The sequence below is a fragment of the Thunnus albacares genome, chromosome 10, assembly GCF_914725855.1.
Source record: "Thunnus albacares chromosome 10, fThuAlb1.1, whole genome shotgun sequence".
NCBI lineage: Eukaryota > Metazoa > Chordata > Actinopteri > Scombriformes > Scombridae > Thunnus > Thunnus albacares.
The window spans coordinates 24,584,961-24,654,975 of NC_058115.1; the positions used below are offsets into that span (position 1 = coordinate 24,584,961).

Consider the following 70,015-nt stretch of genomic DNA (forward strand, 5'->3'; position numbering starts at 1 on the left):
TCTAGCCATTTGCCACACTGATACAAAGACAGAAGGGACGTCTTACATATTGTGGGAGCCAGCCAATCCAGATGTTCCACATCATCAGTGATGACCCGCCCACTGTGCCTGTCAGTCACATCAGCAGGAAGAGCTGATGACTCTAGTCAGGGGGCTGGTGAAAGGAGAGCAGAGCACAACTCTGTCACAGCGCTATCACAGAAACTAATTCAGCTGCAGATAGTTTAGAATTTCTGACTCAACTAACCTGCATGTTTTAATCTGAGGAAGGGGACTTGTGTGAAAAGGGGAGAAAATCACAAATAAAATAACCCAGCTGAGATTTGAACCCAAGACCTTGTTGTTGTGAGGCAGCATGTTAATCACTGAGAGACAAAAGGGTGTTTTTTATAGTAAAATGAAGCTTTTCACATGTATTAAAACAGTAAAAATGCCACCTTGCTACCCCATGAACAGTGGTGGACACATTCACAATAACAAGACAGAACCAGCTGACACTATAATGCAGTCAAGTGCAACACCACAGGCTCTGGTTCAAAAAAAGACAAAAGTGGAGGTTTCTGACACTCTACTTCCTTCACCTACTTGTACGTAAGTGTAGATGTATAGAGAATTAAACTAGATAGACTGATAATGTAAAGGGTCAAATCTGCCACAAAACTCTGAAGATGTATTTTTGTTTGTGGTTGAGTCTGAAAGCCGGACAAAAAAAATTGTTCTTACTACTACAAGTGCTAAACGACACATCAAAATGACCATACTGTACATATAAACCAGCGGTTCCCTGACACAATGCTGTGACCAAGAAGGTGGATACAAGAACAGTAGATACTGTAAAATGTAATTTAAAAAAGCCCCGCAGTAAATACTTTCATGTACTTTGTGTCCTGCTTTGTACTTTCTGCTTTTTCTTTTTGTGCACAGTACTGCTTGCAACCACAACACAAACAGACAGATAAACACGTATTCACAGTCAACACTGGCCAACAAATGATGCATGCAAAGTTAGGTGTTATAGTGGTTGGGTTTTCAATGTAAGGTGTTGTTTTCATTGGTAGTTGCTGTGAGAGAGGGAGTGCTCATTCACTGGTCCCACCCCAGTCGATTTCAACCATGATCTGAAAGTTAAGTTTGCCTGATTATTATTTGACCACCTTGCTAAAGTCTGTTCATGTGTGTATGGTTGTACCTTTAAAAACAATTTGTATTTATAGACATTATTTGTAATTAAAATGAGCATTTCAAACAATAATTTCAATTTGTTCAATAAAAATGAGACTGCTGAAACCTCTTGCAGCTTGTCTCTCCTGCTTTAACCTCACTACCTACAGTATATCCTGTTGAAGCTCACAGTCAGGTCTGTTCTGAGTAAACAGCCTCAGTTGTTGGTCAAAGGGCGGAGAAATGGCCCACCACAGCTTTTGTCTTTCAGTGTAGCTGTTGCATGTGGCTTTGCTTGCCTGTTCTCAAGACGGAATGTATTTACAAAGTGCTGTGAGACAAGAAATATGGAGGTGTTTATTCCTTTGAGTAGCTGTCTCCTTACATTTTTAAACTGCATATATTTCATAAACATTTTCTTTAACAAAGAAACATTAACTTAAGGTTACCTGTGAGTTCTCCACATCTCTTGACTTTCTGTGTAGGTTTTGGCAACATTTCCTCAGGCTTTCCCCTGCAACTGCCCCTCAGACCCGCAGGCTACCACTTACGCTGTAGTTAATGTTATTTGAAATATCTCATTTCAATTAAATTAGTGACATTCTCATCAGGCTATTCATCTACTTTTACGTAGATTAAAAAACAAAACAACATAAACTGCAAGTTCAGGATGACATTAGTTTAACTTAATGCAAACACTGAAAGCAAAACAGCTGTATTACACCAAAAGACAAAAAATACCTCTTACAGCTCCAACTCCAACATTGGGTACGTTTACATGCACACTAATATTCCACTATTATTCCAATATGACATTATTCTGAATTTGATACGGGTCATGTAAACAGCATATTCCAAATTAGGCCTTATTCTGAGTTTAGCATTTTCAAATGAAGACACGTGTGATATACCAGTATTATTCTGGTTTTAGGAGCATTCTTCGGACATGTATACCGTGCATTTGGAATATACACCTCAATTGGGGTTTTTACCGCAGTTTGCAACACACGGCCCCCTTGCCTCTTTACCTCTGCGCAGGCAAAATGACATATATTAGCTAGCTATGCTAGCGTATCCAAAAACATCATTGGGGTTTTGTCTTCACTGTTAGGACAGTTTTTTGCATTTTGTTGCATGCTGATCATCAGGCCAAGTTGTTGTGGGTCAGTAAATAGCTCTAATGTGTAAGCTAATTTCCCAAAAGCCCTGCACACCCATTGTACACCCACACAGGTGATTTCACTTATTCTGACTGATTCTCAGATCTGTGTGGGTGTCTACAGGCTGTTTGATTGACATCTACGTGACTTTATTTTTAGCTTTGTTGCATCTGTTACACTTTTATTATTGTGATTATTTCAAGTAATCCAGTGACCTCATGTACACTCCAGTATTGTTTTAACTTTGCAGCTTGAGCAGATACCTAATCAGCCAAAATAATTGAACACATCTGTGTGCTTGTGAATAGTTTTCAAGCTACAATATCATGTTTGCTGTTTCTAGCTTCATTGCAGGCACCCCTACATGTTTGCGCTGACAGTCTCACGCTATTCTATACTCTGTGGTGGTAATGTGGCTAGAGCATTGCTACAGTAAGGAGATCACTGCTAGCTAGCAAACATGGCTGTAAACAATGTAGGTTTCAAAGTATTAAATAAATGTTTTTTCAAATATTTTATGAGGAAAGAGTTACAGTATGTCTAAAGGAAGCACACAGTGTGCTCTGGTAAGAAACAATGAAAATATAACTCTTTGTTTAAAAGAAATGTACACGGGTCATCATCCTGTGCACTGTATGCTCTGCCACACAGACGGGCAAAGTGAGTTCAAAGGTCAAAGGTCAGGAAAATACCAAACAGTCAGAGTGCCACTTACGCCAGAGTCCTGCATGGGTCCAATTTCGCAAACCCACACCCGCAAAGCTCAGAACCATAACCGACCCGTTACCTGCAATTATCTCCATGTCAAGTCTGGACCCACTTGGACCCGTAAATATAAGACCCATGACGCAGGCCAACCCGTGATTAAACACATGGGCTACACAGTCACTCGCTTTAAAGTGCTTTATTTTTATTTGCTGCATAATAATAATCTGTGCCTCTGCAAGAAGGGCAGTACTGCACATTCACTGACATTCACACATGCCAGTGAGCACACAGATACGCAGTCACACATACTGCGGTGCTTTCTCTCTCTCTCTCTCACTCTCTCACACACACGCACACACACTTAACAATGATTGCATATAATAATGTTGTAATGACTGCTCACTTGTATGCCTTATAACAGCCTGCAGCATACTCTGAAGTTTCACTGTAATCCACTGAAATGCTCCACCTCACTTCACAATAAAAAAACCTGGCAGCTGATTAGACTTGATAATGTCAGCTGATTTTGATGTTCAAAATACAGCAAATCATTTTCATTTCTGACTCATCTCATCTTATTTTTATTTTCACCTGCTACCTGCCCGCATTTAGTTCATTTTTACCCGTACACATGAATTTATATAATTATATTTTATACTCGTTACACAACTTTTTTGCAGGTTACCTATCAGGTACCCATATTTACTAGACCTGGTGCAGGACTCTGGTTTATGCTGGTCTTTGCATCTCCTCAAAAATAGGGCCCAGTGTCTTAGTGTTAATAAAAACGTGATGCAAATATTAAATGAAATTTAATAATTATCCGATTGTGTAAGTTTGTTATTCAGAAATACTGAAAAAGGATTAATTCATCCATAATATATACTTCACGCATACATTGTTTTTTGTAGAAAGCTATGTGCTTTAATTAATTTAAAATTGCATTTTTTATTGTAAATCAAACTGTGTATATTATCATTTGTCAAGTCTTTTACCCAAAACTCAAGTAAAAGTAAAAAGAGTAAAATACTTAACAGTCATTCCAACAGTAATTCAACAGTTATTTAGATTGTTGACAAAAATTATTATCACTCACTTTCTAATAGCAAATGATTACTCCTGACAGTCCATTAATAAATAATGTTTAATGTCTCTTTGGAATTTTATCTGATTCCAGGATCAAAGTTTGATCCAGTTGTCCTTGTACTTGGAGCACTGTTGGCCTGCTGTGTGACTGTGATTGCTGTCCTTATTTTCTACGTTAATGGGAGGAGAGTTTGTGACCATTGCTTCACCATATTTTACTTTTTTGTTTCAGTTAAAGTCCCCTCCACTCAAAAACATGTTTTACTTTTTCTTACTTCATTTGGATGTTGGACCTTCACTGTGCAGAATGATGTATGTTTAGAGTTTGACACTCAAACACTGGTTTCACATTAATCTGCTGAAGTGGGAGAGTTTCTCTGTGATCACCTTGAATCTGAGTTGAAAGGACATGGCTGGCCATTTTACATATTTGTCTTATTGTCAACAAATGACATGTGCAGAGACCTAACCAACAATGAATTAATCCCATTTACAAGTATTGTCTGTGTATCTGAATCCTATTCCTCTGTGCCATAGACCTCCATAGTTATCCAAAAAATATTAAAAACATGTGAATGAGCCATACTGTTGCACTGGACGACATGTTTGGACATGGTAGTTTGTTCAGAAATGGCCCCAAAGACTAATAACAGTGTCTTCAGTGAGTGGTTAGATGTTGATTTTTCATTGTTAGTCACTATTACAATTAAAAAGTCTAAGATTAAATAAATCGTTGTGAACATTTTTTTATAGTGTTACAATATTGCAAACATTTAAGTAGTGAACCATTTTATGAGGTCACTATAGCGTATTTATATTTCTGTCAAATTATATAAATTTCCCAAACTAGCTCGTAACTTCCATTGTCTGATGAATGACCATCATGTAAATGATGATTGAATCCTTTTATATATGTGTAATGAATTTTTAAGTTCACATGTTACATGATGTTATGATCTAGTTTCCAATGATCAAAGCTCTTCACCAATGACTGTTCAGTGCTCAGGGGCCACAAGGGACTGAAGCTGGGCACATCACAAGTGTGTAACTTTAAAACCACGACGTTATCAATGTGCTCAAAGTCTTGTTTTGCTCATTTCTGTCTTTTAATGAGACACAAACACACTGATATGACATCAGTAAACATATTCCCACTGTGAACACACTCAAGGTTTTGCTTTTATTAACAGGAGCAACAGGAGCTTCTCATAATCTTGAAACATCAACTGCAGATCAATCAAACAACCTGGTAATTATGCTTTTGGTAAATATGTGGTGGTGTGTTGCCCTGCTTTCACTGGCTAGGTGTAGAGATCTTGATGTCAGAGTGGATATGTATATTTTGCCTACTCTTTCCCTTTTCCTTAAGTAAAGCAAAGTGAGTTTACTGTTAAGTAACATAACGTTTGTTCCTATATGATAAACATGGATAAAGTCAAGAGTTATAAATACAAAATAGATCACTGAGAAATATCATAAAAATATTTTGAAATAAGTGTGTTAAGCTCTCTAAGACAATGTAAATAATCAGATATGTCACTTTAGAAATATTATAGGAACATTATAAAGTGAAACAAATGATAAAGTAAATGAACAAGTGAACCAAATGATTTTAATAAGTCAGAACTTGTTGATATTGTTTCTACCTGTAGTCATGTTCAATAATATAACACATCTGCTGCTTTCATGAAAGAGGAATGAATAATCAATAACACATTTCACATTTAGGCTAATGACACTGATTAAATCGGTCACCTAAGAAAGTAACTTTATCGTTCAGTTAATGATGTTACAGTCCTAATCTCTAAATTATTTATTAACACACAAATATTATATTTTTGCAGGATGGGGATACAAAGGCAGTGAACTATGCAGTGCTGGATTTCTCCACAATGAAAGTGAAAAGTGGAAATAAAATGAGGAGAGAGAACACACAGTGTGTTTACTCTGATGTTAGATCAGATTACCACATCCAGCAACACCCCTCTCTATAGGCAGAGGCCTTTACACTGCTCCCCAACTCTCTGCAGAGGTCTGTAGCTTAGCTTGTTTTAGAGTTACAGTATATTATGTGCACAGACAGCGATAGGAGGAAGTTGAGCATCAGTCAGAATGTGTGTTTTCTGAGAAGTGTTGCACCCAGCAGATTTCCAGACAGTCTGCTCTCAAAAGTTGAGAAAGATTTAGTTCTTGAGAAAAACAAATAATCTCAACAGTTTTCAAATTTCATGATGCATATTTGTTTATTTAAAACTAAAGTAAAACATGTACACAAACATTAGTTTCATGGAATTCATAGATAAGCGTCATATGAGATGTTCAAGCCTTAAAAATGCAGATCAGATCAAAAAGGCAAATAGGCAACTCTCCTCATGGCTAATTCATTTCAAACCAACTCTTTCAAGATGAATCTTTTAAAATGCCAGTTTGGGTGTCATCACAAGCTTGAGACAGTAAACAAGATATAAAAGATATGGTATGCTAAAGACTATTCTAAATGTTTAACTATTAGATGTTATTTTTGCAGCATGATGATTAATTTTCTTTTTTGAAGTAATGAAACAAACAGAATGATACACAAAACATCTTTTATCCAAAATCAAAAAATCATTATTTTACAGTATGAATAAATCATTATGAGTTCAGAGGTGAAAGGCATGTGCTAAAAAAAACCCATTTTATATTAGAAACAATCTGGTGTGTGAATTAATCTGACCCCTAAGCCCTGACAGTATTGTAGACACAATTTTCTTCTGCTGCTTTTGCATTTCTTCTCCCTGCTTTGCCAGCTTTCTTCTTGGTAAAGGTTACTCCAGAATAAACCAATGAGTTCTCATATCTCTGAGGAAATAAATCCCAAAATATTGTGAGATGGTAAATCAATGTAAGGATGTGCAAACAGATAAAACATGCTTTTCAAGTTACATATTATCTTTAAATTCCTTACCTGCTGACTTTGTTGACCACCACTGGCTGTTTCAGCATTTGTTTGCAGAGCAACAGCAGCTGTATTATAAAATAATAATAACATGACTTATACACAGCACTGATGTCAATCTAAAGATGTTATAGCTGTTTTTAAATAATGTTTGATAGATTAATGTTTGAGTAATTTCTCTTACCGTTACAACAATCACAAGATTTTCTCTTGATGTGATATATGAGGAAGGCTATTACAACCAGATTTATAGCCAAAGCAGCACATAGCAGGTAGATAATTGTGTTGGCCTTCTGTAAATTCCACCTGCTGACAACTGAAGCTTTATGAACATAAATAAATAAAAGAAACAATTTAAGGTTAAGAAATAGCAATCAATAATTTATGGTATTTGATAAGATGATATGAAGAAGAACAAATGTTTTTTGATAGTTGGTCTAAACGGATTGTACTTGACTCCTAATAAAACACATAGATAGGGTAATTTCACCATTATATAAAAATTAATTTACCTTCAATGTCCAGTTTTGTTCCATTTCCAAATAATATCTCCCTATATGTGGCTACAGCACAGTAGTAAGTCCCAGCATCAGACGAGCTGACGTTCTTAGAGAAGCTGTAGACACATTTCTGTGGAGAGCGAGTCTCAGAACTCTTTTCACATTCATCACCACTGTTTCCATGAGCGTAAATAAAACTGGGATGAGATTCATCTGATCCAGCTCTGAACCAGTACACTCTGTGTTCTTCTGGACACTTTTTATTCTCAGAGTCAGAGAGCACTGAACACTGGAGAGTCACAGAGTCTCCTGGATGGACTGGATCAGATGGAAAGTCTTGAGTGATGGCAGTGATATCAGGTTCTGGTCCTGGGGAAGTGAAAATACAAATTATGAACATGTTTTACTCACTTTAATGAAAACAGTTACACACATTCATTCATATATGAAGAACACTTTCATATAATCTATGGAAACATAAAGATGTAAATATGTAAACTGCTGTTATAAATGGTGTTGAATGTAAGCAGATAAACTGATGATTACGTTAAGGAACGTGAAATCTTTGCTTGTTGAGTTTTATTTACCTTTAATCCTCAGAAATGTTCCGTTCAAAAATGTCATCTTAAGTTGGTCTACTTTTATACAGTAATAAAGTCCAGCATCGCTTAGTTCAGATTTATTAATACGCAGGACAAATGTCCCAGACTTTTGTTTTGCTGTAATACGAGTAGTCTTATCAACACCATCATAATCAATATTAAATGTTCCTCCCAAGAATTCAGGCAAGCTTCCAGCAACAAGCCTGATCCAGAACAAGGTGGTTGCTTCGTACTCAGATGTCTGGCGGGTACATGTCAGATTCACATTATCTCCAACACCAACAGTCTTTGTCACAAAAATCTGATTGTCTGTGCATCCTGAAAAAAGATGAAAATAAACACAGAGCAATAATAAACAACAGATATGGCTTCATATATGCTTTCTGCTAAATTGCTGCAAGAAGATGACAATATAACTGAAATATATCTGGAGTAAAGCTGACTTTATATACTTACGCCCAACTCTGAGCATGAGCAGGATATAAAATCCAAACAGCATTTTCTTGTTAATTCACTTAAGACAGCAGCTAATTTAAACAGTATCAGAAGATGATCCGCCTTAATGTAATCATATGAAATGGGAGGGAACAATTTCAGAACAATCTGATTGGCTGCTCGCTATGTTGGTGTTTCAGTGAACTACCACAGTGGAAATAATATCAAACATCTTTCCAACCTAAACACATGAAACAACACCAACAGTGAGCTTTTGTTTCATGTTTCATGGTGTGTTTCTATTACTGACACTGAGAGTAAACATGAGAGATGATTTCATTCAATCTTGACGTGAACTGCAATAATCTCAAACACTCTTCTTCATAACATTTTATCTAGATTTCTACAATATTTGGATGGACTTTTCAGTTTATACTTATGGTCAAGGTGCTTCAGAAACACACATAAATCATCATAAATTAGATTTAATTTTATCTTGCTGGGGTCATCTACCAAGAAAGAAGGATTTGTCAGAAGAAGTGACATTTTTAGAGCATTGTTGTCATTACTACCATATTTATTGGCCAGAGACCTGGTTTTGAGAATCCCTAAAATACATAGCAGGTGCTTCTTTGTGATTTATGTGGTAATATATTGTCCATTTCCAGAATGATTTAGCTCATTGTTTGGTCTATACTAACCCTATCAAACTCAAAATCAAACCAAAAGATGTTCAGATATCTTTTTAAACAAAACCTTGATGTTGAGTAATTCTGCAAACCCAAGATTATGTTTAATGTTGGAGATTTCAATTGTTCTTTTTTTTTTCTTATTTACAACAACTTAAAGTCCCCTTCACTCAAAAATGTGTTTTGCCTCTTTATCCTTGAGTTGGATGTTCGGCCTTAAATGTGCAGAGTTTGACACTAGAAGGCTGTTTTCACATTCATCTATTCTTCATATATCTCCATGTCTGGAGAGGATCTTTAAGTAAAACTACTTGTTTAAGGTTAGGGAAAGATGATCATAACGGCAAATAAACCACAGTATGGTGACAGACTACTATGACAGATGTCTGGCAGATGACAGACACCATTCTTCATGAACGGCACACTACTTCCTGCACTGGAACTGAACATTAGCACTGGATGTTAATTTCAGTACCTACTGCAGAAAAATCTACATCATACTTAGTATTTATTTCACCGTGCAAGCTATGCATTTTAGATTGGTAGGATTCAAATAAAAAATGCTAATGTTGCCTTTTAATTGGCAGTAAACATAAAATAGTGATGTCTTTTGGTGAGCCAATAGTTTTGTGCTGCAGCATGGCACCAACATTTCCGGGGTTGGGGTTAGATTGGATTGGATTCCCTGGGTCTCACCTGATTACTTAACCCAGCTATTATGAAAATAAAACACTGATCACTCCAACCCCATCTCTGGCCTGTCTGTGTTTGCACATGGATTCACCTGCTTAGCTGCCATGTGACAAAATGTTCATTTCAAAGGAGGTACTGATGCCCGTAACCTTGAAATATAAATAAATATAAAATCACACAAAATATATCTGTAGGAGGCCTATGGTTCCCGGTCTAATGTAAAATTCCTCAAAAATGTCTGTAGCACACAGTTAAATAGGATTTATGGATCTGTTTGATTTGTGTTCAATTTAAAATATGCAACCAGCCATTTGCCACACTGATACACAAAGATAGAGGGGACATCTTGAATATTGTGGGAGGCAGCCAATCCAGATGTTCCACATCATCAATGATGACCCGCCCACTGTGCCTGTCAGTCACATCAGCAGGAAGAGCTGACGATTCTAGTCAGGGGGCTGGTGAAAGGAGAGCAGAGCACAACTCTGTCACAGTGCTATCACAGAAACTAATTCAGCTGCAGGCAGAATTTCTGGCTCAAAAAGGGGAGAAAATCACTAATTGAGATTTGAACCCAAGACCTTGTTATGAGGCAGCATGTTAGTCAGTGAGAGACTATCCCAGAAGGGTGTTTTTTGTAATAAAAGGAAGCTTTTCACATGCAGTAAAACAGTAAAAATGCTACCTTCCTACCCCATGAACAGTAGTGGATATATTCACAATAACAAGAAAAAACCACCTGACACTATAATTTAGTCTACTGCAACACCACAGGCTCTAGCATAAAAAAGGACAAAAGTGGAGGTTTCTGACACACTTCTTCCTTCACCTACTTGTATGTATGTTTAGAGAATAAAAGATAGATAGATTCATAATGTAAAGGGTCAAAACTGCAGCAATACTTGTCTGAAGATGCATTTCTGTTTGTGGTTGAGTCTGACAAAAAAATTGTTCTTACTACTGGCAAATGTTGAACGACACATCAAAATTATCATACTGTACATATAAACCAGCGGTTCCCTGACATAATGCTGTGTCCAGGAAGGTGGATACAGGAACAGTGGCAACTGTAAAAAATGTAATTTGAAAAAAGCCCTGCAGTAAATAGTTTGTGTAGCATGTACTTTGTGTCTTGCTTTGTCCTTTCTGTTATTTCTTTCTTTTTCTGCTGGCAACCGACACACAAACATGTACACACAAACACACATTCACAGTCAACACTGGCCAACAAATGACGTGTGGAAAGTTAGGCATTGCTGTGGTTGGGCTTTCAATGTAAGGTGTTATTTTCATTGGTAGTTGCTGTGAGAGAGGGAGCGCTACTCATTCACTGGTCCCACCCTGGTCGGTTTGAACCATGATCTGAAAGTTTAGTTTGCCCGATTATTATTTGAGCACCTTGCTAAAGTCTGTTCATGTGTCTATGGTTTCACCTTTAAAAACACAATTTATAGACATTATTTGTACTTAAAATGAGCATTTCAAACAATAATTTCAAAATTTGCCTGCTGAAACCTCTTGCAGCTTGTCTGTCCTGTTTTAACCTCACCACCTACAGTATATCCTGTTGAAGCTCACAGTCAGGTCTGTTCTGAGTAAACAGCCTCAGTGCTTGGTCAAAGGGCGGAGAAATGGCCCACCACAGCTTTTGTCTGTCAGTGTAACTGTTGCATGTGGCTTTGCTCAATTGTTCTCAAGATAGACATGCAGAGTGCCTTTACAAAGTGCTGTGAGACAAGAAAGATTGAGGTGTTTATTAATTTGAGTAACTGTCTCCTTACGTTTTTATACTGCATATTTTTAGTAAAGGTCTCTGGTAATAAAAGATCTTCATGGAGAAATGCCAAGCTGGTCAGAATAGAAAAAAGGGAGTGTTGAAAAGCTGAACGCAGGTGGTGGAAAGCAAAGCTTCAGGTCCATTATGACATCTAGAAAGAGAGACTTCACATTTATAATTTGGAACTAAGAAATGCAAGGCGGTCCTTCTTCTCTGACATCATTGCAAAAAACGACAATAATGCACGTGCCGTGTTTGCTGCGGTAGACAGGCTAACAAACCCTCCTATGCTGTCCTCACTATATGTGCTGTGATACAACTTGGCAGTTAGACAAACTCCTTCCTGACATCACGAGTCTGGAGACAGTTGTCCATTGTCCACAGGTTTAATGACGTAAGAAAGAGTAAAACTAAAACACACAAAAGGCATAATGAATACAAATGAAACACTTTTTTTTATGCTTACACATACACACAATGTAAATATACTGACTCTTAAATGAAATAAATTGCTTTGTTTTTTAACCGCTACCTTTTATGTATTTATGGCTTATTTATCAATTATGTTTCTGTAAACCACTATATTTTAATGTATTTTAACATATCATCAACTATTTATTCATATTTATTGTATTTATTCTCTCATATGAACTTTAACAACAGTTCTAGCTGAGTAGACACAGTAACTATAATGACTCGATGGACTTTCTTCATAAAACTTCCCAAACTAAACATTGTCACAAAAACAATCATCTGCGATCATCAATAACAATAAAACAAATCAATACATACCAACGATGCCATCAAAAGGCATAAGATGCAGGCAGATTCGAGAGGATTGGTAAACTAACAAAAACAACGGCTCTGAGCCATGCTCTTCTTTCACTTCCTGTTTATAAGTCACCTGACATGTTACAGGTAATTTCCTGTGTCAAAATAAAGCATACAAAATGCTGATTTAACAATTGTAACACCTCCTTCTATCCACCAAGGATTGCAATGAATTTGCCTCCTTCTTCACTGACAAATTTCAGAAAATTAGACAGTCAGTGCCTCCATATCAGGTGCAGGATATGTGTTGTCCCTGTGTCCACTTAAAATCAATTTGAGTAGTATGACACAATTCCATTCGATCAACCACAAAAACCTGGAGGACATTATACAACATCTGAAATCCTCATCCTGCTGCCTTGATATTCTGCCTACAGGCTTTTTTGGCCTCGGATCTTCTACAGATTGTCAACACATCTCTTCTCTCAGGTGTCTTTCACAGGCCCTGAAAACTGCCATCATCTAGCCACTGTTAAAAAAGAACAATCACACTTAGACACTTCACTAATGAGCAACTACAGGCCCATATCAAACCTCCCGTTTTTAAGTAAAATCATTGAAAAAGCTGTTTTTCAACAGCTAAACAACTTCTTGGCTCTCAACAACCATTTTGGTGTCTTCCAGTCAGGATTTCAACAATACTACAGCACTGAGACGGCTCTTGTTAAGGTCTTCAATTACATACACTTCAGAGTGTGAGAATATGGCAGAATTTCAGTATTAGTATTACTGGATCTCAGTGCTGCTTTTGACACGGTTGACCACAACATAGTACTAGACAGCCTGGAAAACTGTGGTGGGACTTTTACACATCTGAGTGGACAAAAATGACATGCGGAGTTCCCCAAGGCTCCATTCTGGGGCCTCTTCTGTTCAACATCTACAGGCTCCCGCTGGCTCAGATTATGCAAAACAACAAAAGATGTTACCACAGTTATGGAGATGACACACAGATTTACATAACCATATCACCAGGGGACTATGGTCAAATATAAGCATTACTGTGTTTAGTTCTCCCAGAAAACTGCAGGTCTGCTGCAACTCTCAGTGGTTTTGGTCACATTTCCTCTGGCTTTTCCCTGCAACTGCCCCTCAAACCCGCAGGCTAACACTTACACTGTAGTAAATGTTATTTAAAAATGTCTCATTTCTTCCTCTGAAATTAAATTAGTGACGTGCTCATTAGTCCATTCATCAACTTTTGCATAGATTACACAAACAAAACAACACAACTGCATGTTCAGGATGAGATTAGCCTAACTTAATGTAAACACTGAAAGCAAAACAGCTGCTATACACTGAAAGAAAATACCTCTTACAGCTCCAACTCCAACATTGGGTACGTTTCCATGCACACTAATATTCCACTATTATTCCGATATGACATCATTCTGAATTTGATACGGGTCATGTAAACAGCATATTCCGTTTGGATATTCCAAATTAGGCCTTATCCTGAATGTAGCATTTTCTAATTAAGATGTATGATATACCAGTATTATTCTGGATTTAGGAGCATTCTTTGGACAATTATACAGTGCATTTGGAATATGCATCTCAATTGAGGTTTTTACCGCAGTTTGCAACACATGGCCCTCTTCCCTGTTTACCTTTGCATAGGCAAAATGACATGTTCTGGAGCAGGAAGGCAAACAGAGGAGAGGAATGAGAGGGAGATGTTCAGGACGGAACATTCAGTGTTCAGTGCACCTTCTTCACAACAGGCATGGAGGGGTTTGGTTATTATCCTGACTGACAGTGACTTAGCAATGAAGTAATCATCATGGGACAACTGAGGTACTGGATGTGCCTGTAACTATAAATGTATAATATCAGTCACTTATAAATATCAGACAGCAGCTCACTAATGTTTTTCACCTCGCTGGTTTACTTCACTGCATGCAAGATCTTGTGATTCTTGTTCCTACTGAAGCAGAGGGAAACCTTGAAAACCCTGCATACGTAAACGGGAACATTAGTGGAATATTCATTTTCATTACCCATGTAAACAGCTTAGTAGGAAGGCAAAAACCGGAATATTTTGTGCATGTAAACATAGTCAGTGTCTATGTTGTTTCTCATTAGCTATCAAGCTATATGCTAGCGTACCCACAAACGTCATTGGGGTTTTGGCTCTACTCTGAGGACAGGATGATATTATTGTGTGCAGCCATCAGGCCCAGTTGTTGTGGGTCAGTAAATAGCTCCAATGCATGAGCTAATTTCCCATTAAAAGCCCTGCACACCAATAGTACACCCACACAGGTTAATTCACTTATTCTGGCTGATTCTCAGATCTGTGTGGGTGTCTAAAGGCTGTTTGATTGACATCTACGTGACTCTGTTATTAGCTTTGTTGCATCTGTTACACTTTTATCAGTGTAAATATTTCAAATAATCCAGTGACTTCATGTACATTGTATTGTTTTAACTTCCCCAGGTTCAACCTGAGCAGATGCCTAATTAGCCAAAATAACTGAAAACACCTGTGTTTGTGTGTGTGTGAATAATTTTCAAGTTACAGTATCATGTTTGCTATTTCTAGCTCCATTACAGGCACCCCTACACATTCGTGCCGACCGTTTCACATTATTCTACACTCTGTGGTGGTAATGTGGCTAGAAACACAGTATTGCTACAGGAAGAAGATCACTGCTAGCTGGCAAACATGACTGTAAACAATACAGGTTTCAAAGTATGAATTAAATATTTTTTCAAATGTTTTATGAGGAAAGAGTTACAGTATGTCTTAAGGAAGCACAAAATGTGTTCTGGTAAGAAATAATGAAATTTAACTCTTTCTTTAAAAGAAATATACACAGGTCATCTTTGTGCCTGTGCTATGTATGTGTGTTGGTAGGTGGCACTATACAAAATAAAGGTAAAAACATAACTTCATAACTAACTCAATCTTTAAATACACTCACACCAAGCCAATCACTGTGATTTCCACTTTGTAAACCTTGATCACCTTGTGACCAAACCTTCCATCTGGGTGAGAGGACACCAGTTGTGAAAGACAAGTGCTGTACCACAATGATCCGACATCTAGCTGCTTTGATTCTTCTTACTGCAGTGTGTAAGTACAATTCTCATCAGATGTGGAAAACCATTTAGTCTGAGCAATGATAATAATAAATATGAAACAAGGTCTTGTAAAAATGTATTCTTTTCACTGTTTTCATGCTGTTGTCTAGTAAGTCTTTCTTGTTTTTCTTCAGCTCTGATTCAAACTGCAGAGGTTCATCACCTGATCTCTTTGACTTTGGTTGAACCTGGTGACAATTTTACTATTCATTGTCTATTCTCTGAGAAGGACAACTTCTTTCACTGTTATAAGTTGGACATATGGTCCAAACAGTCACTACTAGAATTGTCAGCACAATAACAATGAACAATTTAAAGAGTTGCATTTCACAGTCACAAAAGAGCACTATAATAATGATTGAAAAGGTGATGACAGTGTTTATATGAATGCATCAGACCGACACTTTTTCAGCCATAATTCTAATCAAATTCCAACCATAACAGAACAACTCGCTTTGTGCTCCTTCATTTAAATGAACCTCACACCTGTTTGCGACTCTCCTCCAACCTGTGCACTATTGTGCTATGCCACACAGACGGGCAAAGTGAGTTCAAAGGTCAAAGGTCAAAGGTCAGGAAAATATCAAACATTCGAAGTGCTGCTTACACCAGAGTCCTGCACAGGTCCAATTTTGCAAACCCACACCTGCAAAGCTCAGAACCATAACCAATCCGTTACCTGCAATTATCTCCACGTCAAGTCTGGACCCGCCCAGACCCGTAAATATAAGCCCGACCTGTGATTAAGCACATGGGCTACACAGTCACTCGCTTTAAAGTACTTTATTTTTATTTGCTGCATAATAATAATCTGTGCCTCTGCAAGAAGGGCAGTACTGCACATTCACTGATATCCACACATGCCAGTGAGCACACAGATACGCAGTCACAGATACTGCGGTGCTTTCTCTCTCTCTCTCTCTCTCTCACACACACACACGCACACACACTTAACAATGATTGCATATAATAATTATAATGACTGCTCACTTGTATGCCTTATAACAGCCTGCAGCATACTCTGAAGTTTCACTGTAATCCACTGAAATGCTCCACCTCATTTCACAATAAAAAAAAACCTGGCAGCTGATTAGACTTGATAATATCAACTGATTTTGATGTTTAAAATATAGCAAATCATTTTCATTTCAGACTTATCTTCCCGCCTGCATTTAGTTAATTTTTACCTGTTCACATGAATTTATATAATTATATTTTGTACTCAATACACAACTTTTTTGCAGGTTACCTATTACCAGATCGGTTACCCACAGGTACCCGACCTGGTGCAGGACTCTGGCTTATGCTGGTCTTTGCATCACCACAAAAATAGGGCCCAGTGTCTTAGTATTAATAATAACATGATGCAAATATTAAATGAAATTTAATAATTATCCAATTGTGTAAGTTTGTTATTCAGAAATACTGAAAAAGGATTAATTCATCCATAATATATACTTCATACATACATTGTTTTTTGTAGAAAGCTATATGCTTTATTAATTTCAAATTGCATTTTTTTTATTGTAAATCAAACTGTGTGTATTATCATTTGTCAAGTCTTTTACCCAAAACTCAAGTAAAAGAAGAGGAGACTTTTGACTAAATACTATAAATACTCTTGTAAACATGCACATAGAAAGTAAAAGTAAAATAAACAGAATGACACACAAAACTTTCATCCAAAATAAAAAAAATCATTATGTGACAGAGTTCAGAGGTGAAAGGCATGTGCTAGAGCAACTTAAACACTATTTTCACAGATAATGTGACAGAGAAAAACTTTATATTAGAATCAATCAACAAATCTTTTGTGTGAATTAATCTAACTTCTAAACCCTGGCAGTAGTGTAGACACAATTTTCTTCTGCTGCTTTTGCATTCCTTCTCCCTGCTTTGCCAGCTTTCTTCTTGGTAAAGGTTACTCCAGAATAAACCAATGAGTCCTGATATCTCTGAGGAAATAAATCATAAAATATTGTGAGATGGCAAGTCAATGTAAGGACGTGCAAACAGATAAAACATGCTTTCAAAGTTACATATTATCTTTAAATTCCTTACCTGCTGACTTCGCTGACCACCACTGGCTGTTTCAGCATTTGTTTGCAGAGCAACAGCAGCTGTATTATAAAATAATAATAATATGACTTATACACAGCACTGATGTGGATCTAAGGGTGTTATAGCTGTTACTAAAAACTGTTAGATTGATGGATAGATAGATAGATAGATTCATGTCTGAGTAATTTCTCTTACCATTACAACAATCACAAGATTTTCTCTTCATGCCATATATGAGGAAGGCTGTTACAACCAGACTTGTAGCCAAAGCAGCACAAAGCACGTAGATAATTGTGTTGGCCTTCTCTAAATCACAGCTGCCGACGACTGAAGTTTTATGAAAAAAAAAGAAATAAAATAAATAATTTAAGGTTACGAAATGGCAATAACTAATTTATGGTATTTCATAAGATGATAAGAAGAACAGATGTTTTTTGATCTAAATGGATTGTGATTGATTCCTAATAAAACACATAGATAGAATAATCTCACCATTATATAGAAATTAATTTACCTTCAATGTCCAGTTTAGTTCCATTTCCAAATAATATCTCCCCACATGTGGCCACAGCACAGTAGTAAGTCCCAGCATCAGAGGAGCTGACGTTCTTAGAGAAGCTGTAGACACATTTATGTGGAGAGCGAGTCTCAGGACTCTTTTCACATTCATCACTGCTGTTGCCATGAGCGTAAATAAAACTGAGATGAGATTCATCTGATCCAGCTCTGAACCAGTACACTCTGTGTTCTTCTGGACACTTTTTATTCTCAGAGTCAGAGAACACTGAACACTGGAGAGTCACAGAGTCTCCTGGATGGACTGGATCAGATGGAAAGTCTTGAGTGATGGCAGTGATATCAGGTTCTGGTCCTGGGAAATGAAAACACAAATAATAAATATGTTTTACTCATTTTGATTAGGATGCATTATAGAGTGGGGGTGTTGAAGTTACAATTATTTATGTTTAAACAAAAGACAAAAATCTGCATCATGCTTAAAACAAAGATTTAAATCTGACTTACATGTTGATTATGTAAACGTGCCGATTTAAATGTAAAATTGCTGTTATAAATGACATTTTATATCCACATAACTCTGCAAGTCTCAAGACATGTCACATTTTTGTTGCTGTTTTTGCTGTATTTACCTTTGATTCTTAGAAATGTTCCACTCAAAAATGTCATGTTGCTTTTTTTCACTTTTATACAGTAGTAGACTGCAGTATCGCTTAACTGTGTTTTGTTAATATGCAGAACAAATGTTCCAGGCTCTTGTTTTGTTGTAATGTGATGAGTCACCTCATTAACAACATCATAATCAAAGGCAAATGTTCCACCTAAAATTTCAGGAAAGGTTCCTGAAACAAGCCTGATCCAAAATAAGTTTGTTGATCGCCAAGATTTCTGGCGGGTACATGTCAGAGTCACATTTTGTCCAACACCAACAGTCTTTGTCGCAAAGATGTGATCGTCGGTGCATCCTGAAAAAACATTCAAACAGAGCAGAGATTAACAGCAGAGATACATTCATATATGTCATATGTACTAATGCAAGAAAATGACAATTTATTTGAAATACATCTGGAGTAAATCTGACGTCTACATATACTTACGCCCAATTTTGAGCATGAGAAGTATAGAAAATACAATCAGCATTTTCTTGTTTTATCAGTTGAGACAGTAGTCAGTTTGGACAGTATCATAAGATAATTCACTTTAATATGATCACATTAAGTGGGAGGGAACAATTTCAGAGCAATCTGATTGGCTGTTCGTTATGTTGGCGTTTCACTGCACTACCCCCGTGGAAATATGTTACCCAAAACTTTCCAACTTAAACACATGAAACAACACCAGCAGCTTTCTCATGTTTGGTTTTCATGGTGGGTTCCTTACAGTGGAACACTTACTGTACACAACAAATATATTGTTGTCTTTACTGTATATTGTGCCTAAACAATATTTCTCTTGTGAAGAAAATGTCATTGTTTTCCTCAGCAGATTGTTCCATATTACTAAACCAACAGCCTTTAAACTCAATTTTTATGTTCATTGTCAACAGTTTAAAATTATTTCTACAATATTTGTGCATGGCAACAGTATGGGTAAGGTAAAACACAATATTGGTACCATAACGAGATAGAAGCTCCATCATATCACATGAACTGTACACTACTGATGGAAATTAGTTACTGCAGAATGGTCTGATATAAACATACTTCTTAAGGAGACTGGTCTTTATTTTTGCTTCTTTAATTTATGGATGATATGTTTCTGAGGATCTGACCAATATTTAAATTTAGCTTTTAACATTTCAGCTGTGCTGCTTTTCATTGTTGGCCTGTTAAATATAGTGATGGAGTAATAAGTTAAATTTTCAGCCATCAAATCAAGCATCTAAGTCAGCCTGATTAAAATGCTGAAGTCATAAGATTCATTTATGGTTCTGCAGCAGCTATGCATGTAGGCTCTGTGGCTACACTGTAGCTAAAGTCCACCTCCTCAAAAATGTGACTGTACAATACATGTATCAACCACAGAAGTTACTGAGATACCACTTTGGGACCACAAGAACTGTGATTGGTCAGCATTGGCTTGTGTTTTCTTCTACAAATTTCTGATTGTTGATAGTGAAAACAACATTAAGCAAGCTGAAGAAATGGTCTTCAGTTCTTTTACACACATAGCAAACAGTCTTTCTCATTGCAAACCATCTGCTCATCACCTTCGCTGCACTTTATCATAGTGAATAAACACTGTGACTGCACAGTAGTCTGTCCTTGGCAAAATAAAGTTAAACTGGCAAAGTATAAGTTACCTGGATGCAACTCCAGTTATCTAGGCAGCCAACTGTCACTCTGTATCACAAAGTAAATAAAAGTCAGCTTTGCTGGATGGAAAATGTTTAAGTATCATACCAGAGGCTTAAATCATTGTATTTTGAAGAAAATTACCATTATTGTCATAACCAAGAGAACTAATAGGTGTAAATGTGTAATTTTCAGAAAACACATATTTATTGAGACCAACTACTTCTTGACACCGACGACAAATCTAGCCACATTGTTTAAAAAAAAAAAAAAAATTGCTGACATAGTTATATGATGCATGGAAGGGGGTAGTCTGATTGGCTGGAAAGACATCACATGCAAAGAGATTATAAACACAGACGTAGGATCCATATTTTACTGTCCTTATCATGCCAAGAAATAAAATTAAAATGAGATAGCCTAGACTGATTACAACTACTAATACTAAGTGTCACAAAATGACCACATTATTGGAATTATTGGACTTTTGGTATTATTGATCGTACATCGTTCAGAGGTCAAAATTAGTGTACAAATACGATCATTAATGTACATCTGGCAACGCTGATTTAGTATATAAACACAGTTACTGTGGGGAATATAATCAAAGCAGGACGTCACATAGAATAAGTCTGTCTAGTGTTACGGTGGTGCTACTAATAGGTGAAGTTATATTTAATATCCTTAAAAGAGTACTCCATCAAGTTAGCATTGCATCAATGCGGCAGAACCAGATATAATTGTTTTGATTCCATGCATTCTTCTTCCTTGTCAAATCCTGCAGCATACATTATTCATAATGCAACTCGAGCACTGACTGTTTGGTTGGAGATTCAGGTGTGTGTTGTGCTCGAAGAGGGTAAAAGTAACCTTGAGCCACTAGCCTCAAGCAGAGATGAGGAGCAGGCTACAGAGGACTCATGAACTCACTTCTTTCTAACTCCACACCTCCAGATTATTTTCATTTTCACTTGTAGTCTTCAGCCCCAACCTTAAAATGGCCTCATGTGACATCAAGCAGGCGACTAATCATACTTTGCTTTATACAACTTTTTTCACATATGCAGTAGTACGCCCCAAAGACCTGTAAACAGACGATGTGGAATCAAGGAGTTCCCCTTTAATCTGCCTCCGTCTGGTTTTTGTGGCCTTCTATGTTTAGTATCTGTGAATTGAGATTTTGTAACACTGGACGGTGCTTCAAACCATCTGCACTCTATTAACATCACTGCCACCTTTTGGTGAAAACCAGAACAGGAGATAAAGTTTACTAGAAACCTTTTTTGTTCACAAGTTCAGTGTGTATGTTTTATTATCCTACAACCATGTCTGTACTACTTACAGTCAATAACAGGGGTTTTAATTAACCTAATAAATATGTGGACACTGAATCAAAAAGGAAACCAGAGGAGCCATTTTAAATAACCCAGGAGTGGATAAATTCAGGTAGTGATGAGGCCACTCACTTTACCTGTCAGGCATTATCAAAACACGTCAGCTGAAAGAGTACAGCAGCGTGGGGGAGAGCTGTCATCTGCTATATTAATACTATGTGCAATTTAGAGTTTCAGATTCACTTGTCATACAGTAAATGCTTTTTTCACTGAGGAGAATGTCCAAACTCCACAAATAAAGAACCTAAGACCTTTTTTTGATGCAACATGTTAATCACTGAGAGACCATGGCAACAGCTTTCAACCACAAAGCTTTTTACTGGCAGTAACCGAAAGACGCAAAGTGATTAGAGTAATAAAATCACATGTGTGTAGATTGTGAGTTCCTGTTGTGGAAAAAATAACAGGAACACTTGACAGCAACACAAAAATCAAATAATTACAATGAAGTTGAATCATTTCACCAACACAATCTTGTGTCATTCTTTATGCATAATAACATACACAGTTAAAGAAATAGGTGATGAACACATGAAATGTAACAATGTAATACAAATAAAAAGTCTTTTCCCGTAGTATCACCTGAGACACACAACAGAGTCTCACTTGCTCTCTCCCTCTTACACACACACACACACACACATGCATGCAAAAACACACACACGCACACACACAAACTTGTTTTTATGGCTTTAGGGGGACTTTTACTGACAAACACAAACTATTTTTTCTATCTTTATGGAGACTTTTACTGAAATATATATATATACAAACACACACACACACACACACACATACATACATGAATGGGTTTTTATGTTTTTATGGGGTCTTTTACCGACAAACACACACACACACACACTCACACATTTCAAACAAATGATGCATGGAAAGTTGAGCATGGTTGTGGTTGGGCTTTCAACATAAGGTGTGAGTTCAAACGGTCTTTTCTTCCTTTCTTTCTCACCAGGGCTCATATACAGGCATGCATTTTCAGTCAGTGAGTGGTTTCTTTTTTCTTGGTGGACATTCGTGTCAAGAGCAGGGGCTTAAACTGTCGTCCTCCTACCCTTTCTTAGACTTTTTTCTCATCACTCAAAAGGAACTTTTGCAAGCTGAATTCCTTTTTATCTGTTTGTGTAGCTCCACCATACAAAACATGCAGTGTATTTCATATTACATTTGTAAATGTTCTGCTACAAAATCATGATCTCACTGTCTTTGTTATTTCAATCATTATTATTAATACATGTCACAGAGAGCCTCGAGTGTTAAGTATGTCCTCTTAAAATGACTTACAGTAGATCTCCTCAGGCTCTGCATATTTACAGACCAACAGTGCAAAGTACAGTTAAAGGACACGAAGCATGTGATGTACTGCAGATAGAAACAGTAAACATTATCACAGTGTGTTGTGGACCTGGCTGACACATCAGTTTTTCTGTCCTTTATAAGCAGTGCAATGCATAGTGTATGTACAGTGGCATATGTATTTGAGAGTGTATATTTTTTTGCTGAAGGAATTTGCTCAAGTAAAAAAGGCCCCAGTAACCATTTAAATATCTGTTCTTGTGCGCACGCAGTTGTACTTTGGACCAGGTGCTGCTTGATTAAAATATTCAATTGTCATCTCAAAGCAAAAAATCATGGGTTTGAATCTTTGCTGGTTGCCATATCTCATAACAGACTCTAAATGGTCTGTGATAGTTATTAGTGTGAATGTGTTCTTATGTCTTGGTTCAGTTACAGACTGGTGTACTGTAGCCTATCTAAAAAATGTGCCTGTTTTTTTCCCTCTGTAAATCCTTATAATAGAACTTTCAGACCCAGTTTGTAATATAAATAATTCTGTAGACAGGCTGGTAAAACTAAAACAACCACATAAGCTTGTTCAACTAAAATGCACCTGCTGAGGCTCTTGTACCTCTCCCCTGCAACTCTAACCTTGCTACATATCCTGTTGATACCCATAGTCGGGTCTATTCTGAGTAAACAACCTTTGTGGTTGGTCAAAGGCAGAGAGACGGCCTACCACACATTTCATCTGTCAGTGTAGCTGCTGCATGCGGCTTTGGTTGTCTTTTTTCCAGACACTCATGCAACAAGCTTTCACACAGTGCCGTGACACTAGACCAGAGGTGCTCAAATACAAGTCTTAGAGTTTCCACCGCATCAGAGTTCCAGTAAAGGTGCATTACATGATGATGTTTCATTACATAAACTCTAGAACTCTGTACATGAACAGCATCTCTGTATTATTGGGGGACGTGACATCTTGATGGTGTCACCAAGTCACTAAATATAAGGATAGAAAGGTGCTATGGCCCGGTGGAGACACTGCTGCAAGTGTTCATTAATGTGTTCGCTGTGGTATGAGTTCCACACATCATGCTTGATGTCATAGTGGTGTTTTGTGTTCCCACTCCTCATTATGGCCATTGCAAATCAAGCACAATGGTCTCTTTGGTCAACCTTTCTTTTTTTTTGTATCAGCTAGCTTTGAACAAACAATTCAGCTTCATTGACCGGAGCTCCTACACTCCACAACTACTTTGCTAACTTATCTTTGACAGCTGAGGTGATGTGATAGGAATGTGTCCCACAAAAGCTGTCCAAGTGAGGTTGCAGTTAAATTTTGTTCATGTTATTTAGTCCAAATCCAGACCGAGCCCACCTTCTGAGTATGTATGCACTAGACTAAATGAGTTTTGTGTAATGGTAGTGAGTTTGTCCATTTGGAAAGTGGACCCAAAAGCAGACTCAGGAAACAACAGAAGATAAGAGTTCTCCACTCACTTCTAATGGTGCAGTTACAGTCATCAACCTGAAGTCAGAATTAGACAAACAATTTGAGAGAATAAAGAAATATTAATTAATCTATGGAGCAGAATTAAATGCAGCTATGACAAGTGGTACCATGTTTTTATGCAGCATTTTTAAAGCATCCCTCAATTAAAGATTGAAGATACCTACGTAACATAACATGTTTCTAAGTACTTCCATTAGTTATGAGTCAGCCTACAACAGTCCACTGTCCTAATAGCTGTCTGTTTATTTCTCCGTCTCTCCAACAACAAAACTGACACATGTGGTTCAGAGTGAAATGTCTCCACAACTATTGGTTGTCCTGCAATTTGATATGTATGGCCATTGCGAATTAATTAATTAATTATAATCACTATGGCTGCTAGATGGCATTTGTCACTCAAACATAACTATATGTTGTTTTTGGATGACTGACATTATGATCCATTGTGACGGATTACGGATTATTTTTTTGGGAGGACAGTCTCCAATTTTCAGTCTTGAAGATGGAGTTCTTTCAATGTGCAGATTGCCACCATGATTGTAACCTTTGGTCATGCGCCCACTATATGTAGTTTCAGACAGTCAAAAATAATAAAAAAATAAAAGTCAAAAATATTATCTAGTCTAACAATTAAAACAAACATAACACACAACAACAACAACAATTATTCACATACATGTGAATTTCATTAAAAATCATGGTTTTGCTAAATTTAGGGTGGAGTGTATTTTTTGTGCGTCAGCCAATCAGGATGATTTCTACGTTGCAGACTTTGATCATGTTGTAACTAAAGCTTTGGTTTGAGTGGGAAGACATCAGTTATGCAAGAGGAGTGATGTACCACAATGGCCAAAAGACTGGTGGCTTTGATTCTTCTTTGCACAGCTTGTAAGTGCAGTTGTTTGATAAGTGGTAGTACTAACAAGTATTTGTACAAAATGAAAATGCCAAAACTGTCAAGCTATAATATTTCTGTAATCGCTTTCCTTTCTAAAATTATTGTTGTCCTATCTGGGTTGGTGTTTTAACTCTGGTATTGTTCGTTTTTTCTTCTTTAGTTCTGATTCAAACTGCAGAGATTCCTCAACAGATCTCTTTGACTGTGGCTGAAGTTGGTGATAATTTGACTCTGACATGCCCAGTCTCTGGGGATGAAGTTGGTTTGTTTTACTGGTATAAACTGAATTTTGGATATATGGTCCAAACTGTTGCTGAGGGATCTTTTGACAAAATCACACTTAAAAGACAATTTAACAAGTCAAAATTAACAGTTGCAAAAAGCAATACTCAGTATTTTCTTCACATCAGAAATGTAAGCAAAGAAGATGAAGCAACATACTTCTGCCAAGCTGGATCGGCATATGAAATGAGCTTTGTTAATGGCACACTTCTGGCTGTGAATGGTACAGTATGTTAATTTCAGCATTATTGTCTGTCATGCATGTGTCAATAATTCTACATTTAGAAGCAATTTCATGTTCCGATGTCACACTAAAATAAATTAACATACAACCCCTCTGACATGTTTTTGTAGATCATAGAAAACGGCAGAAATATTTCTATGTGAAACAAAGTCCAGAGATGGAGTCAGTCCAGTCGGGAGAATCAGTGACTCTTCAGTGTTCGCTTCTTCCCAAGAAGAAAGAAAACACAGATCAGTGTCCCGCTGTGCACAGTGTGTACTGGCTCTACAGAGGTGCTGCGGTCCAATGTGGGGAGATTCTGTTTTGTGAAAGGACTGAAAGGGAGACAGGTATGTTGATCTTTCCACTATTATTTAGATTATGAATGTGTGATAAACTTTTGATCATTTAAATGTTGAATGCTATTTTTCTAATGGTAATTTTAGTAATGATTATGACTTTGTGATGCTAAAACAATGCAAGAAATATTTATGAAATTCAAACTTTAATTCATTAGACACTACATTTTCTGTCCTTTGACCCTCTATTTCTGTTACTTATTCAATTTATTCATGACTTATGGTATACAATGGTACCATGGCAACTTATAGCAATGTTTTTTGTCATTATTCTATTCCTCAATTATGTAGTAGTTGACTGATTAAATGATATCCTATCTTATCATGTAAGATGAGGAATATGTAAAGAGTTCAATGTCTGCTTGGACTTTTTTCTGATTTCAGAACAAGAATGGGACCCAGTTATTCTTGTGCTGGGAATACTGTTGGCTCTCTGCGTCATTGTGATTGCCATCCTTATTTGCTCAAGAGACCAAAAGTGACTGGAGGCCCTTCAGAACATTTGTACATGGTATGACCAGGACTAAACAATCAAAAACCCCTTTGGTGCTGCCCAATAACGAGTCAATGAGTATATCCCACTTCCCAAAATCACGCCATCTGCTCAAAATACTCTGAAACTCACCATCATAATAAGAAGACTGTGAGACTGAATTATTGATCTTTGATGTTTACATATGAGTAACATGTGCCATGACAAATTTGGCTTTATCGCAAAACACATTATTCATCTATTTAGATTTTTTTTTTTTTACTACACAAGTAAGTGAGGAAAATTAAACTATTAAACTATTAAAATCTTGTATGAAAAACAGAAGCTTTGTTTTATGATGTAACAAGGTCAGGTCTGTTCAATCAAGATCGTTCTTCGGTTCAGTGAGCCTTTATGTGGTGTCTCACTCTTTCATCTTAAAGTCACTGCAGTGTGTGGTCTTTATTAAGTTATTCAAAGGCAAGGACTACATCATCAACTGAGATGCAAACAAATAGTTTGTTGACTATGAAACATATGAGTAGTGACAGGCAGATGGGAATGGTGGAGCAGCGTGTAGGGAAGGCTTCGGAAGGATCAACAAAGGCTTCCGGGTTGCCAGACCCCCACGGTACCCAATGAGAAATGATAGAGGGGGAGGAGAGAAAAGAGGGACCTCCAACACAAAGACAACTCTTCATCTGGTGTAAGGTTATCATCTACGCATACGCATGAAGAGAATGCTATCATGCAGTAATTATTCCTGGGTGAAAATTCTATTATCTTGAAAAAGACTCCATCATCCTTTAAGCCCCTATAGGAGTGGGGGACAATCATGGGCTGAATAAAGCACTGCACCAACTGTTCTACAAAGAGCTCTTTGTTTCAGCATGTGTAATAAAGTCATTTCAACATGTATTATGTGTGTATCAATGCTGTTCCTCGAGATTAGTTGTTTATTGTGTATTTACACTTTAGACTGTAATCATGGTTCTAGTAAGATACATGGAAACATCTCTGGGTCTACACAGAGAAGGGTGTTACAGGTTGATGTGCACGCCTCACAAAACTCAAAATGTGTCTGCAAGATGATTAATTAATCCAACTACTGTCCTGTTTCGAATGGAAAGAAATAACATGGAAACATTATACTCAAAATCCATACAAGTACAAAAGAGACAGTCATGTGAATTCTGTTTGTGTCTGAATGACACCTGCACATATTCGCCTACATACAAGAGAGGTGTTCAGAGAAAAGCATGTTCCAGTATTTCTGTGTTCAAATGAAAGTACAGGCTGTGTGGTTACATCGCATCACTGTGTGGTTGCATCGCCACACAGCCCAAGTGTGACATATCCTTCTGTCAACATGAGGTTTAATGTTGCATTAAAGGGGATGTATCATGCACATTTCCAGGTCTATGTTTTTATTCTGGGGCTCTACTTGAATATCTTTGCATGACTTACAGTTCAAAAAGCAGGTTTAGCTCCTGTCTCTTTAAGGCTCCCCTCCGATGAGCCCAATCTGTTCTGATCGGCCAGCGTCCGTGTTTTTGAGCTTTGACTATTTTTAATATAGACTTTGAACATTATTACAGTATAATAAATGACAGGAAATCACAAAAGGCATGTTATGTCCCCTTTAAACTTGTGTTAAATATTATTACTGTGCCTTTCCACCAACCTCTGTCTTTATTATCATTATTTTTTATCTCTGCACTCCAATTTGACAAAATTACAATAGATGTGGCTACAAAGCATGTCACTTACTTTACATTGCTGTCATGTTCAAACTATTTTTCTACCTTTTCAATCAGGCAAATGAATTAACACCTCATTATTGTTATTCTTATAATTATTAATGCCCCTTAGAGGAGTAGTTACGGGTACAGAAGGATTAGACACACTGAGCCACTAAAGTTACTGACTGTCAGTCACCCTGTGCTCTTCTTGTTGTCTGGGGTTTGCTTATCTTTGGCGGTTTTTGTTGAGGGAAGGGGAAGTGCAACTTATTCACTGGTCCCACCTAGATATTTGTGACAAGAGCATTAGTCTGATCTGTGATCTCCCCATCTGAGAGTGTTGACCTACTTATTTTATCCGGTAGATCAGAAGGAAACATTATTGCAAACCTTTCTTATTCATTACATCATTTGTTTGTTTGAAGAGAACACGCAGACATTTTTACATTTACTGGTGACAAATCCTTAACTGTCACAATATGTGTAATATTGTAGAACAGTGTATTACAATGTATGGGTAAAAACACATGTGGAGTGCTGACTTATTCTTGGTATATTTGTACCTTAGGCTGATGGTGCACCTGCAGTATAGTGTATAAATACATCATGACCTGTACTTCCCTTAATATGAAGTGTGGAGTGCAATGCATGTGGCACATGTGTACTCTTGAATGATGCATGTTTTGATGCTTAGGAGAATTAAAGTTGTGCCTGATTATCTGCATAAAGGTTTTAAGATGTTCCCTGTTCCCAGTTCCCTGTTCCTGTGTGCATCACATGGTAAAGCTAAAGAAAAAGAAAGTACAAATTAAAACAAATCAACAATAAAATCAAAAACAAAAAAATATCAGTCAAAAATATCAACTTGCCTAACAATTAAAACAAACAAAATAACAAATATTCACATACATGTGAATTTCATTAAAAATCATGGTTTTGCTAAATTTAGGGTGGAGTGTATTTTTTGTGCTTAAGCCAATCAGGATGATTTCTACGTTGCAGACTTTGATCATCTTGTTACTAAAGGTCCGGTTTGGGTGGGGAGACATCATTTATGCAAGAAGAGTGATGTGCCACAATGAACGGAAGTGTGGCAGTTTTGATTCTTCTTAGCACAGCTTGTAAGTGCAGTTGTTTGGTTAGTGTGAGTGCTAACAATTATTTGTACAAATGTATGTGTGAAAATGCCAAAACCGTCAAGCTATAATGTTTCTGTAAGAGTTTTCCTTTCTAAAGTTATTGTTGTCCTATCTGGGTTGATGTGTTAACTCTGGTATTGTTTGTTTTTTCTTCTTTAGGTCTGACTCAAACTAAAGAGATTTTTCAACAGATCTCTTTGACTGTGGCTGAAGTTGGTGATAATTTCACTCTGATATGCCCATTCTCTTGGGATGAACCCGGTTTGTTTTACTGGTATAAACTGAGTTTTGGATATATGTTCCAAACTGTTGCTGAGGGATCTTTTAACAAAATCACACGTAAAGGACAATTTAACAACTCAAGATTCATAGTTGGACGAAGCAATACTCAATATTTTCTTAACATCAGAAATGTAAGCAAAGAAGATGAAGCAACATACTTCTGCCAAGCTGGATCAGCATACGAAATGAGCTTTATTAATGGCACACTTCTGGCTGTGAATGGTACAGTATGTTAATTTCAGCATTATTGTCTGTCATGCATGTGTCAATAATTCTACATTTAGAAGTAATTTCATGTTCCGATGTCACACTAAAATAAATTAACATACAACCCCTCTGACATGTTTTTGTAGATCATAGAAAATGGCAGAAATATTTCTATGTGAAACAAAGTCCAGAGATGGAGTCAGTCCAGTCGGGAGAATCAGTGACTCTTCAGTGTTCGCTTCTTCCCAAGAAGAAAGAAAACACAGATCAGTGTCCCGCTGTGCACAGTGTGTACTGGCTCTACAGAGGTGCTGCGGTCCAATGTGGGGATATTCTGTTTTGTGAAAGGACTGAAAGAGAGACAGGTATGTTGATCTTTCCACTATTATTTAGATTATGAATGTGTGATAAACTTTTGATCATTTAAATGTTGAATGCTATTTTTCTAATGGTAATTTTAGTATTGATTATGACTTTGTGATGCTAAGACAATGCAAGAAATATTTATGAAATTCAAACTTAATTTAATTCATTAGACACTACATTTTCCGTCCTTTGACCCTCTATGTCTTAAACTAAAATTTGTCAAACCAATTTCTGTTACTTATTCAATTTATTCATGACTTATGGTATACAATGGTACCATGACAACTTATAGCAATGTTTTTCTTTTGTTCTAAATCATTATTCTATTTAAGAAACATTACACTTGAGGGTGTGCTTTACCATCATTGTTGGCATGTCAGTGATGCAGTTAGGAACGAGGTGCTTGCACCGAGGTCTGTAAGCAATTAAGCAAAAGTTACGGTGAAGCACACCCTCGAGTGTAATATTGTGATTATACAACATTTACCAACAAAATAAAAGATATAAACAAAATGTATTCATATTGTGAGGCAGTTCAGTCTAAAAATAAAAAACTTTTTGCATGTCTTATCCCCGTTTCCATGGAGATACTTAAATTATGACTAATACCTGGAAAACAATCACTCACGTCAGTAGACGTAATGAAACCTAGTTTACTACTCCATCAAGTAGGCCGACCCTAAGTAACGACCTAACAACAAAGACGATTTCTAGTCCCTGCTGAGTCAGCCAACTAACTTGAGCTAATGCTTTCTAGAGATTGTGTGATTTCCCAAACTGAATAAATACCACACATATAAACACAAAACTGCTTTGCTAGTTCAGTCTTGTTGTAACTAAGATATCTGCTGAAAAAATATTTTTTTCAATGGACAGATTTAGCTACTATGTCCACAATCTTCACAGACATTTTTAAGCTAGTAGTGCCATCTCCCCGACTCACCGGAACAGCTGATAGAGGATGCCAGGGTTGGAGCTGAGATATACTCTCAACTGAAGAGAAATGGCCAAGTTTTACTGTGTATGGGGGTGCCAGGTAAAGATAAAGAGTGGCGAGGGGTTTGGATTTTTTGTGTGTGTGTAATTCGTCCCACAGTCTCAGAGTTCAATCCACTCGGTAAAGTGTCCATTTTGTTTTCCCCACAACCCCTAATCCGTTCAGTTCAATCCAGTTTCACAAGCATAAAAGAAAGACAACTCAAAACTCCGCTCCGGGTTTTCACCACAGATGCCCCCACAAAACAAAACAAACCAAAGACACTAGCAAAGCAACACAGTACATAAAATAAACCCAGCAGGAATGTCAAATAGGTCAGACCACCATGTTTATACTATATATCTTCAAACATTACAGTTACGGCTGAAAATGACAACAGAAAAAAACAAGTTTGCCAAGTTCACATATCTCCGCAATTCAAATCAACCACCAGTTGTCTACCCAGAAATGACTATTGTTGTTAGCGTAATGTCACGATCTGTAGTTCTAAGCGGAGTAATATTTTTATTGATGAGGATTTTTTCATTTGAGTACAGCTAGGATTGCTGTCATGCTGATTTGAGCACGTTCTAAATGTCTAGTTGACCAATCACATTGCTTGGTCAGAACTACCTGTTGTATAATCCTCCATTATATAGTTGTTGACTGATTAAATGATATCCTATCTTATCATGAAAGATGAGGTATATGTAAAGAGTTAAATGTCTGCTTGGACTTTTTTCTGATTTCAGAACAAGAATGGGACCCAGTTATTCTTGTGCTGGGAATACTGTTGGCTCTCTGCATGATTGTGATTGCCATCCTTATTTTCTCAAGACACCAAAAGTGACTGGAAGCTATAGGAGTGGACACTGCACCAACTGTTCTACAAATAGCTCTTTGTTTCAGCATGTGTAATAAAGTCATTTCAACATGTATTAAGTGTGTATCAATGCTGTTCCTCGAGATTAGTTGTGTATTGTGTATTTATACGTTAGACCGTAATCATGGTTCTAGGAAGATACATGGAAACATCTCTGTGGGTTTACACAGAGAAGGGTGTTATGGGTTGACATGCACGCCTCACAAAACTCAAAATGTGTCTGCAAGATGATTAATCCAACTACTGTCCTGTTCCGAATGGAAAGAAATAACATAGAAACATTATACTCAAAATCCATACAAGTACAAAAGAGACAGTCATGTGAATTGTGTTTATGTCTGAATGACACCTGCGCATGTTCACATACATACAAGAGGGGTGTTCAGAGAAAAGCATGTTCTAGCATTTCTGTGTTCACATAAAAGTAAAGGCTGTGGGGTTGCGATGCAACCTCAGAAAAATTGTGACGCTCAGAAAAATTTATCAGTGTGCATCACGTGACGTTGTAATTACACAGTTTTGTATAAATACATCATGCCCTGTCATCAAATTTGCTTCAAAGCCTGGCAGTCTTCCTGCATCCAGTTCTCTTTATACATCCATGCTCTGTTCTGATTGGCCAGCGTCCATGTGTTTGAACTTTAACTATTTTTGACATAGACATCTAACATCATTACAGTATAATAAATGACAGGAAATCACAAAAAGCATATTATATCCCCTTTAAACTCGTGTTTAATATTATTATTGTGTCTTTCCACCAACCTCTGTCTTTATTATCATTACTGTCAGTCACCCTGTGTTCTTCTTGTTGTCTGGGGTTTGCTTATCTTTGGTGGTTTTTGTTAAGGGAAGGGGAAGTGCTACTTATTCACTGGTCCCACCTAGAGCATTAGTCTGATCTGTGATCTCCCCATCTTACCCCAGGATTCCACCGGCCGTGTGTGTGCCACGTTCCGGCTCTGACGCGGTTTTGCCCCGTCCTCTGCACAGCGCCCTATTCCACTGGGAGCGTGTCAGAAGCGAAGTGTCTTCACTGTGGGGAAGCCTTCCGCCGTTTAAAGTCAATTGCACTCCTACTACAGTAATTACAGCAGCCTAGTCAAAGCTGATAAAATCCCTTAAGGCTGCTGTAATTATTGCAGTAGTAGGGCAACTAAACTGCCCAATTTTGTTAACTTGCTCAGCTTTTGTTGATTTGGTAATTTTCCTTGATTTTTGTGCTTCTTCTATGGTTAAGTAGGCTACGTAGTTAAATGGTTTCTGTATTCATCTGTTTTAATTGCGTTTATTGTTGATATATGACCAGGAGTCTGCACGGGGTGTTTTATTTTAAAAATTGACGCGGCTTCCGTAAAAAATAGACGAGGCACCTATCTTTAGCGCAGTGCAGCGGAGAGCCGCTTCTGGGACGCCCGTTGGAATCGGATACATTGACTAGAGTGGCCGCGATAGTGGCACATGCGCCCGGTGGAATTTAGGGGTTAAAGTGTTGACCTACTTATTTTATTTGGTAAATCAGAGGGAAACATTATTGCAAGCCTTTCTTCCTCATAACATCATTTGTTTGTTTGAAGAGAACACACCGACATTTTTACATTTACTGGTGACAAATCCTTAACTGTCACAATATATGTAATATTGTAGACTAAGAACAGTGTATTATAATGTATGAGTAAAAGCACATGTTGAGTGCTGACTTATTCTTGGTATATTTGTATCTCAGCCTGATGGTGCACCTGCAGTATAATGTATAAATATATCATGCCTTGCACTTCCCTTAATAAGCAGTGTGAAGTTCAATGCATGTGGCACATTTGTACTCTTGAATGATGCATGTTTTGACGCTTAGGAAAATCAAAGTAGTGCCTGATTATCTGCATAAAAGTTTTAAGATGTTCCCTGTTCCCAGCTCCCCGATCCTTTGTGCATCACATGGTAAAGCTAAAGAAATAGAAAGAACAAATTCCTATTATCCATACCGTCAAGAGTGGAGGGTGTTGCTTGATTGCTTACATTTTTTTCCAATGGATGCTTAGATAAGCTCCCCATGTGACGGTGGGACTGAATGGGAAACAAAGATAAATGAATTCATACATTTGCTGTTAAAACAAAAACCAAAAAAGGAACAAATGTAAAGATGCATATGCTCCTTAAAATAGAACTTTTTGACAAATATATAATTTATAAATTAGCACATGCAAAGGCAAACAAAACTAAAACAGCCAGGTCCACTGGTTAAAATAAAATGTGCTTCTTGTAGCTCCTTCCTTCTCTGACCTCATTACATATCCTGTTGGGGCCTCGGGTCTATTCTGAGTAAACAGCCTTGGTGGTTGGTCAAAAGCCCACCACAGCTTTTGTCTGTCAGTGTAGCTGCTGAATGTGGCTTTTCTTGCTGCTTTCAAGACACTAATGAAAATTGCCTTTATGAAGTTCTTGTGAGAACAAAGAAAAGTTTTCCCCAGACACTTTTTTTCTGAAACTATTTTTCAAATGTAAAAGTCATATTCTCTATTCCATCTTGATCAGTTTCTCTTGGGGATATAATTTAAGGAATAACCAGTACAATTTTGCCATGTCCATAGCTATTACATGTTGGAAAAGTATAAACTCTAAATTTAGACATCCTTTAATCACAGCAATTCGTTTCGAATCCACACCACTGCATTGGAATAACTTGATACGATATCCCAATATGTCTTTTGGTGCTGAGTCATGGAGTCTACCCACCGACACTAGCAATTCAAATGAGGAAATGCAACATTAAAGCACAAGTAAGAGCAGACAGGTTCTGTCTTAACAACATATTAAGCATTTTCATGTTTGCTTAAACAAGCTGAATTAGTATAATATGTAGACTTTGTCCATGCAAAAGTAATTTGCTTTGTTGCCTATGTATATTGATCCAGATTTAATTAAGGTGAATTAAAATTGAGCACTCTTAGTATTTTACACAAGCATAACCCCAGAATTAGATATTAAACTAATGTCTCTGCCCCTTACTGATCATTCTAGATGGATTCTTTAGTAGTGAGTGTAAATGGGGTATAAGTGGTCGGAATTCTTCCATTTACACCTGGTATTAAGATGTGATCTGTATCCGGATATCTTATCTGGACAAGAGAAAACACATGTTAATGTAGGTCAGCTCAGGTCAGCCAGACCGCATTTGGAGGTGGCTAAGCATGCCAGGTGTATATGCAATTTATATAGCGTGACTACATTACCAAGAAAAAAATTGGCCCAGCAAGTTGTAAGGTCATCTAACTGTGCCTCTTCCTGCTAGCTTAAGCAAGCTTGGCAAAAACAACAAGTAGTAGCTGTACCTAAAAGTCTTCTCCATGGATGTATTATAGGAACTGGATACGGGACTCAAAGATGGTGCCTATTCACTCAAATGAAAATTGTTCGCCTGTTTTCCCCTTTGGCCACACCCATGCGTTCCTGCTCGGCCCACAGACTTTACCCTGGGATGATGTCACACACATTAAATTCTCTTTTTTAGGCTTTTGGAAGGTTTTATAAATATAAAACATTCATGGCCTTCATGGTAATAATTGACCTTGTTGGATGTTCGAGTTGTTCTGTCAACAGTTTTACAGATGTCTCTTTTGTAATAGTGGTCTATGGGGGAAAATGCTTTTTGGGTCACATGGGATTTTTTTCACTGCAGTAGCACAAATGACCACTGAGAAAAATTGTCAGCAATGCTGAGTGGCGGTGCAGTATCCAGCTCTCTTAACACATCAATGATCTTCCATTGCAAAAAATGAGTGATGGCAATCTACGGTACTGATTTCCATGACTTGATGCGCCATGTTTGTTGACAAGTTCGCCTGCTCTGCCTAGCTAATTTGCATATCGAGATCCAATAGCAATGTGGACACAACTAAGATAACCAGGATGCATTTTAATACCAGGTGTGAATACAGAGACCCATGGATTGGATATCATTATCCAGATAATGTGTCTAGATACAGATCACATGTTAATACCAGGTGTAAACAGGGTCAGTGACAAAACTGCTTTGGAACTTCAAACTATCATCTAATAGTATAAAGCAACAATACATATACATTTAAGAGTCATTGAAATTGCATCATGAATTTGCTAAATTTTGGAGGGAGTGCACATTCTGCTTTTCAACCAATCAGGATCATTTCCGCTTTGTAGACTTTGATGATCTTGTGACTGAATCTTTCATTTGGTTAGAGAGGCATGAGTTGTGCAATAGAAAGGTTTTTACCACAATGATTGAAGGACTGACTGCTTTGATTCTTCTTAGTACGGCGTGTAAGTGCACCTTTTAACTAATATGAGATAGATATTCATGCAAACCATTGTTTACATTTCACAGTGTTATTTCTAATGGCAGATACTCTACATTTGTTTTTGTCTTGTTGTGTAGTACATTAGTTTTTGTTTGTCTCTTTTTCTCAGCTCTGATTCAAACTGCAGAGGTTCCTCACCCAATCTCTTTCACTGTGGTTAAAGTTGGTGGGAATGTTACTCTGCAATGCCCAGTTTCTGAGAAGGAGGGGAAGTTCTTTCACTGGTACAAGCAGTCTCTTGGATATATGGTCCAAACAGTTGCTACAAGAACTTATACTCAAATAAAACTTGTTGGACAATTTGAGAATTCACGTTTCCAAGTCACAGAGGGATATGCTGAGTACTTCCTCACCATTAGAAATGTAAGCAAAGAGGATGAAGCAACATATTTCTGCCAGAATGGAACGGCGTATTCACCGACATTTGGTGAAGGCACATTCTTGGCTGTGAACGGTAAAATATTTTACTCTCCGTGTCTATGCAGCTGTCAGTCATCACAACGTTTTCAAGTCATACACAAAATTTCAATCATTAATTCCTTTTAATGTCTTTTTTACTGAATCACGCAGATCTTAATCAACAGGCATCTTTCTATGTGAAACAAAGTCCGGAGACAGCATCAGTCCAGCTGGGAGATGCACTAACTCTTCAGTGTTCACTTCTCTCCAAAAACAAAGAAAACACAGATCTGTGTCCAGATGAACACAGTGTGTACTGGTTCAGAGCTGGATCAGGAGACTCACGCCCAGGCATCATTTACACTAAGAAGGACAGGAGTGATGAACATGTGGAAAGGAGCTGTGTCTACAGTCTGTCCAAAACTATACAGGACTCCTCTGATACTGGGACTTACTACTGTGCTGTGGTCACATGTGGAGAAATCCTGTTTGGTTTGGGAGTTCAAGTGGAGATAAGTATGTTTTTAAGGTCCTTATTGTCTTCAAATCTTTAATGATTCTTAACTATTAAGGGTGGATAGATTTGAAAAGATTTAGTCTGATTAAAAAAATTTGCTGTTTGATAGATACATTTATTCAGTTATTTATTTATTTATTATTTATTAATGATTGGTCAATTATCAGTTCATGCCTGATACCTCATCCCTTAGTACTGAATGCTGTAAATTGAAATGCTTCATTTAAAATATATATTTTAAATCATTAAAAAATGTTATTGTTATTGCTTACATAGAATTTGATAAATTAGATATCTTCTGCAGTAGTTAGCTACTGCAGAAGAAAATGATTGATATCGTAAAAGTAAATGAGGAGTAAAGAGTTACATACCTGCTTGGACTTTTTTTCAGATTCAGGACAAGAATGGGACCCAATTATCATTGTGCTTGGGATACTTTTGGCTGTCTGCGTGGCTGTGATAGCCATTCTTGTTTACTCTAGAGACTGATGGTAAGTTTAATAACATGAGTTATATTTATAGATTTTTTTAATCATTAAAAAATCCCAGATTACCACAATCCACGATATCACTGAAAACCAACCAAGGATACAACATCGAGGGGCCTGTTTCACCAATTTTGCAGCATACTAGTTATGATTTGTAACATTATATCTTTATTTTGATCGACTGATGTTCCACTAATCAGAAAAAAACCCCACCATACTTGTACCCTTTGCATCAGCATGTGAGAGTCATGTAGGACTCACAAATTGCAGATCATTTGTAATGTGAAATGTGTGTAATGTGTGTAATGTGAAACATGCTGCCACCGTTTGTGTATAAATAATGCCTACAAACTACTTTTGGGAAACTGGTCCCAAGATTGGAAATGCTTTGGCTACATTTCAGTAAAATATGGCATGAGAAATTTTATTTGGTCACAAACCACATTTGTTTTGTTATGATTGCATTATTAGTATGAATAAGTCAGAAAATTGGGACTATCAACCACAACTGTGAATAAGAGGCTGTTGTTTTATGACCATTGACTCTCTAGGGTCAGCCTTGTTTGTCCAAAGACTCATGAACATTCTTTGTTCCAGTGAGCCGATCTTAATCTTAGTCACTGACATGTGTTTAGTTTTCAGTATTTAGTTACTTAAGGATAACTCTGAATCTGGTGTATTAGGTTTTCCCCTAATACAGGAGAAATTCTCCTTCTTGTGAGGAGAATGTAATTGTGTGGTAATTAGCATTTCTAAGTGATTCTCATTTTGATTTTGATGTGCATGTCATTTTCTTCAAAAAACTTTATAATCCTTTAAGCTCCTGTATGAGTTGGGGACAATCATGTGCCATTGAGGTTAGATGGTATACTGATTTTCATTCAAACATTATGCAAACTGTTCCATTAGCTATGATCAACACCTCTAATCTCAAGTATATATTATTATTATTTTTAGGGTGGTGATGCCAAGGCACTGAACTACTGTATCACTGGCTTTCTCTACAAAGCAAGAAGTGTGTTTGAAGACTGGCACTGTTTTCACATATACAAAGAATAATAAAAAAATAGTCACACAAAGTGGCACCATCGGTTTTATTTAGGTGAATTCCATCGACTTACAAAAATCTTATAATTGTGTGTAACTGTTTTTTTTATTTTTTAAGAGATCAGTTGTGGATTATGTATTTTCACTTAACTTGAGTTTGTTAAAAGATGTTTCTAAATAAAAAAATATTCTAAAAAGAAAAAAAAAAAAGAATTTAACCAGATACTCCTTCCTTCCTTCATTAGTTTTTCTTGTCGTTCTCATCTTGCTCTTCAAAATTACATAAAATGATCCATTCTTACTTTTATCATCACTATTGTCATTAATTCCTTTTAGCATTTCTTTCTTCTATATTTGTATCTTATCATATTTTGATAAACATTATTAGTATGGTGATATGATCATATTTGATGGTGTTGGTAACGATAATAGTTTAAAAATTATAAAGAATATACTGATATAATACATGTATACAAATCATAGGTGGCGTTAATAAGAGTCCAGGTGAGGCTAAGCCTCCCCAAAATGATCATGGAAGTATTATACTTAAGCTTTTTGTGGATTACTTGGCTTGCTGGTTGTTATTTGGATTCAATAACTAACAGGTTATCTTGGTGAGAGACAGTGAGCAAGAAAGACAGAAACAGCTGAGAGACCAAGTGGGAGAGACAGAAGCCTTTAGTTACTGATTATAGTGACCAACGCAAGCAACACTCCGACCGTTTCCTGAAAATTGGGGGGGGGGGGGGGGTATTCAGATGAAGCAGTACAAAGCGAGTTGTTGGTGTTGCTGTGCTGAGAATAGATGTCTCAGAACCACGTCTGTTTCTGAAGCAGTGTCACTCTGGCACTTCAGTGATTTTATCAACAAGAGCAAACTAAATTCTTACGGCAAATGCACAGAAATAACAGAATAATGCTTAAAATATAAATAAAGCATGAAATCAAAATTAACCACCGCACACTGAGATGACTTTACTGTGTCATCTCAGGAGCAAATAATGTGTTTCGCCTGTAGCTTCGTCAGGTTTGCTCAGCACTGAGCAAAACACATTGTTCGCTCCTAATAAAGTCACAGTAAAGTCATCTCAGTGTCTGGTGGTTAATTTTGATTTACAGCTTATATGTTCCTGCAACCGACCAGCACAAAATACTGGCTGTGCATGGGGAGTTCTGTCAAAAATACAGTATGTTTAATCAAACACTCCCCAGCCAATAGATGCATTTAAATTGGCATAAAAAATAGAAAGTGTAATGTAGTTAAAGCAGTAAAGCATTGCATTGATTTATGAATCAATATGATTGATTGTAACAGTATCTGTTGTCCACAGCTGCTTTATACTGTATGAAAAGTTTATATATGATATGATATCCAGGGGTTGCCTATGATACAAATGATTAACAAAGATGCCACTCTCTTGATGTGACATCTGTATGTTAATATAGTCCCCTGACACACATACACTGCATTACTTTGCAACCCCTCGTTCCTCCTGTTTTCAATGAAAGTATTTCCCAAAATATCAAACTATTCCTTTAAGATCTGTTCCTCTGTATATCACTTGTTAAAATCACATAAATATAATGGGACACAGCTGAACCTTGCAACATATGTGTGCAGATTTCTGTTATCACCAAAACTGGTGTGTTGCATCACTGTTTTTGATTTCCTCATTTTTTGTTCAATGGATGCTAATCTGGATGCTCCACACACCATCCAGAACTGATTAGGACTGAATGTAAAAGAAAACAAAAAAAAGAACACATACCATATAAATGAGCATATATACAGGCAAGTCACTACATATCCTGCAGCCCATAGTCAAGTCTATTCTGAGTAAACAGACTTGGTCAAAGGTAGAGAAATGGCCTGCCACAGCTTTTTTCAGTGCAGCTGCTGCATATGTTTTGTTTGTTGTTTTCAAGACATTAATGTAAATTGCCTTTATGAAATTCTGTGAGACAAGGAAGACAGACTGCATCCCCAGACAGTCTTTTATCAAACATTTTTTTGAAAACATTCTTGAAAGAAAGATTGAGCGTACTTATAGAATGAAATGATATGGAAAAAAACATCCTTATCTTTCATCTACAAGTTTAGGAACTTTTAACAGACAAATATATAGAAAACTGCTCAAAACCACCGTCAGACTGCTTTCTCTCCATCTCTCTCTGTCTTTCACTTTGATCATAAATTAAGTTTTTAACCATTATAATAACTATTTATTATCTACAGTAAACTCAAAATATTTTGGATGCCATAAATCCTATCCCAGCTTGAACAGCTGTCTACTAATTAACCCTAACCCCTGCAGTTATTATATTTAACCAGTCTAACCAAAAACACCAGCGGTTAGAGATAATACAGAGACAGTGCCTACAGTGATCACAAATGGTGCAGTACAGTGCACTGCTGTTTGGCAATATTTAGTAGGTGTCTATAACTTTAATGAATTATAATAAAATGTATTATATTTGGATGAAAGTAGTAAGGAATACCACATATGTCCTGTCTTACTGTAATAACATATTCATGTGTGCTTAAACCAGCAGAACTATCACTAGTAGACTTTGTCCATGCAAAAAATCATTAGCTTTTTACCTACAATACCAGTCAAAAGTTTGGACACACCATCCCATTCACTTGAATGAGAAAGTGTGTCCAAACTTTTGACTGGTATTGTATGTATACTAATCAAAACTTGATAAAGGTAAATTCAGATTCTTTTCATAAGAAAATACTGTACTGATTAAAAACCCAGTTTGAACAGGGTTTTAGAGCCTCAGACTTCTAGTCAGGATCCTTTAGATAAATACTGACTCCTCCTCCTATAGGAAGATTACATGACTATGTAGCAGCCAAATAGCTTAGGTTGTACAGAAACCTGTTTATAAAGTTGACGTCACTAATGCATGAAAAGTAAAAGATGACACAACCGAGACAGTCAGAGTGACAAAACAATGTTGGAAATATCAACTAATGTAAAACAACAATTAACAATACACGTACATCTAAGAATTGAATTGGATCATGAATTTGAAAATTTTGGAGGAAGTTAACTTACTTCATTTCAACCAATCATGATCATTTCCGCCTTGTAGACTTTGATGATCTTGTGACTGAACCTTTCGTTTGGGTAGAAAGGCATGAGTTGTGTAACAGAAAGGTGTTTTACCACAATGATTGAAGGACTGACTGCTTTGATTCTTCTTAGTACAGCGTGTAAGTGCAACTTTGAACTAATATGAGATAGATATTCATGCAAACCATTGTTTACATTTCACAGTGTTATTTCTAATGGCAGATACTCTACATTTGTTTTTGTCTTGTTGTGTAGTACATTAGTTGTTGTTTGTCTCTTTTTCTCAGCTCTGATTCAAACTGCAGAGGTTCCTCACCCAATCTCTTTGACTGTGGTTGAAGTTGGTGGGAATGTTACTTTGCAATGCCCAGTTTCTGAGAAGGAGGACGTATTCTTTAACTGGTACAAGCAGTCTCTTGGATATATGGTCCAAACAGTTGCTGCACGAACTTATAACCAACAAAAACTTGTTGGACAATTTGACAATTCACGTTTCCAAGTCACACAGGGGTACAATGAGTATTTGCTCACCATTAGAAATGTAAGCAAAGAGGATGAAGCAACATATTTCTGTCAGAATGGAACGGCGTATTCACTGACATTAGCTGAAGGCACATTCTTGGCTGTGAACGGTAAAATATTTTACTTTCTGGTTTATGCTCATTCCATTTATCATCATGTTTTTTAGTCATACAAATAATTTAGATCATTAATTCCCTTTAACGTATTTTTTACTGACTCACACAGACCGTAATCAGCAGAAATCTTTCTACGTGAAACAAAGTCCAGAGACTGAGTCAGTCCAGTGGGGCAAATCAGTGACTCTTCAGTGTTCACTTCTCTCCAAAAACAAAGAAAACACAGATCAGTGTCCCGGTGAACACAGTGTGTACTGGTTCAGAGCTGGATCAGGAGAATCTCATCCAAGCATCATTTACTCTCAGAACAGGAGTGATGACCAAGATGAAAAGAGCTGCATCTACAGTCTGTCCAAAACTATTCAGGACACTTCTGATACTGGGACTTACTACTGTGCTGTGGTCACATGTGGAGAGATCCTGTTTGGTGAAGGAGCTAAAGTGGAGATAAGTATGTTTTTATATCCTTTGCCGTCTTCAAATATTAAATGCATCTTAACCTTGAAGGCTTGTCAGATTAGATTGATAAGATTTTGCTTTGATTCGATTAAATCTGATTAAAATATCAAGCTGATTGATAAAAACATGCAGCCAATTTGTCTTTTTCATGGCAGATATTTTTATATGTTTTAGAAGAAAAAGCACAGTTGTGATTAATTAGATTATTCCATTTAGTTCTTCCAATTCAAGTAACTGTGCATGCTGGCTCATTGGCATGGATCCATCATTCATATGATTATGATTTCCACCTGTGCATTTCCTGCCCGAACAACTCAATATTTCTGCTGTGAAAAAGCTCTACAGTTATCATATTTAAAAGTAATTGATTATTATTTCATGATGTGATTTTATATTTGAGACTTTTTATGTTAAAGAATAACTAAAATTAATGGTTTTAAAAATAATTCAGAGAAATCAATGACCATAAAATTGCAATTTAAGCTCTGTGACTTATGTTAAATGTTTGAGAGAATACAAGAATGAGTACAAAGCTTCTTACTACCACAAAAAGATAGCAACTTTTGATTAAGATCAAAAGTTATGCTTGGTCAAAAAACATAATTAATTTTCTTAGTGCAACTGTGTGACGCCAACAGCAAATAATGACAATAATAAAACAATTTGGTTTTGAGTTACTGAACAACTTTGTAGATGCTCTTATGATTGTTAATTATTCAAATAAACAAACAGGAATGAGGTGTTAAGTGTCTCTTTTTGACATTTTTATGATTCCAGGACAACTAGACCCAGTTGTCTTTGTACTTGGAGCACTGTTGGTCTGCTGTGTGACTGTGATTGCCGTTCTTATTTTCTACATGACTCGAAGCAGAGTTTGTGAACGTTGCAAAGGTAAGTTCATCAAATGTACATGGATTTTTATTACGTTTATTTATAATCAGAATCCATTGCTGAAAATTTTGATTTTATCTGTCATTTCAGTAATTTTCAAATTTATTAAAATTCGAATTTGATTGTAATGTAATTCATGACATGACATTTGATTTACCCTTGCCCTGAAATGTGCCTTATGTGTTTATCATAATTTTGTTTGTTTGTTTATATAAGCTATAGCTATTTTTATAATACTCTATCAGTTTTGGCCTCAACGATAGAAATTGGGGTTCTCTATTATACACTTTGAGTTCTGAAAAACAGTGAATGTTAACTCAGAAAAAGTTATGTTCTTTAAAACATTCACATCATATTTCAGTATGCAAAGATAGGGCTGGGTGTCGCTTAAAAAATTGCATTACCAGACCCAATTCCAGTACCCTTAAAATGATACTGATACCAATAGAGAACTTCATTCGATACCTACAATGTGAAAGGATTCAGTTATATAAAATGCCATCACTCCACCCCATCCAAATGATTTTTACACAAATACATTTTGAAAGTGTTCAAATTATTGAAATATTTATTAAATAACTGTACAAAACTGTATAGAAGTATTGTCTTTATGGGTTGTAGGCGCTGCGACAGAGGGTCAATCACACAACGCATTAAATCGAAGAATGCTTGTGGTGGCTGGCTGTGAGCAAAACCATACATACCATACATACATACCAGTAATTTTTTTTCTAGATCTGGGTACAAAAAGGATCAAATGCAGATATTATTTGATGCGATATTACTTGGTACTGGGTTATTTTGGTCGATACAAAAGGTATCGACCAGGTATCGAGTAGCCAAGTCCTAATGGAAGATAACTCAGTAACACTATGTGTGTGTGTTGTCCTAATTAAATCTGACTGAGGTGTGTCATTGATTACATTGCATCAAATAATTATATCTTTACATTCTGGTAGCGTTAAGAGGTTATATCTTGTTGAGCCTGGAGCCATAAATAAAAACTTAAAGAGACAAAACTCAAATCATAAATGTCTGAACAATTCAACCCCATATACCATCATTTAAAACTCTCTCTTTAAGAGGGTCACAATTTGCAATTTCCAAAATGAACAACTGAATGCTTTAGTGAGTTTTTCAGTGTTTCAAATCAGAAGAACATAGTTAGATGAGGTACATTATAGGTATAAAGCTATAAATCCAAGAACTGTAATAAACAAAAACAGATAAAAGTCACACTGATATGCTTTTATGAAGTCTTTTTTTTATTAACAGGAACAATGAGTGCTTCTCATAACCCTGGGCATGACAAGTCGACAGTGGATCAGTCAAATGACCTGGTAAATATGCTTTTGAGTTTGACACTTAGCATCAAATTGATTGGCAAAAAACATCTGAGTTGTCAACTGGATTACAATAATTTCCTGACTCTAGACTCTGTCTGGCAGAGCTGCCTTATCTAAAGTCTAGCAACCATTCAGCTCAGTGTTCAATAATTTTAAAGCTTTATACTGTGTATACTTGTCTTCTCCATTCAGTGACTTATGTTGTTAAATAAACCGTCATTGTAAAACTGACACATAAGTATATATCTTAAAAAAAGATTTTAAAAAATAAAATCATTTGGCCCAAGTAATGTGAATAAGAAGGTAATGGATGTCATGATTTTAATGCAAACCAAACATTTTAGTCAGAATACCACACCACTGGATAACAAAGCTTTATAATATATGTTCTAAACTTGGTCTCTTTAACTGGTCTTGATTTCACAGCTTTAATCTCTAAACTTTAACACATCATTTTTATTTTGCAGGATGGGGAAGCAGAAGCAGTGAACTATGTAGCACTGAATTTTTCCACAAGGAAAGTGAAAAGAGAGAGGAAGAAGAGAGAGTCACCACCAGACTGTGTGTACTCTACTGTGAGAGCAGATTATCACACCCAACACCACCCCTCTCTGTAGGCAGAGCATGGCCTGTGCATTGGGTCCCAAGTCTCCTCAGAGGACTTTTTTCTGATATCAGAACAAGAATGGGACCCAGTTATTCTTGTGCTGGGAATACTGTTGGCTCTCTGCGTGATTGTGATTGCCATCCTTATTTGCTCAAGACACCAAAAGTGACTGGAAGCCCTTCAGAACATTTGTACATGATATGACCTGGACTAAAAAATCAAAATCTCCTTTGGTGCCGCCCAATAACGAGTCAATGAGAATATCCTTTCCAAAAATCACGCCACCTGCTCCAAATACTCTGAAACTCACCATCATACTATTATCTTGAAAAAGACTCAATCATCCTTTAAGCCCCTATAGGAGTGGGGGACAATCATGGGCTGAAAAAAACACTGCACCAACTGTTCTACAAATAGCTCTTTGTTTCAGCATGTGTAATTAAGTCATTTCAACATGTATTAAGTGTGTATCAATGCTGTTCATAGAGATTAGTTGTGTATTGTGTATTTATACGTTAAACTGTAATCATGGTTCTAGGAAGATACATGGAAACATCTCTGTGGGTCTACACAGAGAAGGGTGTTATGGGTTGACGTGCACGCCTTACAAAACTCAAAATGTGTCTGCAAGATGATTAATCCAACTACTGTCCTGTTCCGAATGGAAAGAAAAAATATAGAAACATTATACTCAAAATCCATACAAGTACAAAAGAGACAGTCATGTGAATTGTGTTTATGTCTGCATGACACATGTGCATGTTTGCATACATACAAGAGGGGTGTTCAGAGAAAAGCATGTTCTAGCATTTCTGTGTTCACATAAAAGTACAGGCTGTGTGGTTACATGGCATCAGTGTGTGGTTGTGATGCAACCACACAGCAATGCAGCATGTTATGTCCCCTTTAAACTCAATAAAGTTAATGACTATCAGTCACACTGTGCTCTTCTTGATGTCTGGGGCTTGCTTATCTTTGGTGGTTTTTGTTGAGTGAAGGGGAAGTGCTACTCATTCACTGGTCCCACCTAGATATTTGTGGCAAGAGCATTAGTCTGATCTGTGATCTCCCCATCTGAGAGTGTTGACCTACTTATTTTATCTGGTAAATCATAAGGAAACATTATTGCAAGCCTTTCTTATTCATTACATCATTCGTTTGTTTGAAGAGAACACACAGACATTTTTACATTTACTGGTGACAAATCCTTAACTGTCACAATATATGTAATATTGTAGACTAAGAACAGTGTATTATAATGTATGAGTAAAAGCACATGTGGAGTGCTGACTCATTCTTGGTATATTTGAACCTCAGGCTGATGGTGCACCTGCAGTATAGTGTATAAATATATCATGCCTTGCACTTCCCTTAATAAGCAGTGTGAAGTTCAATGCATGTGGCACATTTGTACTCTTGAATGATGCATGTTTTGACGCTTAGGAGAATCAAAGTAGTGCCTGATTATCTGCATAAAAGTTTTAAGATGTTCCCTGTTCCCAGTTCCCTGATCCTTTGTGCATCACATGGTAAAGCTAAATAAATAGAAAGAACAAATTTCTATTATCCATACCATCAAGAGTGGAGGGTGTTGCTTGATTACTTACATTTTTTTTCTAATGGATGCTTAGATAAGCTCCCCATGTGACGGTGGGACTGAATGGGAAACAAAGATAAATGAATTCATACATTTGCTGTTAAAACAAAAACCAATAACAAGGAAACAAATGTAATGGTGCATATGCTCCTTAAAATAGAACTTTTTGACAATGATTTATAAATTAGCACATGCAAAGGCAAGCAAAACTAAAACAGCCAGGTCCACTGGTTAAAATAAAATGTGCTTCTTGCAGTTCTTTCCTTCTTGCACCTCTGACCTCATTACATATCCTGTCGGGGCCTCGGGTCTATTCTGAGTAAACAGCCTTAGTGGTTGGTCGAAAGCCCGCCACAGCTTTTGTCTGTCAGTGTAGCTGCTGAATGTGGCTTTTCTTGCTGCTTTCAAGACACTAATGAAAATTGCCTTTATGAAGTTCTTGTGAGAACAAAGAAAAGTTTTCCCCAGACACTTTTTTTCTGAAACTATTTTTCAAATGTAAAAGTCATATTCTCTATCCCATCTTGATCAGTTTCTCTTGGGAATATAATTTAAGGAATAACCAGTACAATCTTGCCATGTCCATAGCTATTACATGTTGGAAAAGTATAAACTCTAAATTTAGACATCCTTTAATCACAGCAATTCATCTCAAATCCACACCACTGCACTGAAATAACCTGATATAATATCCCAGTATGTCTTTTGGTGCTGATTTATGGAGTCTACCCACCGACACCAGCAGTTCAAATGAGGAAACGCAACATTAAAGCACAAGTAAGAGCGTATAGAGTATACAGCGTGACCACATTAACAAGAAAAAAATTGGCCCAGCAAGTTGTAAGGTCATCTAACTGTGCCTCTTCCTGCTAGCTTAAGCAAGCATGGCAAAAACAACAAGTATTAGCTGTACTTAAAAGTCTTCTCCATGGATGTATTATAGGACTGGATACTGGACTCAAAGATGGTGCCTATTCACTCAAATGAAAACTGTTTACCTGTTTTCCCCTTTGGCCCACCCATGCGTTCCTGCTCGGCCCACAGACTTTACCCTGGGATGATGTCACACACATTAAATTCTCTTTTATAGGCTTTTGGAAGGTTTTATAAATATAAAACATTAATGGCCTTCATGGTAATAATTGACCTTGTTGGATGTTCGAGCTGTTCTGTCAACAGTTTTACAGATGTCTCTTTTATAATAGTGGTCTATGGGGAAAATGCTTTTTGGGCCACATGGGATTTTTTTCACTGCAGTAGCACAAGTGACCACTAAAATTGTCAGCAAGGCTGAGTGGCAGTGCAGTATCCAGCTCTCTTAACACATCAATGATCTTCCATTGCAAAAAATGAGTGATGTCAATCTACGGCATTGATTTCCACGACTTGGTGCGCCACGTTTATTGACAAGTTCGCCTGCTCTGCCTAGCTAATTTGCATATCGAGATCCAATAGCAACGTGGACACAACTAAGATAACCAGGATGCATTTTAATACCAGGTGTGAATACAAAGACCCATGGATTGGATATCATTATCCAGATAATGTGTCTAGATACAGATCACATGTTAATACCAGGTGTAAACAGGGTCAGTGACAAAACTGCTTTGGAACTTCAAACTATCATCTAATAGTATAAAGCAACAATACATGTACATTTAAGAGTCATTGAAATTGCATCATGAATTTGCTAAATTTTGGAGGAAGTGCACATTCTGCTTTTCAGCCAATCAGGATCATTTCTGCTTTGTAGACTTTGATGATCTTGTGACTGAATCTTTCATTTGGGTAGAAAGGCATGAGTTGTGCAATAGAAATGTGTTTTACCACAACGATTGCTCTTTGAGCACTTATTTACCTCACAAATCTAGTCGAATGCTTATCTAATGTTTAGGGAGTATGTCGATCCATTTTTTTACTACTTCTAATAGAGGCTACTTTTTCCATCCTCCTGCAGCCCATAGTCAAGTCTATTGTGAGTAAACAGACTTGGTCAAAGGTAGAGAAACGGCCTGCCACAGCTTTTTTCTGTCAGTGCAGCTGCTGCATATGTTTTGTTTGTTGTTTTCAAGACATTAATGTAAATTGCCTTTATGAAATGCTGTGAGACAAGGAAGACAGACTGCATCCCCAGACAGTCTTTTATCAAACAATTTTTTTAAAACATTCTTGAAAGAAAGATTGAGCGTACTTACAGAATGAAAAGATATGGAAAAAACATCCTTATCTTTCATTTACAAGTGTGGGAACTTTTGGTAGACAAATATATAGAAAACTGCTCAAAACCACCATCAGACTGCTTTCTCTCCATCTCTCTCTGTCTTTCACTTTGATCATAAATTAAGTTTTTAACCATTATAATAACTATCTATTTTCTACAGTAAACTCAAAATATTTTGGATGCCATAAATCCTATCCCACTGTCTAATAATTAAACCTAACCGCTACAGTTATTATGTTTAACCAGTCTAGCCAAAAACACCAGCAGTTAGAGACAATACAGAGACAGTGCCTACAGTGATCACAAATGGTGCAGTACAGTGCACTGCTGTTTGGCAATATTTAGTAGGTATCTATAACTTTAATGAAGTATAATAAAATGTATTATATTTGGATGAAAGTAGTAAGGAATACCACATATGTCCTGTCTTACTGTAATAACATATTCATGTGTGCTTAAACCAGAAGAATTTGTATCATTAGTAGACTTTGTCCATGCAAAAAATCATTAGCTTTTTACCTACAATACCAGTCAAAAGTTTGGACACACCACCCCATTCACTTGAATGAGCAAGTGTGTCCAAACTTTTGACTGGTATTGTATGTATACTAATCAAAACTTGATAAAGGTAAATTCAGATTCTTTTCATAAGAAAATACTGTACTGTACCAGTTTGAACAGGGTTTTAGAGCCTCAAACTTCTAGTCAGAATCCTTTAGACAAATACTGACTCCTCCTCCTATAGGCAGATTACATGACTATGTAGCAGCCAAATAGCTTAGGTTGTACAGAAACCTGTTTATAAAGTTGACGTCACTAATGCATGAAAAGTAAAAGATGACACAACCGACACAGTCAGAATAACAAAACAATATTGGAATATCAACTAATGTACAGCAACAATTAACAATACATGTACATCTAAGAATTGAATTGGATCATGAATTTGAAAATTGGAGGAAGTTCACTTTCTTCATTTTAACCAATCATGATCATTTCCGCCTTGTAGACTTTGATGATCTTGTGACTGAATCTTTCATTTGGGTAGAAAGGCATGAGTTGTGCAATGGAAAGGTGTTTTACCACAATGATTGAAGGGCTGACTGCTTTGATTCTTCTTAGTACAGTGTGTAAGTGCAACTTTTAACTAATATGAGATATTCTTGCAAACCACATTTCACAGTGTTATTTCTAATGGCAGATACTCTACATTTGTTTTTGTCTTGTTGTGTAGTACATTAGTTGTTGTTTGTCTCTTTTTCTCAGCTCTGATTCAATCTGCAGAGGTTCCTCACCCAATCTCTTTGACTGTGGTTGAAGTTGGTGGGAATGTTACTTTGCAATGTGCAGCCTCCAAGGACGACAGATTATTTCGCTGGTACAAGCAGTCTCTTGGATATATGATCCAAACAGTTGCTACGCGAACTTATAACCAACAAAAACTTGTTGGACAATTTAACAATTCACGTTTCCAAGTCACACAGGGGTGCAATGAGTATTTACTCACCATTAGAAATATAAGCAAAGAGGATGAAGCAACATATTTCTGTCAGAATGGAACGGCGTATTCACCGACATTTGGTGAAGGCACATTCTTGGTTGTGAACGGTAAAATATTTTACTTTCTGGTTTATGCTCATTTCACTCATCAAGAAATTGTTTTAGTCATATGAATAATTTAATAATAATTTTTATTAATTCCCTTTAATGTCTTTTTTACTGAATCACACAGACTGTAATCAGCAGAAATCTTTCTACGTGAAACAAAATCCAAAGACTGAGTCCGTCCAGTCAGGCAAGTCAGTGACTCTTCAGTGTTCACTTCTCTCCAAAAACAAAGAAAACACAGATCAGTGTCCAGGTGAACACAGTGTGTACTGGTTCAGAGCTGGATTAGGAGAATCTCATCCAAGCATCATTTACACTCAGAACAGGAGTGATGAACGAGAGAAAAAGAGCTGTGTCTACAGTCTGTCCAAAACTATTCAGGACACTTCTGATACTGGGACTTACTACTGTGCTGTGGTCACATGTGGAGAGATCCTGTTTGGTGAAGGAGCTAAAGTGGAGATAAGTATGTTTTTGTCTGTCTTCAAATATTAAATGCATCTTAACCTTGAAGGCTTGTCAGATTAGATTGATAAGATTTTGCTTTGATTCGATTAAATCTGATTAAAATATCAAGCTGATTGATAGAAACATGCAGCCAATATGTCTTTTTCATGGCAGATATTTTTATATGTTTTAGAAGAAAAAGCACAGTTGTGATTAATTAGATTCCAGGAACTGTGCATGCTGGCTCATTGGCATGGATCCATCATTCATATGATTATGATTTCCACCTTTGCCTTTCCTGCCCGAACAACTCAATATTTCTGCTGTGAAAAAACTCTACAGTTATCATATTTAAAAGTAATTAATTATTATTTCATGATGTGATTTTATATTTTAGACTTTTTATGTTAAAGAATAACTAAAATTAATGGTTGCTAGTTTGCAAAATCAATGCATAACTGTCTTATGATAGAAATCAGTGAGCATAAAATTGCATTTTAAACTCTGTGACTTATGTTAAATGTTTGTCAAAGTAGAGGTTGTTTTTTATTTAATTGTTCTTTTCAATCCTTTCTTGTTTTTTCATTTGCTCTTAAAGAGTTTTGATATTGAGGTGCAAAGAATGAATACAAAGCTGCTTACTACCACAAAAAGTAGCAACTTTTGATTAAGATCAAAAGTTATGCTTGGTCAAAAAACATAATTAATTTTCTTAGTGCAACTGTGTGACGCCAACAGCAAATAATGATAATAATAAAACAATTTGGTTTTGAGTTACTGAACAACTTTGTAGTTGCTCTTATGATTATTAATTATTAAAATAAACAGGAATGAGGTGTTTCTCAGTGTCTCTTTTTGACATTTTTATGATTCCAGGACAACTAGACCCAGTTGTCTTTGTACTTGGAGCACTGTTGGTCTGCTGTGTGACTGTGATTGCCGTTCTTATTTTCTACATGAATCGAAGCAGAGTTTGTGAACGTTGCAAAGGTAAGTTCATCAAATGTACATGGATTTTTATTACGTTTATTTATTATCAGGATCCATTGCTGAAAATGTTTATGTTATTTGTCATTTCACCTATTTTGAAATTTATTAAAATTCGATTGCAATGTAATTCATGACATTACATTGATTTACCCTCACACTAAAATGTGCCTTATGTGTTTATCATAATTTTGTTCAGTGCCGCCGCTCCGCATACGCAGAGTTCGCAGAGCGCATGGGGCCTCAAATACCAGGCAGGGGCCCCCAAAATTAAGGTTGATAAAAATGTCATGATAATTATCACATTATTACATTTTAACACAAATTGAAAAAATATATAAAATAGTTATGAGCAGGCCCACCATTGGTTTTTTCATTGCATGTACCCTATCACTCAATTCAGACAAATTAGATATTTTTACCTAATATATAAAAAAGTAAAAATTATTATTGAAATATTTATTAATTAACTGTACAAAACTGTACAATGAAGTATTATCTTTATGGGTTGTAGGTGCTGCGATAGTGGGTCGATCACACAACGCATTAAATCGAAGAATGCTTGTGGTGGCTGGCACCACTGCTGTGAGCAAAACCATACATACCATACATACATACCAGTCATTTTTTAAATTTGACTGAGGTGTTTCATTGATTACATTACATCAGATAATTATATCTTTACATGTTTTGGTGAGTCTGGAGCCATAAATAAAGACTTAAAGAAACAAAACTCAAATCATAAATATCTGAATAATTCAACCCCGTATACCATCATTTAAAACTCTCTCTTTAAGAGGGTCACAATTTGCAATTTCCAAAATGAACAACTGAATGCTTTAATGAGTTTTTCAGTGTTTCAAATCAGAAGAACATAGTTAGATGAGGTACATTATGGGTATAAAGCTATAAATCCAAGAACTGAAATAAATAAAAACAGATAAAAGTCACACTGATATGCTTTTATGAAGTCTTTTTTTTTTTTATTGACAGGAACAATGCACGCTTCTCATAACCCTGGGCATGACAAGTCGACAGTGGATCGGCCAAATGACCTGGTAAATTTGCTTTTAAGTTGGAAACTTAGCGTCAAATTGAAAAATTGCAAAACATCTGAGTTGTCAACTGGATTACAATAATTTCCTGACTCTAGACTCTGTCTGGCAGAGCTGCCTTATCTACAGTCTTGCAACCATTCAGCCCAGTGTTCAATAATTTTAAAGCTTTATACTGTGTATACTTGTCTTCTCCATTCAGTGACTTATGTTGTCATTGTAAAACCTACAAATAAGTATACATCTTAAAAAAGATTTTAAAAAATAAAATCATTTGGCCCAAGTAATGTGACTTAGAAGGTAATGGATGTCATGATTTTAATTCAAATCAAACATTTTAGTCAGAATATCACACCATTGGATAACAAAACTTTATAATATATGTTCTAAACTTGGTCTCTTTAACTGGTCTTGTTTTCACAGCTTTAATCTCTAAACTTTAACACATCATTTTTATTTTGCAGAATGGGGAAGCAGAAGCAGTGAACTACATAGCACTGAATTTTTCCACAAGGAAAGTGAAAAGAGAGAGGAAGAAGAGAGAGTCACCACCAGACTGTGTGTACTCTACTGTGAGAGCAGGCTATCACACCCAACACCACCCCTCTCTACAGGCAGAGCATGGCCTGTGCATTGGGTCCCAAGTCTCCTCAGAGGGCTTCAGCTTAGCTTAGCATGACTTTCATGTAAGAGCTTCCTATAGCTTATAGGTACGGAGCCCCGGAGAGGTCATAGAGAGAAAAAATATATATATCGAGGCCATGTTTCACTACATCAAGCGACTGAAATTCTATTGGCACATAGCTCTTTATTTAGCTGATAGTGATTAGTGTTGTTGAATGAGATGTGTTTGTCTTTACAAACAGTGGGTGTACTTGGATTAAGACATACCAATGTGTTCAATGAAGGCTTTATTATGGTGAAGAAATTGATGCCAAGTTAAAGTTGAATGTATAGTTTAGTCCTTAATTGTCATTGTGTTTACAGGTTGTGCACTCGGTAGCTCACTGAATCTGTGCATAAGAATATGTGGGTGTGCAAAACATGCCTCGCATAATTAGGCCTGTCATCTTAAACAATGTAGTGGGATGTAACCCCATGAACCAAAGAAGCTGTTAATAAGGCTCTACTATTGTGAACACATAGTGATTGATATCCCTATCTAGTAAACTAACCAATATTTATCCTTTGAGATGCAATGATAGTGGCTGAATCGGTGATACAGTACATTTGGCTCTCTGTATACACACTTATTTTGTGCGCACAGATTACTAAAACATGGGAAAGAATCATATCTCATGCGCATGCAATAATATTTTGAACGCTCTGTGTAGTAAAAAGTGGCCTCAATATATATTTTATTTTTCTTTATGAACATTCTGGGGCTCTGTTTAAAGGATATGGCTAGACATTTTCTATATTTTTCTTATAGTCAACAAATGTTATGTACAGTGCCAAACCAACAATGAACTCATTCAAGTACTGCGTGTGTATCCAAAGTCTGATATATCTTATTTCTCTGTGCTGTAGACATCCTTTGTTGGCCAAAAACAGTTAAAAATATGTCAATGAGTCACACCGCTGCACTGAGTGACATGTTCCTTCACCACTAAAACTGTGGTCACAGTAGTTTGTTTAGAAATGGCCAAAGACTAATAACAGCAATCACGTTTTCAGTTTCTGGAAAATAGTTTGGTGTAACGTAAAGGCCATGCATGGAAACACAGTACTTTTTACAGTGTTTTTGTTAGCTTTTTGTGCTACATATCACAACAACTTCTCTGCTGCTCTGCTGTTACGTCTATCAGCAGGTCTCAATGAGGGGAGTCACATCCACCTGCTACATGACACACATTTCCATATTTGGTTATGAAGAAGAAAATATACATTTGATTAGAGACTTGATAATCAAGTGACGTCTGGGAACAATTCCTTGATCAACAAGATGCCAACTGTGTGTCTTTCCTGCCTTTGACCCCTGTTGATTTGATCCTGTCTGAATGCACCCCCCAACCAGTGAAGTGCTCTCAAGGGACTCTCCATAACCTGTTTTTCCCCTTCTCCTTTCCACAAAGTTAGGTTGTAAAATATAGGCAATAAATGAAAAGTGCAAAGCAAGTATCGCCTTTGAAGTTCTTCTCTACACATTACACACTGTGCTGTCTCTGTGTTACGGGTGTATGAATAAGTAGAGGTCTGTCTGCACATCTGGGATGCACTTGTTTTTAGCTCAGAAGTCAGTGCAGTCCTCTATGATCTAGGAGACTTGAGTTTGAGACTGTGGGGACCTCCTTTGTCAGGTAGTTTATTCATGAACACTTATTTAACACTTTAGTATCCTAAAATTAAAAGCGTAATAAAAACTAAAACTGTATTTTTACACCTATTTCCACTTTTATTCAAATACAAATACAAATACAAATACAAATATAAGTTATTTTGCTGCCTCAACAAATATACAAATACAAATACTGGACCCTCTGCACATCCCTAGTAGAAACAGGGTGGGGCAAAATAGCAGGCTCTGTGGAAGAGGACTCACTCCCTATGTAGATATAAAGGGCTAACGTATACAACAAACTGAATATAAAGGCTTCTGTGAATAAGCCCACTCTGTTCTGATTGGTTAGCTTGTGGAAGCTAGCTAGCTTGATATGTCCTCTTTAAACAGAATAATATCAACGAGCACACATATGGCACTAACTAATCCAACCCAAAAGCCTTGACAGCAGCGTAGAGCCTCTCTTTCTCCAGTGCTTTAGCATCTCTCACTCCACCACTGCGAGGTTTCATCATGGTAAAGACGGCAGCAGAGTACATCCATGAATCTTCATCTCTCTGAGGAAATGTATTGCACACTTTGTGAGTTGACAAATACCAATCAATAAGCATAATTTTTACAACTTTTTTGATAAGTCAAGTGTACCTTTAAATTCCTTACCTGCATATTTTTCTGACTTTTGTGCAGGGAAACAGCAGCTGGATTATAAAATGAAAAATCATTAGATTACAATAACCAAGGAAGGATTTATAATTTCATAGTTATTCTATAACACTAATCAAATATGTGATAGACTGAGGTATTAATACGTTCTAGTACCGTTGCAATGATCACACTTGTTTTTGTTGATGGCATAAATGAGACAGGCTATAACAATCACACATATAGCCAAGACAGCACACAGCAGGGGCAGAATCACATCTGCCCTCTTTAAATCACCAAAGGACCATATGCTGGTTCCTAAAACATGAAAAGGAAAAATGAAAGTTAACATTTTTATTAAAAGTAAATGAAAAGGTAATTCCATTTGTTTTATTTACATGCATAGAATATTTGCTCACACCTGATCTGTATGGATTTTTTTTTACTTCTAATCAAACCTTATATACATGCAAATACCCCTATTATACTCTTAAGCCTTGGTGACTTGGTCATTATGAATTCAGCCAAACATTGTTCAAACCCTCAGAACTTTATATAACTTTAGATAGGAAGATACCAAATATGACGGGATGAATTTAAGAGAAATGTGTATAAAATTATATAAAAGACATCTAGAATATTTCCATTTGATGGAATGGTGAGGCCATGAAAAATAAAATTGTGGGTTTGAACAAGCTTAAACAAGATATCCTGTGTATAAGTTGTCAGTGGAATAACATAATTTTTCCAGCCTTAAAACTACTGAAGGGGGAAATAGAAGGTGTAAAATTGGATGTTAACAGTTTAACAGACTAATGATACAGTTACCTTCAATGTCCAGTTTTGTTCCATTTCCAAAGATTATCTCTCCACACGTGGCCAGAGCACAGTAGTAAGTGCCAGCATCAGACTTGTTGACATTCTTAGAGAAACGATAGACACAGCTCTTTGGAGAAGAATATGCGTCAGGTCTCTTGTCACACGGATCATGGCTATTTCCATCAGTGTAAATGATGTCTGGATGAGATCCATCTAATCTGGCCCTGTACCAGTGCACATTGTATCGTCCTGGACATGTCTTGTGTTCAGAGTCAGAGAGGACTGAGCACTGGAGAGTCACAGAGTCTCCTGGGTGAACTGAGTTGGATTCTGTTGACGACTGGACAACAGTATATTTTGCTGTCCTGTGAGTGTTTTCTACAAAATACAAAAGATTGGAAATAGTGAAAATTTGTATGTGTTCTGCAATTTAAGAAAAAGAGTTGGAACATCAAAACTGAAATTTAAAATATCAAAAAGTCATAATATAGTTTTATATATGAACAAAGTGTTATGAGACCAAAAAAAAAAGAGATAGTTCCGATTCACCACACCTCTGACAATACAGAGATATGTCTCACCTTTTAAAGACAAATATGTCCCATTCCACTTATCCTTACTCCAGGTAGAGACTGCACAGTGATACACTGCTTCATCTTCTTGGATTGTCCTCAAAATGGTCAGCGTGCTCATGATTATGGTATAGTTTGCATCAAATCGTGAGGAAGGAAACCCTTGTTCAAAAGTAGGATTTGAAGTAGCTTTCATCAGTGTAGTCATTAACAGGAGTGAATCACCGATGCTTTGTTTGTACCATTTAACTCGTGTATTGCTATACTCTGAATCAGGGAAAAAACATGTGAAGGTCACCGATTCACCAAGTGGAACTGTGGTCACTGAAATCAGTGCATCTGAATTAAAAGACAACAAGAATATATAATCAGTATTATACAAAGATCAGAATATATAATACAGTATAATTATGAAATAAAGATAAAACAAAGTATTTTTTACATGCATTTATATGCTCATATTTATTTATGAAACTACGGCTCCAATTACAAAGTTGTTTTGAATTTATATTACACACCAATTGTTAAAAGAAAGGTGGCTGTAATTCCCTTACTGCATGATACTGAATTATAAAAAAGATACTTTTTCCACAAAAAAAACACTCGAACAGTAAAATGTTCGGACATGGTAAGATATCACTTACATCCTTGATGGAGAAGAAGCAGCGTAATCCATAAAATGATCATCTTGATATTATTTCTTGTTAGAATCTTATCAGGGAGTAAAGATGATGGTGTGGTCGAGATAAGTTAGACTGTCTGATGCATCCACTTGGTTATCACAGGTTTCAAAAGTACGTTTCCTGTCACACTGTTATTATGCAACTTTATGACTTTTGAGGTTTTGTGGTCTGACTAGAACAGAACAATGCCAAACTGCTGCGTATTTTCTACAACAAGATTGGGCAGTTTCTCTGTTACTTTTTAAAGGCTGTCTTTATGCCTAAGGTTGTCTTTTATGTGTTATAAAATATATAATGTGTTACAAAGATCAAGGAAGGACCTGGCATTCAGCTCCCTTTGGCAGGATTGATAAAGAAAATTATATATAGCTGCATTTTTGTTCCAGTTCATTTCAGGTCCACAGAGAGTTATTACAAATGAACCGGGAGTTGAACTGACAGGTAACACATTTACCGGACACTTTTGGTGACTTGTTTACTTCTTAAGTGCAACACACTTTCAGTAAGGAAATGGCTGCATGTATGAAGTAGACACAAGCACAAGCCTTTTTCTTTATTTCCTGAGAACTGGAGGGAAACACCCACGCTCATTCTGATGTGCTTCAGTATTACCATGGTCACCAAAGTATTTTAAATAACTATGTATATGCAAAAAACAATTCAAATCAGTTTGTTTAGATTAGCTTTTGTGTTAAACATGTCACATATCCATTTACAAAACTTAAACTAGTGTGGTTGAACTGCTTTGCATTGTGACCACATGCAAATCACATTAGACTTCTCTGGATTGACACCTTCCTTTTCAAACTGTCTTTTTGTGGTTGTTTTGTCTGCATTGGCGTAAGAATCACAGTGTTCTCTGAGGCCAAAATGAACTAGACCACATGAGAAACCAAAAGAGACTGTCCTCACCAAAAAAAGCAACATCATCAGATTCTTCAGATTCTTAAAGCAAGTCACTGTGTGTTTTCTGACAAGCGACCTCTTGTGGTTGTGGGAATTTTTGACTGCTCACTCTCAGGGTCAAAAGGGGAAGTAGGTTGGTTGACAAGGCCATTTTTAGACATAGAATAAGAGAGACAGGCAGATACTTATGATGCCACCAGTTATGGCGCAGCTGAAAAGAGGAAGACTTACAGTACCAGTCGAAAGTTTGGACACACTTTCTCATTCAAGTGAATGGGAAGGTGTATTCAAACTTTTGACTGGTACTGTACATGGTTCATTTATTTCAGACGCCTCGTCTAAATTTTAAAGTCTGTCACCACACTGGTCCAATGCACACATGTAATTATTAAATAAACCCATTGGTCATACTGCACTATAAATCTGAATCTGAAAGGAGTGTTGGCCGACTCAGTGAGGGGAACTTGGGAACTTATAATGGGGGGTTACTCTTGCTGTCATATCAGGAAATGAAACGGCTGGCTGCTGCTGGCCATTTCAGTGACATTTTGCAGATGAATCATAACTTCATGATCGGGATATCATCCTGCCAATACAGGCATTAGGTAGGAAAATGGTTATATGGGTCATTGTTAAAAGGTAACTATTTTGTTGTGTAAGTATGAGGACTTGTTGCACCAGAGTCATTTAAACCACACCACATATTTAGTGTTTAATCTATTCAGCATGTGTGCTCATGTATAAATTTAGCTGTGTGGTAATTGTTGAGACCATAGGTGCCTGGTTATGTATTAAAATGGGAGAGCAAATTTGGAAACATTCATATGGCTCCTACCCCAGAAAAAAATTATAATTTAAAACAAATTTCCTGCATTTCTACACCACCTAACCTCTTGGATTAAGTCAAGGAACAGTCATCTGCACTAGTCTAGATTAGTTAGATTGAGGGTACTATGAAAACCAGGAATGCATCAAGAACACTATTTAATTGGGTGGATCAGGACAGGAAATGGTTATTAGAAGAATGGCTATTTCATATTTGAAATTATATTCATAAAAATATTATGTAGTCTAAAATGTTAGCAGGTTGCAGGCTACTAGTCCATCTTCAAAGTTGAACAGGGACAAACAATTTATATAAATGAAATAATATTACAACACATCACCATATGATTTGTATAATTAAACCTGGTTAAACAATGTTAAACCTGAGGGTTGCTATTCTCAAAACTCACATGGCATCTTCTAAGTCTAACAATTGCAACAAAGTGAAAAAAAAAAAAATGATGAATGAAATGGCCTCACAACAACTATCTAATTCCAATCCCACACTCTAGTGGGAGCTATAAGCACCATTAGCTGATGTAGTTGTAATGTTATACAGGAATGAATAATCTTCAAAAGCAGATTATTTTAATTTACACTATCTCAAATCATTTTAAGCTATTTTAATTGAGGACTAGACCTTACTTCCTCTTACAGTAAACGTGCAGCTCTCAAAGTCTGACTGAAACTGAAACTAAATTACATTATTTTGCAGAAGTCTAAACCAGTTACTTTCCACCACTGAACATTTGGCTGTTTGTTAATTCAGATACTTTGGCAATGTATTAAAAAGCTCCGCTCTGTCTTTTTGTCTGTCTCTCTCAATGGGTTAGACTGAACCAACTCAAAGAGTGGTCCGAAACCGTCAGATTTTTTTATTACTTGTTTTTGGCAATTGCTGAAAATAGTAAAATGATCATTGATATAGGCTGCTTAAATATAATTGCCTGATTGCGGGGATTGTATTATGATAAGTTTACTTTTAAAAAGACAAAAAGTGGGGTAGCAAAACCATAACTTATCTCCCCCTAACTGAATGATTGGGATGCATTTGCTCCACTTGCTCCATTGCTCAGGCGCCTATGATTGAGACACTGATTTTGTGGACTTCATAAGAGGACAAAGTATTAGAAACACCCAACAATGGCATAGATAGTACCATAGTGATTTATTATTGAATTTAATAATAAAAATAAATGGGAACAATACTACCATGTCCTGTAGAATTGTTCAGTATAAACATAAGTTCTAGGGATGTAACATACAAATATGAAGAAAAAAATACAACATGTTAACAACTGGTCAATTAATCAATCTTTGTAACATACTGTTGTGTGGCTTACATCCTACAATAAACATAACTTCCAGTCTTAAACATACGGTGTCATGACTTAAAGGTTAGAAACGAAGTTCAACAAAAAGAGAAGGAAAGATAAAAGTGAAGTGTGAAGTAAAGTGAAACGTGATACTTGGGAACAGAAAACAGAAAAAAGCAATCGAAAATTACTAAATGAAAGTTTTCACATGTAATTTCAACTCACTGTGAAAGAAATACATCTAAAAATAAATGACTGCAAGATATCAGGATATTTACAGATTGTTTGCCTGACAAATGAGTGCTAAAACTATATTGACATCCATTTGCTTTACTGCTGTGCCAGTTTGTCACTTCATACTATATACTAATTCTAGCAATGCTTTCAGTACTAAATACTAAATTAGGCTCGTGTTTGAATGATGAATACAATTGTGTAAAAATTCAACATGCGGCAGAAGTTGAGAATTACTCTATGCTGATAAAATAGATAAAATTAGTACAGTAATGCAGTACATAAACGTTATAGTATTGTGCTTGTATTTATTATGGAATTTGACACAAAAAGTGAGTCATATGATAATTTCTTTGAAGTTGTGCATTTCATGTATATATTGATACATTCATATATTGAGTTGTTGGGCAAGTGGAGTCACAGAGTTTAGTCACAGACTGTTTTTAATATTGCTTTATAAGACTTTTATGTCACACTTAAAATGCTCGCTTGGATTGATTGGATTATTTTTTATGTCCTCCAGTTAAGATCACTGCAATAAAGTCTTAATCAGAGTCAACTGATATATTGTGATATTCTATGGCAATTGTTGTGGCAATTGACAATAATTAAGTTGTCAGTAACATGAATCTCCATAAAATGTACTCCTACTCAATTATTTCTTAAATCTACACAAATCTGTTCTCTCAATTCATGATGTTTTTTTTCATAAACGTATACATTTCTTATGTTCAAACCCAGCACTTCTTCAATCACATACCGTAAGTAAAATATATCACTCAAAGGCTGTAAGTTATCATGTTTTTCACTTATTTGTGCAGAAATGTTATTCTTGCTTTTTGAGGCATGGAAAACACATAAGGTGAAAGTGAATTCCTCTAGATACTGTACAATACAGACAGACATGAAAAACTTCACACTGACCTTGAAAATCTCATTTGAGGAAGTCTGTTATATATTTTGGACTTGACAGTTTCAAACAAAAAGATACAGAAATGAAACAAAAGTAAATAAAGATCTGGTCCAAATAATGTTTTTATGTCACTTAACAGAAAATACATCACACTGTTGTGTTGAGTTGTGATACCAGTGCTGCTGAATATCTCCCCCTACACAGTGTACCATACCAGCATTAATTAAACATAAATCAGAATGTCCAGAGTATGGATGGTTATTCCTACCCCAAAACCCTGACATCAGCATAGGTGCTCTCTCCCTCGTCTGTATTTGTATCCCTCCTTGCAATCCTGCCAGCTTTGCCCTTGATAAAGTTTGGCGCAGAATAAACCAATGAGTCTTCATCTCTCTGTAGAAAAATATGACAAAACTTTATGAGATGGCAGATGTCAACATATACACATGTAACCAAGAAAAACATTTCATCTTTGAATTCCTTACCTGCTCACTTTGATTAGCAGTGGCTGTTGCAGGATTTGTTTGCAGGGCAGCAGCAGCAGCAGCAGCTAAATTAAACCATGAAAAAACATGAATAACAATAAGCATATAAGGATGCACAGGATTTTATTCTATTTTGAAAATGAGTTGTAAATTGACTTGAAGTTAGTATTATTACCATTGTAACAATCCAAGTTTTTTTTCTTGATAGTGTTAATCAGTACGGCTATAACAATCAGACTCAAAGCCAAAGCAGCACACAACAGAGCCAGAATTATATTGGCTTCTTGACATGACCACATGTTGGCTTCTGAAATATTAAGAAAAAGAAGAAACAACAAAATTTAATGATGAACAACAGAATATCATTAATCTTTGATGTTTCCTCTTGGTAAGGTGCTAAATATTTGTTTGAGGGATTAAACTTCTAATAGAATGACTAAATATGCAAAATATCTAATTTACATGACAGTTACTGTATATGGTAACTGGTACCTTCAATGTCCAGTTTTGCTCCAATTCCAAATAATATCTCCCCACATGTGGCCACAGCACAGTAGTAAGTCCCAGCATCAGAGGAGCTGACGTTCTTAGAGAAGCTGTAGACACATTTCTGTGGAGAACGAGCCTCAGGACTCTCTTCACATTGATCATTTCTATTTCTATGAGTGTAAATGACACTGGGATGAGATTCATTTGATCCAGCTCTGAACCAGTACACTCTGTGTTCTTCTGAACACATTTTATTCTCAGAGTCAGAGAGCACTGAACACTGGAGAGTCACAGAGTCTCCTGGACGGACTGGATCAGACGGAAAGTCTTGAATAACAGCTGTGATATCAGGTTTTGGTCCTGGGAAATGAAGAAAATGATATTTACTTATTTTATCTAAATTCAAAATTGTGTGGTTACTAGAATGCATGTTTTGAAATAACTGATTTACTGAATTACATAAAGCAAATATTTAATCGTTTTGAACACAAGAGAGAGATTGAAAATTGAATGTCGGGTATCAATAAAGTGAATATGAATCTACCTTTGACTCTCAGAAAGGTTCTATTCCAAAGTGTTGATTGTAGTTCAATAACTTGTTGGCAGCAATAAAATCCAGTATCACTCAACTTTGTTTTGGTAATATGCAGAACAAATGTTCCAGTCTCTTGTTTTGCTGTAATGCGAGGAGTCTTATTAACGTTGCCATTATCAAAGGTGTAAGTGGCTCCTAAAATTTCAGGAGACTTTCCAGCAACAGCTCTGATCCAAAATAAGTATCCTGATTCTGAGGACTGCCGGTGACATGTCAGAGTCACATCTTCTCCAACCTGAACAGTCTTTGTCAAAAAGCTTTCATCATCTGTGCATCCTGACAAATAAATGAAGTGGAGATCAGTGATTAAACAAATATTTAAAATCACATTTGAACAAAAGTTACTGTAATAAAGTTACAAAAATGTTAACACAACAGAAGTGAAACTGAATTTTATACAGATACTTACGCCCACTTGTGAACAAGAGAATCACACAAAATATGATCAGCATCTTCTAGTTAATCCACGTCAGACAGCAGTTAATTTAGGTCGTACTGCAAGATGATTAATCTTAATGTGGTGTTATCAACTGGGAGGGAACAATGAAATGGGAGGGAGCAGCTTTAAAATAATCTGATTGGTCCATCATCATGTTGGCTTTCAAGCGTATCACCAAAGCGGAAGTGACTTCAACCAAATCTTTCCAATTTTGCACACACTTGGTTTCACATCACCTGTCATGAAAACATATATGTCATAGTTATAATTAACACACTCTAAGCAGATTTCTTGTTCACAGAGGGAAAGTATGAGTAGACATGTAGACATGAAACAATGTTTTTATTCCATTACTATAACTCTATTTTAACCTTAAGACATTTGGAAACCAACTCCTGCTGTTATGCTCATCTGTTGTTTCTTTAAAGGCCCTTCACACCTTTGAAGAGGCAGAACATAACACCACATGAAAATAACATTATATTAATGACCATTTTCCTGTGTGATGTCAACTTTGACTTTGATCACACTGTAGGTATTCAGTTGGTTGCAATCTGCAACCTTACCACTAGATGCCATTAAATCCTACACACTGGTCTTTTAAACATATTGTCACATAATAGATATAACTAAGGCCTTCTAAATAAAATCTACCCAATAAAGACTCTTTTGTGATTCATGTATCTCAGTTAAATAGGAAAGTAAATAATGGCAAATGAGCTTTTCAGTCATCATGAGTCAAGTTATTTCATGGGCAGTTGTCAACTTAATGATTGTCAACTTACTGCCCAAGATGCTACTGCAGCATCTTCAGTCTCTCCATCAGAAAACAGACTCATTCCAGCACAGAGATTCTGCTGCTGTTTATGTGTGGAAAAGGCTTCAAAGCCCACCCAACTTTAATATACAGTATGTGTATACATTTAGTTAATGCAATAGTTGTCTCTCACTTTAATCTGCTGCCATCTTCTGGTGGGAAGCAGATGAAGAGAGGAACCAGAAATCAGCAGGCAACAGGTTCATTCAAAGTAATTGAAATGTTTCTGGACTGGTTTTTAAAAAATAATAAAAACATATTTAAAAAATGTGTTAGTACCATACTGTGTCTTAAAATCCAATACCTGCTGATTGTGTAGATCACCACTGACTGTTACAGCATTTGTGTGCAGGGCATCTGGATTGTAAAATGAAAAAATGATCAGTAATAGAACACACAGCATTAATGTTAATCAGCCAAAGAGGAATACTGTTTGATAGTGTGAGGTATGAGTATAAGTTGTATTACCGTTGCAGTAATAACACTTTTTTTTCTTGACGGCGTAAATCAGTAAGGCTGAAACAATCACACTTATAGCCAAAGCAGCACACAACAGAGCCAGAATTATATTGGCTCCTTGACATGACCACATGTTGGCTTCTGAAATATTAAGAAAAAGAAGAAACAACAAAATTTAATGATGAACAACAGAATATCATTAATCTTTGATGTTTCCTCTTGGTAAGGTGCTAAATATTTGTTTGAGGGATTAACTTCTAACAGAATGACTAAATATGCAAAATATCTAATTTACATGACAGTTACTGTATATGGTAACTGGTACCTTCAATGTCCAGTTTTGCTCCATTTCCAAATAATATCTCCCCACATGTGGCCACAGCACAGTAGTAAGTCCCAGCATCAGAGGAGCTGATGTTCTTAGAGAAGCTGTAGACACATTTCTGTGGAGAACGAGCCTCAGGACTCTCTTCACATTGATCATTTCTATTTCCATGAGTGTAAATGACACTGGGATTTTTAGTGGGAGTTTGAATGAGCCGCTACAAGTAAATATCTTTCTTTACTCAAGTTGATTCTGTAGTTCCATTTTGGCCTTTCAACTTTGATGTCTTTGCATTCTGCATTTTTACAATAGTAGACACAAACAGCCCTCTCTTTCATTATACTGCTTCCATCTTTTGGTGAGGTGGGGAGGTGATGCAAAGTTTAACAAATGCAGAATCAAGGCAGCAGTTTCATTCGAAATGCTCCAAATATTTGTTGATCATAGTCCAGCTTTCAATTCTGAGGAATCCTTGAACCCAGTGGACTGTAAACATTCCTCTGATTGCAATATGATCAGACAACAAAATGAAGGGGATTCTACTGTGTTGTAGTTCAATGTACAGGTAGGAGGACTCACACGCAGACGCTAACAGAGCAGGTGAAATTAGAGGGATTTTACTACTATGGATTGTCAAAAAACAAGCTTACAGGTGGCAATGAGAAAGCTGACAAGATTAAAAACAAGTTTAAAAGGCAGAGGCAGGAAGGAAGGTCACAGACAAGCAGCAAGTTAAAACAAAGGGAACAGATCATAGGCAAGTTTATAAGAGAAGGCAGATATACAGGTAACATGTATATAGTAATGGCAGGAATACAGCCATGACTGAAACATAAACAATCTACAAAGTGACTGGAGTAACAAAACTGTTAAAAGAATTAATGAGGGGCAGGTGTCAGAAACTCTCTGAGGACAACTAAGGTGCAGGTGTGGAAAGATGAGGGCTGCAAAGGTCCATGAAAATGCAGTGGCTAGGGAGAGTTTGTGATGTTAAATGGGGAGAAAGGGAGACAAGGCGAGTGTCATTATGACAAGCTGATTCTTTTCTCATCTTTTTTGATAACAGCACTTTACAACAGCAATAAGATATATTTTTGGCCATTTAGGGGCAGCAGAAAAAGCTTTAAACAAAATACTGGCATATTATTAAATTCTGTTGAGGTTGTTAGGAAACAGTTCTATATTTACATATCCAGCAGACACAAAGCAGCAATAGCATTTTTTTGTATGTGGTTCTGGTCGCATGATGAACAAAGTCCAGTATTCACTCTCCTTTTTTTCTGTCTGCTGTTTAGTGTTGAGGAGGTAGCGATGAGGGACAGTGGGACCATCAGGGCTTTGTTACTGAAAACATATGTGTGTTGCAGCTGGAAACAAGGTTGACGAGAGTAGTGAGAATCAAAATAGTGAAGTTGAAAACTCTCCGTAGAGCTGAGGGTAACTAGTCAGATGAGTGGGCTCATCACTACCAGCAACCTCTTTCACATATACCTAGTCATTTGACCTATTGTTAATAAAAAAATATCGATGAGTGCAGCTTTAATGCTTGCACTAAAAGATAAGTAAAAGTATCAATACCGTTTTAAGTTAAATCATTTTTGAGTGGAGACATATTATTTGTTGATAAACCTAAACCTTGTGCCATTTCCTTCACTTTTATGACCTTCTGCACACTTAGCGTTATTATTTTTCCATCTCTCTGTATTATTTGCCAAAAATAAACCAATCAAGCAGATACACTAACAAGACTGTATTATTCAGTAAAACAGACACAACTGTAAGTTGTTAAATGTATTTTATTTAACAGGATACTGAAGCACACAGTTGCTGTTTAATCAGTTGTCAAAGTGTATAATGTCTCTGTCAAAGTGCACAGGAAAGCCTTGTTCACATTTGATTGCAATTCTCCTGGTGCGAGCCTGACCACGGTACTGACATTTGGGCTTTCTGGCTTGCTGGTTTTTCAGCGTACAGACAACAATGTCAAAGGGTTGGAGGCTTTTAGTCATTTCACCATATGGCTCTCCTGCTTGCCCACAGATAGATTTGATTATGTTGGTGGTGGCTCGGATGAAGGTATTAGTCTCCTTACACTCATTGCTGTTGGTCTTGGTGATGCTTCTACTTCGTATCACATCATCACACCTGGTAGCACTCATCTGCCCGGATATATGCTGTTCTATAAATTTTCGGTAACGGGGAGAGACACTTGCATCCTGAGAGCACACAGTGGCAAAGAGCAGCAGCAAACAAGCCAACTGGATCCTCATGATTCTCTGAAGAAAAGACAGAATTCACGGCAGCGTAGGTGAGTACTGTGAAACAATTTGCCATTGTGCAAACTCTTTTTGAGATCCATACTGATTTAACACATTGTACAGTACCGTGCAAAAGTTTTAGGCACTTTAAATGCTTAGATTCTTATCCATAATGCAATACCATCAGGGAGGCATCTGATTGGTTCCAAATTTATTCTGTAGCATGATAATGACCCCAAACATACACCAAGAGTCATAAAGAACTATTATTGGCGACAAGAAGAACAAGGAGTCCTGCAACAGATGGTTTGGCCCCTTACAGAGCCCTGATCTCAACATCATGGAGTCAGTCTGGGATTACCTGAAGAGACAGAAGCAACTGAGATACCTAAATCCACAGAAGAACTGTGGTAACTTCTCCAAGATGCAGGAACAACCGTCCTGCCAAGTATCTTGAAAAACTGTGTGCAGGTGTATCAAGGATCAATGTTTTAAAGGCAAAGCATGCTCACACAAAATATTGATTTCATTTAGGTTTCTTCTGTCTACTGAACTTTGTATGAAGTTAACTGATAAATAAAAACTATTCATGGCATTATTTCACTTTAGTTTTAGTGCCTTAAATATTTGCACAGTACTGTATATGCATACATTTCATGAGGC

General features: G+C 36.6%; 9 protein-coding genes and 1 long non-coding RNA gene across 12 annotated transcripts; 4 read left to right on the forward strand and 6 right to left on the reverse strand.

Moving 5' to 3' along the window:
* Positions 1–6,345: 6,345 nt before the first annotated feature.
* Positions 6,346–12,691, reverse strand: LOC122990550. 3 transcript variants are annotated; one of them, XM_044363924.1, is made up of 6 exons: positions 12,542–12,691; positions 8,141–8,473; positions 7,566–7,922; positions 7,238–7,375; positions 7,063–7,121; positions 6,346–6,956 (listed from the first exon to the last, which is right to left on the reverse strand). In XM_044363924.1, the coding sequence occupies exons 1-6, from the start codon at positions 12,561–12,563 to the stop codon at positions 6,834–6,836; spliced, it is 1,032 nt and encodes a 343-aa protein (XP_044219859.1). In that variant the 5' UTR covers positions 12,564–12,691; the 3' UTR covers positions 6,346–6,833. The 3 variants fall into 3 exon arrangements, with proteins under 3 accessions (XP_044219859.1, XP_044219858.1, XP_044219857.1); XM_044363923.1 differs by lacking the exon at positions 12,542–12,691 and adding an exon at positions 8,612–8,780 and having other exon boundaries at positions 7,238–7,369; XM_044363922.1 differs by lacking the exon at positions 12,542–12,691 and adding an exon at positions 8,612–8,780.
* Positions 12,692–17,342: 4,651 nt separating this feature from the next.
* LOC122990553 lies at positions 17,343–19,342 on the reverse strand. The gene is made up of 5 exons (XM_044363927.1): positions 18,877–19,342; positions 18,243–18,599; positions 17,924–18,055; positions 17,729–17,787; positions 17,343–17,622 (listed from the first exon to the last, which is right to left on the reverse strand). The coding sequence occupies exons 1-5, from the start codon at positions 18,911–18,913 to the stop codon at positions 17,500–17,502; spliced, it is 708 nt and encodes a 235-aa protein (XP_044219862.1). The 5' UTR covers positions 18,914–19,342; the 3' UTR covers positions 17,343–17,499.
* Positions 19,343–25,558: 6,216 nt separating this feature from the next.
* On the forward strand, positions 25,559–28,257 carry LOC122990657. The gene is made up of 4 exons (XM_044364092.1): positions 25,559–25,629; positions 25,800–26,144; positions 26,276–26,494; positions 26,888–28,257. The coding sequence occupies exons 1-4, from the start codon at positions 25,587–25,589 to the stop codon at positions 26,983–26,985; spliced, it is 705 nt and encodes a 234-aa protein (XP_044220027.1). The 5' UTR covers positions 25,559–25,586; the 3' UTR covers positions 26,986–28,257.
* Positions 28,258–36,823: 8,566 nt separating this feature from the next.
* On the forward strand, positions 36,824–39,451 carry LOC122990117 (immunoglobulin kappa light chain-like). Its single transcript, XM_044363238.1, has 5 exons — positions 36,824–36,866; positions 37,014–37,358; positions 37,475–37,819; positions 38,212–38,311; positions 39,266–39,451. Exons 1-4 carry the CDS (start codon positions 36,824–36,826, stop codon positions 38,307–38,309), a joined length of 831 nt encoding a protein of 276 aa, XP_044219173.1. The 3' UTR covers positions 38,310–38,311; positions 39,266–39,451.
* A 3,084-nt stretch (positions 39,452–42,535) lies between these two features.
* LOC122990591 lies at positions 42,536–47,277 on the forward strand. Its single transcript, XM_044363974.1, has 6 exons — positions 42,536–42,578; positions 42,726–43,070; positions 43,186–43,527; positions 44,313–44,426; positions 45,702–45,766; positions 46,240–47,277. The coding sequence occupies exons 1-6, from the start codon at positions 42,536–42,538 to the stop codon at positions 46,387–46,389; spliced, it is 1,059 nt and encodes a 352-aa protein (XP_044219909.1). The 3' UTR covers positions 46,390–47,277.
* Positions 47,278–51,904: 4,627 nt separating this feature from the next.
* LOC122990118 lies at positions 51,905–55,800 on the forward strand. Its single transcript, XM_044363239.1, has 3 exons — positions 51,905–52,271; positions 53,129–53,242; positions 54,759–55,800. Exons 1-3 carry the CDS (start codon positions 51,905–51,907, stop codon positions 54,971–54,973), a joined length of 696 nt encoding a protein of 231 aa, XP_044219174.1. The 3' UTR covers positions 54,974–55,800.
* A 1,140-nt stretch (positions 55,801–56,940) lies between these two features.
* On the reverse strand, positions 56,941–59,407 carry LOC122990520. Its single transcript, XM_044363880.1, has 6 exons — positions 59,253–59,407; positions 58,618–58,947; positions 58,046–58,414; positions 57,395–57,535; positions 57,236–57,273; positions 56,941–57,132 (listed from the first exon to the last, which is right to left on the reverse strand). Exons 1-6 carry the CDS (start codon positions 59,293–59,295, stop codon positions 56,998–57,000), a joined length of 1,056 nt encoding a protein of 351 aa, XP_044219815.1. The 5' UTR covers positions 59,296–59,407; the 3' UTR covers positions 56,941–56,997.
* A 2,876-nt stretch (positions 59,408–62,283) lies between these two features.
* Positions 62,284–64,255, reverse strand: LOC122990798. Its single transcript, XR_006405480.1, has 3 exons — positions 64,146–64,255; positions 63,971–64,035; positions 62,284–63,878 (listed from the first exon to the last, which is right to left on the reverse strand). It is a non-coding gene; the product is annotated as an uncharacterized LOC122990798 (long non-coding RNA).
* Positions 64,256–64,439: 184 nt separating this feature from the next.
* LOC122990120 lies at positions 64,440–65,549 on the reverse strand. Its single transcript, XM_044363240.1, has 3 exons — positions 65,464–65,549; positions 65,004–65,330; positions 64,440–64,819 (listed from the first exon to the last, which is right to left on the reverse strand). Exons 1-3 carry the CDS (start codon positions 65,504–65,506, stop codon positions 64,440–64,442), a joined length of 750 nt encoding a protein of 249 aa, XP_044219175.1. The 5' UTR covers positions 65,507–65,549.
* A 3,380-nt stretch (positions 65,550–68,929) lies between these two features.
* On the reverse strand, positions 68,930–69,364 carry LOC122990121 (angiogenin-like). Its single transcript, XM_044363241.1, has one exon. It carries the CDS (start codon positions 69,362–69,364, stop codon positions 68,930–68,932), a length of 435 nt encoding a protein of 144 aa, XP_044219176.1.
* Positions 69,365–70,015: the final 651 nt, after the last annotated feature.

What these genes read in the sequence shown, in the direction of transcription:
- LOC122990121 (XM_044363241.1), bottom strand. Translation starts at nt 69,364, where the DNA reads ATGAGGATCCAGTTGGCTTGTTTGCTGCTGCTCTTTGCCACTGTGTGC.
- LOC122990118 (XM_044363239.1), top strand. Translation starts at nt 51,905, where the DNA reads ATGTCTTTTTTACTGAATCACACAGACTGTAATCAGCAGAAATCTTTC. An exon ending in AGGAGCTAAAGTGGAGATAA is followed by an intron (nt 52,272 to 53,128) that starts GTATGTTTTTGT and finishes TTATGATTCCAG; the next exon opens with GACAACTAGACCCAGTTGTC. An exon ending in AGTTTGTGAACGTTGCAAAG is followed by an intron (nt 53,243 to 54,758) that starts GTAAGTTCATCA and finishes TTTATTTTGCAG; the next exon opens with AATGGGGAAGCAGAAGCAGT.
- LOC122990657 (XM_044364092.1), top strand. Translation starts at nt 25,587, where the DNA reads ATGGCCAAAAGACTGGTGGCTTTGATTCTTCTTTGCACAGCTT. An exon ending in GATTCTTCTTTGCACAGCTT is followed by an intron (nt 25,630 to 25,799) that starts GTAAGTGCAGTT and finishes TTTCTTCTTTAG; the next exon opens with TTCTGATTCAAACTGCAGAG. An exon ending in AAGGACTGAAAGGGAGACAG is followed by an intron (nt 26,495 to 26,887) that starts GTATGTTGATCT and finishes TTCTGATTTCAG; the next exon opens with AACAAGAATGGGACCCAGTT.
- LOC122990120 (XM_044363240.1), bottom strand. Translation starts at nt 65,506, where the DNA reads ATGCTGATCATATTTTGTGTGATTCTCTTGTTCACAAGTGGGC. An exon ending in TCTCTTGTTCACAAGTGGGC is followed by an intron (nt 65,331 to 65,463) that starts GTAAGTATCTGT and finishes TTTATTTGTCAG; the next exon opens with GATGCACAGATGATGAAAGC. An exon ending in AACCTTTCTGAGAGTCAAAG is followed by an intron (nt 64,820 to 65,003) that starts GTAGATTCATAT and finishes TTCATTTCCCAG; the next exon opens with GACCAAAACCTGATATCACA.
- LOC122990553 (XM_044363927.1), bottom strand. Translation starts at nt 18,913, where the DNA reads ATGACATTTTTGAGTGGAACATTTCTAAGAATCAAAG. An exon ending in AACTAAACTGGACATTGAAG is followed by an intron (nt 18,056 to 18,242) that starts GTAAATTAATTT and finishes ATAAAACTTCAG; the next exon opens with TCGTCGGCAGCTGTGATTTA. An exon ending in GTGGTCAGCGAAGTCAGCAG is followed by an intron (nt 17,623 to 17,728) that starts GTAAGGAATTTA and finishes TTATTTCCTCAG; the next exon opens with AGATATCAGGACTCATTGGT.
- LOC122990550 (XM_044363922.1), bottom strand. Translation starts at nt 8,654, where the DNA reads ATGCTGTTTGGATTTTATATCCTGCTCATGCTCAGAGTTGGGC. An exon ending in AACAAAACTGGACATTGAAG is followed by an intron (nt 7,376 to 7,565) that starts GTAAATTAATTT and finishes ATGTTCATAAAG; the next exon opens with CTTCAGTTGTCAGCAGGTGG. An exon ending in ATCTTGTGATTGTTGTAACG is followed by an intron (nt 7,122 to 7,237) that starts GTAAGAGAAATT and finishes TTTATAATACAG; the next exon opens with CTGCTGTTGCTCTGCAAACA.
- LOC122990117 (XM_044363238.1), top strand. Translation starts at nt 36,824, where the DNA reads ATGATTGAAGGACTGACTGCTTTGATTCTTCTTAGTACGGCGT. An exon ending in GATTCTTCTTAGTACGGCGT is followed by an intron (nt 36,867 to 37,013) that starts GTAAGTGCACCT and finishes TCTTTTTCTCAG; the next exon opens with CTCTGATTCAAACTGCAGAG. An exon ending in CACATTCTTGGCTGTGAACG is followed by an intron (nt 37,359 to 37,474) that starts GTAAAATATTTT and finishes TGAATCACGCAG; the next exon opens with ATCTTAATCAACAGGCATCT.
- LOC122990520 (XM_044363880.1), bottom strand. Translation starts at nt 59,295, where the DNA reads ATGATCATTTTATGGATTACGCTGCTTCTTCTCCATCAAGGAT. An exon ending in GACATATTTGTCTTTAAAAG is followed by an intron (nt 58,415 to 58,617) that starts GTGAGACATATC and finishes TGTATTTTGTAG; the next exon opens with AAAACACTCACAGGACAGCA. An exon ending in AACAAAACTGGACATTGAAG is followed by an intron (nt 57,536 to 58,045) that starts GTAACTGTATCA and finishes TTCATGTTTTAG; the next exon opens with GAACCAGCATATGGTCCTTT.
- LOC122990591 (XM_044363974.1), top strand. Translation starts at nt 42,536, where the DNA reads ATGATTGAAGGACTGACTGCTTTGATTCTTCTTAGTACAGCGT. An exon ending in GATTCTTCTTAGTACAGCGT is followed by an intron (nt 42,579 to 42,725) that starts GTAAGTGCAACT and finishes TCTTTTTCTCAG; the next exon opens with CTCTGATTCAAACTGCAGAG. An exon ending in CACATTCTTGGCTGTGAACG is followed by an intron (nt 43,071 to 43,185) that starts GTAAAATATTTT and finishes TGACTCACACAG; the next exon opens with ACCGTAATCAGCAGAAATCT.